The sequence below is a fragment of the Salminus brasiliensis genome, chromosome 11, assembly GCF_030463535.1.
Source record: "Salminus brasiliensis chromosome 11, fSalBra1.hap2, whole genome shotgun sequence".
NCBI classification, from domain to species: domain Eukaryota; kingdom Metazoa; phylum Chordata; class Actinopteri; order Characiformes; family Bryconidae; genus Salminus; species Salminus brasiliensis.
This window is the reverse complement of record NC_132888.1, coordinates 16,328,502-16,380,756: the sequence shown is the minus strand read 5'-3', so window position 1 is coordinate 16,380,756 and position 52,255 is coordinate 16,328,502. Positions and strand designations below refer to the sequence as shown.

The window sequence follows — 52,255 nt, the reverse complement described above, 5'->3', positions numbered from 1 at the left end:
TGGGAAAAGCCTTTTCTTATACAGCCCCCAACTCTGGAACAACCTTCCAGATAATGTTTAGAGACAGTCTTGATTTCAATCTAATGCCTAGGCTGAATACTTAATACTTTGGTTTAGCTTTTGGTAATTAAGGTTTCCCTTTATATAAAGGTTGCTTGGACAAAGGGAACTGTGGTAAACTGAGATGCTGGTTCTGTTGTCCCGCCATTTGAACGCAATCAGGTTTGTGGATGGCGGAGCAGGTGGATGCCATTTAACAGTGGCTCTTCTGTCTGTGCTACCTCCAGGCTCTTTTCTTTTAGTTAGGCCATCAGACTGTCAGATCTGCTGCAGTGGCTCACTACACTCTGATTATTTGTTTATTATCTGACATTTTCTGCCATCCATAAATTAAAAAAGAACTATGTACTTTTTTAGTTAATAAGTAGTCCACCTGTCTGGCCTAACACTGATAGAAGACTGAGAGTCAGGGTTTCCTGCTACCTGCCTTAGACCAGTTGCCTACCCTCCATTGCTGACTACATTGAAGATCACATGGACTCTAACTACTAATTGCTGCAATTTTTTAAATTGATTTATTTATTTATTACTGTTAACCATCATCACTTCTATTGTTCTTGCCATTACTACAGCTACGCATATCTATGGCTTTATTACTACACCCAAGCACAACAATGGACTTTGAGGTGATTCCATTAATTAGTAATGGTATGACAGAGATAGTAAAAGTAATATCAGAGAAGGAAGGGTCCCACTTTGAGTCTTCCTCCCAAGGTTTCTTCCTCCAGCTTTGAGGGTTTGTTTCTCGCCAATGTTGCCTCTGGCTTGCTCACTTGGGGTTACATGTTTTGTCTTGTTACTTTCTGGAATTCTGGAAAGCTGCTTTGCAACAACAAAAAATACAAACAACAAAAAATACAAATGAAGTCGGATTGGATTTGATGTGATTCACACAGAATTTAGTTGGGTTGCAACAGTCACGGGTGTACATCAAGTATATCAAGTATTTTAAGGTGACCCAGCCAACCAGAACAGGAACGATACACTTTATTAGTAGTTTGTTTTTGTCTAAAATTTTAAAAAACTATTTTTTACTTAAATCACATCATCTTTATGGGATTAGGCTATACACACCTCTGGTCCAAAAACACCCTTAGATTGTGAGACCAGTTTTATAATGAATTAGAATGGAAATAGAAGACAGGAAAGGTTTAGTCACCAGAGAATGATATATCCAGACACCGTTGTTTCAAATAGACTCATAAAAGTGGTCAGAGGACACCGTGAACTTGACAAAGTGCAGCGTATTATGCAAGTGCAACATTGTAGAGTAGTACTCTCTGTAGCCAGGAGACTCTTTTTTAGGTTTAACTTCAAAGGGATCCTGTTATAACTGAAATTAAAAGCCAGGCCAGAGTTGGGATTACAACATAGGCACAAAAGTGGCCAGAACACAAAAGGGACCAAGAACAGCCTCGATGTGGACTATACAATGTGACCCATAAATACTGCCTACACACTCCCAGTATTTTATGTGGAACCAGTTGTACGCTTTCATACCTTTTATGTCTCATTTTAACTATGGCACAGTCTGTAATACAGGCACAAGCAAACAGTTCTCAGGGATGCTTTATTGGTGGTGTTACACCACTAATCCAAAGAAATCCGAGAAAGAAGAAGCCTGGCTCAAGTCTATAACAATGAGAAATATGTAAAATTGTGGCAATTTAGTTCAAGTAGGTACAGTAACCACACTGGCTTTCATTCTGACAAGCAGCTTTGCGTAAATGATGCACATTTGCAATGCCGCTTTTAGAGGATGTGTGAGAACATTCTGCTCTTAGACAGTAACATGACGTACGTTCATATTGCAATACATGTGCGTCCAGAGGTGGAAATGAATGAAATACAGTTTTTTTTACAGCACTATGTTACTTAAGGCTTTTGTAATTTACTCACTCTATTTACTAGATTAGCACTTGTAGTAGCACAGCTGTAGTTTCTTTACTCTAAACACTTGATTCCACTTGTTTTGAAAATCTCCCAACAATCACTGAATGTGTAGAAATAGCCCAGGAAATTAATGTCATGGGATAAATGTCTGAAACATGCCACTAAAATCCCTTCTATACTAAGGCCAAAGCTTTTGGAGTTTAGCTGAAAAAGACACCACCCTCTTTAAAAATACCCTGGCCTTGCACAAATTAAAGTCACAGGACATAGAAAAATTGATTTTACATTGGCATAAAGAAACACACTGACCTTGCCTATTCTCCAATAATCAGTTTGTTTTGTTGTCCTGTCGTTAAAATTCAGTACAAACCAAGTAAACAAAAATCAGTTGGTTTCAGTCTTTAAACAGCTGATCATGTATGCAGTCACACATGCCCTTTGCTGATTGGACACCATGATCACTATATTTCAAACAATCATAAGTTAATTTTTGCCTTAGACAGCTGCCAGTAATTGTTCAGGCATCACATTCCTAACAAATCTAAACGGTATAAAAATGATAAGAAGCACAGTAAGGCAAGTACTGATACAGTATGGCAGGACAACAGCACCAGCATCTCATTTTTTTCCACAGTACCTTATGTCCACTATTTTTTTCCTTTGGTTGATCAGTTCTCTGCGCTCTTCAGACATTACATGGATCTGTCAGTGCCACCAACAGCTTACCTGATGTTCTTTAATGAAGGACTTCATGGAGAGCTTTGGAAATGGTTAAGATGTATTTGTTTATTTGTGTTTATTTTAATATAAGGCTATCTATGAATAAATAAACAGTTACTAAATAGATCAATTTGTTTATCGATTATGTTTTCAGATGCCAAAGACTTTTTTACAGCACTGTATTTATCTGCAAAAGTCTTCATTCCTCCTATGACACAAACACAGTGTTTACAAGTGCAATAAAGCAGTAGGGAGGGAATGAAACGCCACAGAGCAAAGTGTACCCTTTAAAAAAAAGGTTCTTCAGGGGTTCTATAGTAAAGCCAAAGGTTTACAACCCTGACTCTGCTAAAGGAATATCTGAATGTGTACATTACACAGTCAGTGGTTTAATAGGTCTTCTACATGGTGAGAGACTGTTATTTAAGGTTTGTTAAAGTTTCTCTTTGGTTTTTTAAACTGTGTTGCACCAAAGAAGTGGTCCACACCTTGTTACGAGTAACTTTATCTGATAATACTAAGAGATAATCACACTGGATTCCACACTAAAGAACTGGAGCATTTATTTAAAGAGTAGAATATGTTCTGAATTTACACTGATAATAATAATTTTAAAAAATGTTTTGAAACAAGTAAAAAGGAAGGAAAAAATTATATATATATATATATATATATATATATATATATATATATATATATATATATATATATATAATATTTTTGAAAACAAATATATAAAATACATAAAATATTTAGAAAACAGATTGAAAACCTACAGTCATTACATTCTACGTTCTACTTACCAAAAATGTCTAGCTGGATTGTCTTTTTTTGTGATTGATTCACTGGTGTTTCATTGCTGAAGGCATCTGTATAGATTTGAACCCAAAACCCAAGCTCTGATGCTGATGAATGCTGGACATACTTTTTAAACCTGCTTCCTTTGAACTTCTCAAGTTGTTTTTGGGGGAGGTACTTTAACTTTTACGCTTTAAGCAAAAAGGGCTCTTCAGTACTAACAAAAGGTTCCTTTTTGGTTCTATAAAGAACCTGCCTACACGTTTAACTTGCATTTGTAAACAGTTTAATTAAGCAAAGAACCGTTTTAACAGTCAAATATCATAGAATCATTACCTTTACTTTACCATTGAAGTACCTCTTAAGGTTGTACTTAAGTCATTCAGAGTCTGGGACCCTTTGTGCCTTTGTGTATACTGGCAATGGGCCTGAAATGCAGCATTATGAACAATAACTCTAACAATGGTAAACCAACCAGTTATGAAAGCCATTGCCTTGCGAAGACCTTGCCCATCATGATTCTTTATTAAAGTAATGTTCTACACAAAACACCACATGAAATAATAGCATTACAAATGCCCTGTTATATTTGAAGGGTTTGGTTCTGAAATGCGGAAAACACCCTGTCTGGGTCTAAGGTCAAAGCCAAATGAGTTTTAAGTAAGGAAAGGTCAGGAAAAGTCTGCTAATGAGCCTAAAAGTGAACTACCAGACTTTTTAGACATTGTTTGTTGTTGTTTTGGTTGAGGTTGTTGTTGTTGTAAAAGGCTTAAGTAAACATGTCCACCCACTATGAGGCAGAGCTGTGCATCATTGCAATTACATGCTATGACCTCATGAACACAGAAAGGTCAGAGGCGTTGCAATAATAACAGCTCACGCACCTCGAGCAGACAAAAGACCAAATTTCGCAACCACATATTTATAATCTCTCGCTGTGTGGCCACACCGCTGCTGCTTGTCCACAACAACCTGCAACACCTCTGGTCTGGACAGGTTGAAACCAGGTGAGAATTTGTCACAGTTTTACAATAATCCAGGAGGCTCCGTCAGCTTTCTTCATCTGGAATTAGTTGTGCTGAGTCAGACCGGACCGGCTGGCGTCCCTTTTTGTGCCGCACGAACATCCACCATTGAAATACACACAGTTGGCTTTGGCAGAAAGTGATTTTGAGAGAGGCCCTGACCTTGACCACACAATCTCATTTTTCTATTGAGGCAATTAAAAGGTCAGATGCTTAACGAGTAAGCAGTTAACAAGCGGTTGGGTGAGCAGTGGCACTCTGATCACTATGATCATGAGTCTCTGGGGACAGAGGCAGATATAATTACAGTGCCTTTCTCTCATTTTCTGCCTCTGGAACACCCATTCATTATCCAGCTGAAACAAGAACATGTATGCTCGTGTACCCATTTGGGCTATTTATACATGAAAGTATGTGTTCAAATTAAAGTGAGTGTGGAATTTGCTTTGCTGAGGTGGCATAAAAAAAGCATAATTTCAGGCACAGTCCTTTTCATGACCTCAGGTATTAACCATTTACTATTGTCAACAGTTCTAAATATTGCAACATGAAATATGTGTATTGATTGGTATAATTACAAAATACATGCATAGATATGTAGATACATAAATAAATAAAAATAATTAATTTTCTTTTGTTTTAATAATTTTCTTTATAGGCATGTAACTGAGTGACATTTATCAGAGTCTACTGTATTGTTTCAATAAAATACAGTGAGTTAACAGGTGACAGGTGTCTGTTTGATCAGTGGAATCTCGCTAAGATAACTGCCATCTTTCTTTTCTGCTCCCAGCATCATTTACTTGCATTTATACAGCAGTTGGTTCTGGTCACGCAAGCTAATTGGTTGGGAAGCATTCTAAGCATCCTAATATTCTATGGTAAAAATACAGCCTGGGTTATTCACAAACGCTGTATCTTAATTACATTAATTTGAAGTAACTGAAATGCTCTGAGCAAAAGAAAACAAGAATGATTAAGGATTAAGACAAGAAGACGTTGTTTAATTAGTTGGTCTGTGTAAGGAGTTGGAGAAGAAACTGCAGGCTGAGGACCGAGTGAATGGAGTTTGTTACTGTGATGGTTACTTGGCGGAAGGAAATGTTAACATAAAACATTAATTTTCATAAGACAATCTGTGGTCAGGGAATGTATTCCAAAGCGCATTTCCCAATTCAGGTATTGACATTACTGTGCTAGTTTCAAATAACTGAAGCTGGAATTAATCTGCCTATTAAAGCATTTTGGCCCCTAGCACAGTGAAAAGTGTTTCAAAGAGAAGAACTTTCAAAGTACAAATGCAGGATCTGGGTTCTGCTGTCACCAAGTCTCCAAAACTACAAAGAGACACCATTCCCATTTTCCCATGCCACTAAAACATCTGGAAAGCTAGCGAGAAGAGAGCGTCTGGGTTTGCCAAACCACAAATAAAACGATGTGAATTCCGCTAAATGTCACTGGAACTTGGATGGTGGTTCTATGGAATGGGATTGTCAAATGGACCCAAAATAGAGATATTTGGCAGAACACACCAGAGGTGGATTTGGTGTAAAGAGTGTCAAGGTCATGCTGAAAAAACAAACAAACGTAAAGCTCACTGTAAAATATGGTAGCAGATCTGTAGTGTAATGACTCTTTTTCCTTCAACTGCTCTGGGCATCATGTTAGGTCACACACCATTGACCAAGACTCACCACAGAATCCAGAGTTTCCAGTGGCCATCCCAGTTCCCTGACCTAAACCTGACCAGAGTGCAGTCTGTGAACAATAAGATGCCTTTGGGAAGTTCTGTTCTGTTTTTTTTTTTTTTTTAAACATGTCACCTATGCTACTATTTTATCAGAGGAAGAAATCTGCACCCCTTTACTTTCATCTCGACTTTGCAAAATTGTTACGTAAAAGAAATGGAACACTAAAAGTTGTGTGTCAACACAAACACGAAACCTCTGCATGATGGAACAGTCTCAGATCCTTTTAAATGTGTTCTCAGTTTAGATGTAAAGACTCAGTGCTCAAGACAGCATACACAAAGCAGTACAATACAACCACACAATGTGGTTGAGCAGGATTCTGTGATTGCCAATGGGTGTGTCCCAATTACATGCTAATTACGACGTATGTAGAATGGATAAAAATCTTAAGGATACTCAAAATATCCACGATACATACTTAGAACTGGTCGGCTTTTGTGTCCAAACACCCCAATGTTCTGTTCTTGTTCTGCCCCTGTCATCGAGGATGCATCAGGCAACATGACTTTTGTAGACATACTGTACAGTGTCCTCCTGTCCTCGAATGGAACTTGCCAAATCAGTACTACCAAGTATACCAGTCTGAACTTGACATACTATTCTCCCACAATGCAATGCGAAACAGAAAGGGAGGAGCCAAAACATACACCAAACCCAAACGTTCCTCTTACAAACCACTTGTCTAATCAATGAGGGGGGATAAGAGAGAGCTGTATGACCCTCAGGGTTCAGCAGCAGCAGCGCTCAAATACAACTCGGGCCTAATTTTCTTTGCGGAAGTAAACATTGCTGTTAAACCGTGGTAATCTGCCGTATAATCACAATAGTACACTTAAGGGTTCATGCTGTACCTTGGATATTGGCACATTGTGCTGATCTACTCGGCTTCGGCCTACGACGCATCAGCCCTGTACTAATATCTCACGGCACTGCACAACTTTTCCTGTATTATTGCTTATGTAAATTGTTCCATTGGTGACAGTAACTATGAGAAATGGTATTGCCCAAAATGTTTGTGATTGGTAACACCTTTGATTTTAGAGGTTTATCAGATCAATTTCAGACCACACTGGATCCAAAAAGAGAAGAGCAGCAGGTAACGAATTTCAGTTGCTGATAGATGCTGCATGTTGCATTTCTCTATGCTGAGCAGTACTAGTATTATTTTCTTTTATGTTATATGTCTGAACTCTAAATGCCTCTGTAATCAGACTATAGGCAGGTAAAGTAGATATTGCATACTACGATAATAATCCTGTCCTCATACAGTAAATCTGATGTTTATGATGGGCAACAGACAGGAGGGGGAGCAGTAAGTCAGAATTTAAAGAATACTTACTGTATAAAAACACTCACAGGGTTTAATACAGTCAGTAGAATGCACAACACAGCCCACTCATCACATTTCATTTATGTAAATTCAAAGCACAAATGTTTTCATAGTGGTAAAAATGTTCATAGGAGTAAAATGTTCATGATGGACTTTCTGATACAGGCGAAAATCGACCTGGATCTCATATAAGGCAACTACTGTAAAGTGATGAATAGTAAGATCCAGTTTTAATTTATAATTAATTTTGATTGGCTTAAATTTACATTGGCATCACTTGTAGTGTAACAGGCTTTAACTCTTGAGGAAATAGCTCCATCGTCTGGTCATCTAATAGAAAAACAGGGGATTATGAGTCAGACATTAGTTATATATGACAGTTTTCAAGACATTGAGAGAAAATAAATTGTATATGGCAGCTAGGCTAAAATAAGAAGACAGTGCTGCTGTATGGCAACTGAGGTTCGTTAAGAGCTTTTCATATCTTTTATGTCTTTTTGGGTTTAAAATAAAATAAGCTTCGGAAATCAGAAGAGTGGTCAATCCTATGTTACCACAGATGGCAACAATTCATGAAAAATTAACTAAAACAAAAAGAAAGTAAAAAGTATGAATGATTTAACCATTCTTATCATCTCAGGATGAACATGACAGAACCACCATAGCATCCTTTCCACCTCTTGATATAACTGTCCTTTATTTTTACTGCCTCTTATTACTTATTATGCTTATTTTAAATTCTCTGTAATGCTGTAATGAGTCAATTTAATATTTAACATTTTTTTTAACTTTGACTCATTGTTATGTTTTTGCATTTTGAGATTTTAATAGATTACAGAGCTTTTAGGACTGGGTGTTTTCACATAGTATCCAGTTCCTTATAATCATGCTTCTGGTAAAATAAGTTTGTTAAAATAAATGTGAACAGTAAATGACTTTAATATTTGAAATTGCATGTAATTAAAAATATAACTGTATTAAGAACGCTATCCAAACTCTCCGCTCATGTACTCCTGTTACCAAAACACCTGTTCCAATTCAAAGGGTTTGATCATGAGTTCATTAGGTGTGGATTTGGTCCACTGAATTAATACAATGTGTTGACACAGTAACACATGAACACAGTAGTTTGGGCACAAATGGTATTCATTAAGCACATTCTACTTGTTTGCAACCACTTACATTTTAACCATCTAACTTCATAGAGCTGATGTTTCAGTAATTGCTCATAATGGAGTATTCATGGCTAATAATAATGCAGTGGTGGGATTAACACTGAGAAGTGATCACTGACGCTCATGTTTGTATTGATTGTAATTAATATCAACAAAAATTACCACCATTTATTTTTTGTGGTAATTTCTAAACTTTAATAAAGAAAAAAAACTTGTTAAGAGCCAAATATTTACTTGGCAGCTTTAAATCACCAAACAAGGTCTTCAGTAACTGGGTGATTCTTTAGTTGGCCATTATTGATGGCCAAAACTGAATTTATATACAATTATAATGTTATATGTATTTGCCAAGTGGCAAAGTGCAGAAATCCAGGTCATCCAGGTTCACTTACTTTCTCTAGACTCTACTGAGAATAGACAATACTGGGAAATAAGCTTTTAATTCAATTTAATTCAATTCAATTCAATTCAGTTCAACCTTAGTGTCATTAGACTAATTACGGTTGTACAGCACAATGCAACACTGTTAGGCTAAGTCTCTGGTGTGATAATAGGTAAGGAAGTGATAATAGTAATAGTGCAAGGACAATAGACAGGGTGCATAGATTTAAAAAGGTACAAAAGCCAATAAATACATAGATACAAATCTGTGCATGTTCATGTGCAAATGTGTGCATGAAGGCTGATTGAGGTGATTAAGGTCCAAACTAAGTTACTATACTAACAGTAAAATGAAATAAACATGTGGACCACTGATGTATTGATGTGCATGTGAATGGAAGACCACAGGATGTTCAGGTGTGTGTGCTAAAGGCTGGTGTTGTAAACAGAATCCTAAATGTAAACCAGGTGAACAGTGTAGTAATGGGTATAGCAGCTTGGTGTTCAGGTAGAGAGAACAGTACCTAGCTTAGGTACAGTAGAGAGAGTTCAGATTAAAGTGCTAAGTGCATACAGTCCCTGAGCTGGTGGAGTTCAGTGTGGGTATGTCGAGTGAACTGGAAGGATCAGTGATCAGCAGCAGTCTGCAGGTGTGTGTGTTCAGGTTGTGGTTGGTGTTGCTGGTGAGAGCAGTTTACCAGCATGCAGGCTGAAACTGTTCTTGAATGTGGAGGTTCTGGCTCTGATGTTAGTGTTAAGTTTTGAAAAGTGTGAGCAATCATTGAAACCTTTGATTTTGATCATAATGAAGGAGTTATTATAAGAGTCATTTGTTTGATCCTTTTGATTTACATATAATTTACATAAAGGGATATTTGTTTTGACGAAGCCTGTGTTGGTTAGGGGAAGGGGACGTCCAAGGCTGATCTCAGCCCTCACTATTCTTGTTTCTCTCTTTTTCTGTAGGTGGTGCATTTGTGGACATGATGATATCATTTTTCTCTATTTTTTACTGTATCTTTTTACTTATTCTTCATTTTAATGTATATTAATGTAATGCTGAAGCAAATTATCAAGTACATTTTAATATCTTTTAAATTTAAAGTTCTCATGGATGGCAGGTGTTGAAACCGGAAGTGGCTGGGGTGACTGGGGTTGCAGACAGTTTGCAGTTTTGGCAGGTTGACTCTCCTCAGCCATCCGAGGAAGTGGAGGCATTACTGGGCCTTCCTAACAATGTGTCATGTGTTGAGTGACTAGGTGAGATCCTCAAGTATGTGGACGAATTTAAAGCTGTTCACTCTCTCCACCGTTGTCTCCTCGATGCTCAGGGGCATGTGCTTTCTGCTCCTTCTCCCTAAAGTCAACAATCAGCTCCTAGTTTTTGTTAACAGTGAGGAAGAGGTTGTTGTCAGTGCACCGCTCTGCAAGGTGCTTCACCTCTTTCGTGTATGGTCCCTCATCACCGGGAGGATGTTGACATTTAAGTTATGCCATTGCCAAAATTTTATAATGGTGTTGGAGCTGACGTCTTACGGCCATATTGACGTATAAATTACTTTTTTTTTTAAATTACTGTTTTTTAAAAAGTAATTAATTTAAATACATTTCTAAACACTTCAAACATACTGACTAGAACAGAAAACATGTCATCACCATCACACCCAGGTTAGTGTTGGTAATGATGTGTGGCAATAGTGACAATTATAACTTTTTTCAGGAAAAAGGACCCTGGGTCATGGACACGATCATGGATCTCAATAGCTAGTAGAATATGCTCTTTAAATGCATATAAAACTTTCACTTTTGTTGTGTAAAGATATAAATGGTGATAAATCTCCATGATCAGGAGGAATACATGATATATATATATATATATATATATATATATATATCCAATATCCAAGTCTCCAATAAGTTGGAGAGAATCTAAATACTCTTTTATTTTTCAAGTTATTTTGTGAATTTTTAATACATATATATATATATATATATATATATATATATATATATATATATATATATATATATAACATTTTATAATTCTATTGGAAGAGAGAAGTTTGTGCAAGTTGTGCAATAAAATATATATTTTAATACCTCGGTTATTTGTTTTGTAACATTTATTAATTAAAATAAAAATATAAAAAAAACTATTATATAATTATCTCTATTATATTTATATAATATTATATATTTCAATAAATAGTATTAATCATTTTTAACATGAATTGTTTAATCTGGGGACGTAAAGGTTTCCCCTAGCTGAAGAATAGCCCAGCTGTGCTGTTGATTTTGGCATGCTGTGAAATTCAGAATACGAGTTTTAACCATTACTGATGTCATGAGGACGTTTAGAGAGTGTAATGACATTTCTACAGATTGAGGCATGAAAATACTGCGACAGGGGGTCTCTGTGGATTAATACAAAACCATGAACATTTCATAATTCATGAGGTAAAGGGTTAAACACTCGCTGCTTTGACTTGAGCTATCACTCCTCAGAGGTAACGGCACTATTAGCTATTAGCTGGGTTTAAGCTGCTCTACACGCAGCTTCATATACAGTGCCCTCCATAATTATTGGCACCCCTGGTTAAGATGTGTTCTTTAGCTTCTAATAAATTGAGTTTTTTTCTAAATAATATAGGACCACGATGGAAAAAAGAGTAAAATCCAACCTTTAACTCAAGTGAATTTATTCAGTAGGAAAAAAATCCCACATTAAGAAATAATAGTTTAACATCAAATCATGTGTGCCACAATTATTGGCACCCCTGATGTTAATACTTTGTACAACCCCCTTTTGCCAACAAAACAGCACCTAATCTTCTCTTATAATGTTTCACAAGATGGGAGAATACAGATAGGGGGATCTTTGCCATTCCTCTTTGCACAATCTCTCTAAATCATCCAGCGACCTGGGTCCTCTCCTCTGCACTCTCCTCTTCAGCTCACCCCACAGGTTTTCAATGGGGTTGAGGTCTGGGGACTGAGATGGCCATGGGAGGAGCTTGATTCTGTGTGTGGTGAATCATTTCTGTGTAGATTTGGCCATATGTTTTGGGTCATTATCTTGCTGAAAGACCCAGTGACGACCCATCTTCAGCTTTTGGGCAGAAGCCACCAGATTTTGTTTTAAAATGTCCTGGTATTTCAAAGCATTCATGATGCCATGCACCCTAACAAGGTTCCCAGGGCCTTTGGAAGAGAAACAGGCCCACAGCATCACTGATCCTGCCCCATATTTCACAGTGGGCATGAGGTGCTTTTCTGCATACTCAGCTCTCGTTACGCCAGACCCACTTAGAGCATTTGTTGCCAAAAAGCTCTATCTTGGTTTCATCTGACCAAAGCACACGGTCCCAGTTGAAATTCCAGTACTGCTTAGCAAACTCCAAACGTTTGCGTTTATGATTGTGAGTGAGAAAAGTTTTTTTTTCCGTGCATGCCTCCCAAACAGCTTGTTGGCATGCAGATAGCGCCTGATGGTTGTTTTGGAGACTTTGTGACCCCAAGAAGCTACCATTTTCAATTCTGTAACAGTGAGCTTTGGAGACCTTTTTATTTCTCTTATCATCCTCCTCACTGTGCGTGGTGGCAAAATAAACTTGCGTCCTCGTCCAGGCTTGTTTACCACTGTTCCAGTTGTTTTAAACTTCTTAATAATTCCTCTGACAGTAGATATGGACAGGTGTAGGTGAGTGGCTATTTTCTTGTAGCCATTGCCTGACTTGTGGAGGTCAACACACATCTGCCTTACTTGAATGGTATGTTCCTTTGTCTTTCCCATGTTGAAGAGAAATGGTCTCTCTGTCACGTCATACTTATACCCCAGGGAAATAGGAGGTTGTGAATTACTAATTAAATGTTCCTACATACTCTGATCAACATTTACATTTACATTTATTTCCTAAGAAATGTTAGGGGTGCCAATAATTATGGAACAGGTGATTTTATGAAGAATAATTATTTCTTAGTCAGGGATTTTTTTCCCCCCTTAAAATTCACTTGAGTTAAAGGTTGGATTTTACTCTTTCTTCCATCGTGGTCCTATATTATTTAGAAAAAACCTCAATTTATTAGAAGCTAAAGAACACATCTTAACCAGGGGTGCCAATAATTATGGAGGGCACTGTAAGTACTTGAGTAGACTGATGCAGACAGACTATAGCTGTCTGGAGGGCGTGGTGTGTGCGCGCGCGTGTGCGTGTGTGTGTCCGTCTAGACTCAGTGCGATAGTCCATTCCCTCCGCTCGTCCACAACAGTCGCTCTAGGAGTGGAAGGCGGCGCTAGTGAAGAGCTGCACTCTGGAGAGGGAAACATGGCTGAACACTCCAACTCTTCCTACAGCTCAAACAACCACCACAAACGATCCTGCTGTTTATTCCCCGACGACGTCAAAGGAGAGGTTAAGAAGCTGTCAGCTCTAGCTTTACCTGTGGTGAGTTCAGCTTGGGTCAGTTAGACGTCTCTCTCTCTCCCTCTCTCTCTCACTCACGTGTGGTTGTGTGTACCAGGTGAAGTTCACTGACACGCTTTCGAGGTTTTCCCCTCGAAAGACATTCTTCAAGACATAAATAATGAAATAATATGGCTAGTGCTACGTTTCTCTGGATAACAGCCCAAACAGCCCTTTCGTGCTGTTGTAGCCCCTCAGGCTGTAACTAAAAAGCCTTGCTACACCTTTGAGTCTCTGTACTTCTGTAAGCAACAAGAGTAACACTGACCAGCACTGACCAGCACTGACCTTATCTCGAACCGTCGCTGCTCAGTCCTGTATACTGTGGTCATATGGCCAATAAAGGCACCTATGGCAGTTTGCAACCAGTGCTTGAGGAGAAACAGTGTATTCTGAAAGCTAGGGATGGGCAATATGATCATACTGTATTGAAATCATGATCAATATGGTTAACGTGATCCAATCGAGCATATTGTGGATATCAGGAACACTGACCAACCCCACATTTCTACATGTAGCTTTTTAAGAATCTAACACTGTTGATCCATTTGTCTGCATAGAATATCACAATAAATATTGTGTATTGTGAAATGGTTATCATATCACCCACTCCTGCAAAAAATTGTATACTAAATTTCCTTAATTCAGTGTGCACATCATTTCCACCAGGATAACATGATTACAACACCCACATTTTCTTTCTGTTAATGATCTTTATGTAGATTTTGGGAAAGATGTACACACTTGAATCGAGTAAATCAAGCAAATTCAATTCAGGTTAAAAACAGGTTAATATTTGTTATCAGAGACCCAAACTCCATCTAGAATCAAGTAACATTAAATCAGCATCACATTGTGGATAGGGATGTCAGTTGGTAAGTAACACCTTGAATCCAGACTTTGCACCCCTAGAGAAAATCTCTTACTGTGAATGGTTAAGCAATAAAAGATGACCAGATTTCCAAAACGAACATTGTTTTAGCATTTTAACGTTTTTAATATTTTACAGTTTTAAAATAATAAAAAGGAAAGAGTCTGAATGTGAAGTCTGGGCACCCTGCATGGTCAGTACTTAGTAACACCACTTTTGGCAAGTATCACAGTTTGTAAATGCTTCCTGCAGCCGGCCCAAAGTCTTTCGATTCTTGATTGAGGGACTTACCTATTATTTTTTTGCCAAAGGCTCAGTTCTGTAAGATTATTGGGCAGTCTATTGATCTTGTTTAGACTGGGGAACCATGAGGGACATGGCACAACCTTTATCCTAGGCCTCTAAGGTCTGGGGCCTTTTGTTAGGCTCACCATCCTCTTTTCACCTTTAGCTTATTGATACTGTAGTGCGTACTTCCAGAATTTGCTTCCAAAATTCATCAGGATTGTTGTAATGTTCCTGAAACCTGAAAACGTCTGACATTGAATTTTGTGTTGAGACTGCAAGAGTCTCATAAATCTTTCTGAAGGTCTTTCTTGCAGTCCTTTAAGCTTTCAAAGTTCAGAGTTTTCCTGATGTCCAACCATTCGTTTACACTGCCATTTAATACACTTAATACACTTACACAACTCTTGCGTAAATGCTGAAAAGGATGTTTCATCTTCAACTTGGTTGCTTTTGGAGATCAGCTCATCTTCTACTTGCTTAACTCTTAACAGTTTGACCATCGGAGCCCAAATATATGCATGGCTCTGTGTATACAGTATATATGAACTACACAACTATTCAGTCTACAGTAGTTTATCCCCACCTATTCATGTTGAAGTTATAAGGCATGTGTCAGTCCAGACTGCTTTGGCAGCTAGGCACAGTACAGGGTTACCAATCAGAAGGTACAAGTAAAATGTAGAACCTGGGTCCCTTAATCTACAATGTGGAGGAGAAATAGCCTTGTGCTTATGGACATGTTGTTTCTGAATGTTACTTTCACTTTTCATTTCATTATTATTTTATTGTCTTAATGATCTTTCTGTTTTATTTCACTAGCTTTTGTCATATATTATGGTCTATTTGATAAGTTTTGTCAGTACTGTGTTCTGTGGACATCTGGGAAGTACAGAGCTTGATGGAGTAGCTCTTGCTATAGCTGTGAGTCACATATTCTCATTTCTTTTTTATTTTTCTTCTCGTTGGCTGTATAAAAACATGTTTTACCTTGAATGAATAATATGATTATATTCCAGTCTTCTAGCATGTATCAGTAATCTTGCACTGTGTCTTACCACTGTTTCTTATCACTTTGACAGGTTATCAATGTTTCGAGTGTTGCAGTCGGCTATGGCTTAGCATCAGCCTGCGACACCTTAATATCTCAAGTAGGAGATGCATTTTTCACACTTACGAACTTAATATAACAGTCCAGCATTTTATTTTACAAATCCCAATTTTATTCATAGACGGCATAAAAATCACCACACATAGGCTTCTTTTAGAAGCAGTCCAACAGCTTTTTAAAATGTACTTATGCATGTATGTATTAATTTATTTATATAAGGTTTCATAAGATCTGAGAAAAGAAACATGCAGTGTTATAATGTGGCTCATCAGACTGAACACTTGCTTCGAGGTTAATAAGCAAACAATGATGTTATGCCAAAAAGTTTAGTTAACACATTACTGATGCTTTCTTTTCAGAAAAGTAGTTAACACTTATACTTTTAATCTGACCAAGTGCCATTCTGCTGTAGTCTCTACTTCATTTCTCAGAGAGAATGTACTTGATGTGGCCTGCCTTCTGAAGTGATCTTAAAGTGTCTGTATAATTTGGTATAGACAACAACTTTATACAGCCTGTAAGAGGGTATTTTTTAATAAATAAACCCATTAACTGAAATCTACTGGGTTTTATATAATATTACCATAAAAAAATGTAAATAGTAAAAATGTATACCAAAAATGCATAATATTTCAAATAATCTTTTTTTCTCAGGTTGTGCTTTTTACAACAAATCCTATTCATTTTGTTTATAAATGATCCATTTATCCTAACAGACCTTTGGGAGTGGGAACCTCCAGCGAGTCGGAGTCATTGTGCAGAGAGGAGTTATCATCTTACTGTTGGCATGTTTCCCATGTTGGGCCATTTTAATCAACACAGAGTCAATATTACTGCTTGTGAAACAAGATCCAGAGGTGGCCAAGTAAGTACAAACACATGCACGTAATCATTTTGAAATGAAGTTGTTGTATTATATATATTTTTGGGTGAAAATGCAAATCGTTGCGGTCAGGCGAAAACCTTTTATTCTCCATTTTTGCTGTTTTTGACTTGAATGTGGAGGTTGTTCTTCACATTGTGCCAATTTCTTGATTATGGACCAATGTAAATGCTCTGAAATTACCTTCTAAATTGTCTTCCATTTAAAGTTAGGAAGCGTTTTCATTCTCCTTTAAAGTCGTGAAAGCGACATAATGAATAACAACAACGTGGCTAAGTGCTCATATTTAGCAGAGAGGGCATATTGTTGTGTTTGTGATTCGGTTACAAAGACCTTCGTCATTACACTGCCTTCTAAGACAGTGTGGACAGCAAGCCCTCAAATCAGCTAGCTACCTTCCTCAAGTTTCAGACACAGCCATAGTTGAATCATTGCCAAATATGACAACTACACTACTGTAAATATATACTTTTAGACCTGATTGGCCCTTTCTTACCATCATAAATGGGTTTCTACTTTCAGTCTTTCATAAATCTTCCACTGCATGTTCTGGACCCACAGGTTATTATTATTAACCCTTATGGTCATGATTATGGTCATTATTTATTTATTTATTTATTTATTTTATTATTTCCTTTTTTTAGCCATCCATGTGGCTTTATTCAAATATATTATTGTTAACTTGCTGATGGTATGTTACCTAGCCAATAATTGGTACACCTGTTAGCAGTTTTGTTTAACATCTTACTATACGTCTAACATATTTAAAGTTATTGTGAGAAGTTTCTACACACATACATAACACTAAGACCTGTCCTTAGTTGTGCCTACAACAGATATTTTGCTATTTATAATTTAGGAATTATGCAATTACATTATTACACAATTATTAATACAATTTACATTTATGGTTTCTCAAATCATAAACTAATAAGTAAATAAGCCAGTTTGGATGTGTAAGAGTAGGGGACGATTTAAGTACCCCAATTGACTTTAAGAACCACTGGAATAGTGAATAACACCATTGCCACAGACCAGGCAGGAATTTTTGGAGGTGTCCTGACTCATGTAGCACTTATTTAACACAGATAGATGGATTAGATTCCAGTAACATAACTGTGTCTGTCTGTCTGTTTCAGGTTATCTCAAATGTATGTGAAGATTTTTATGCCAGCACTTCCGGTATGTATGTGGAGATGTGTATATACATATACATACAAATCAACCATAACATAACACAATTACACATAACCACAACACCCTGCCACAATAGATCAGACCATTCGATACCTGGATTTACAAGCCCTCTAAAGGTGTGGTATCTGGCAGCAGATCCTTTAAGTCCTGTAAATTGTGTGGTTGGTCCATGGATGGCATCAGTGAGTCTCAGCTGCCCATGATCTTGTTTCCAGTTTACCGGTTGACCTTTCTTGGACCACTTGGACCACTTTTGGAACACCCTACACCCTCCTCATTTTGGAAATGCCCTGATCCAGTCATCTAGCCATTTGACTCTCATGCTTATGTTTGACCATTTTCCTTCTTTTTAAACATCTCCTTTAAAAAATGACTGCTCACTTGCTGTCTAATATATCCCACCCATTGACACTTCAGAATAATTTATATATGCAGTTATCTAAGTTGGGTGTTTGTGTAAACAAAAAGGGTCAGATTGTATTTAAAACATCCTTGTTGTCATTTCTTTTAGGCATTATTTATATTCATCATCGAGTCTACATATCTACAAAACCAAGTAAGAGCATCTCAAATGAAATGAAAATATTCAAAATGTAATTATCAAAAATATTTTTGGATTGTGTGAAAATGGCCAAATGTTTGTTAAATATACTTTAAAAACACCTTTAAATGTATCCTATATTGATCAATATATTTATTTAATAAATATTTTAATACAGTTTTTCTTAGTTGAGTTAAAAATATTTATTTATTTAAAAAAAATACATCCATACCTATGACATCTTTTAATGTTAAATGTATATTTGCTAATAATTAACATTAAGATGTGACTGTGGCACGCCCCTGTGGGAGCACAGGTTTATAGTAACTTAGAATGGCTTTATTTGCAAATACATGTCGACCGCCCAACTGGGCTCTAAGTGTCCAACTGAGCAGTCCTGAGTCCTGTTCAGGCTTTCAACCATGGTGTTCACCTCTAGTGGGTAGAATTCCCCAAAGATGCCACCTGCAGCTGCTTAATGAGAGAGAGTTGTAAGGTGAGCTATAAAGGACACTAGAGCTACAGAAGCCAGAAGAGATCCTCACCTTTTTTCTATGGGAAAAAACTGCTTCCTGCTTCACTCATGTATTTTAAAATGAGTGTATTTTTAAATATATTTGGTATACAGGCAATATTTTCTGGGAAGCATTTTGAAATAAATGTTTAATTGACGTTAATAAGGCTTCTCTTTCTAGGGAATAATTTGGCCCTTGGTGATCACCGGAGCGATAGCAAATGTGCTAAATGCCTTAAGCAACTATATTTTCCTGTTCTTTCTGGACCTTGGTGTTACGTGAGTATGGTCAGAGTTTTTAAGTGTTTGCTCATGGAAGATCTCATAAAACTTACATGAGCCAATTACAGAAACATTGTTCCTAGAGCTGCTTTGCTTTCAGCACCTTTGCTAAGAACATAGGAACCATTAACTGGGATCAAAACTATGGACTTATAGTCCATAGTTATCTGGACAGTAAATGCACCAAATGCATACTGTGACAAATTGAAATATGTGTAAAAAGCCTAAAAAGGTTCTGTTAATGTGATGTTTTTAATACACAGTGGATCAGCAGCAGCCAATACTGTCTCACAGTATTTGATGGCTATTGTGCTGTTTATCTACATTCGATGTAGAGGTCTACATAAGGACACTTGGCATGGTGAGTTCATATAAAAGTAGGGACCTTTTCATGATCAGTTATGCTTCGAATCTAATCTCCTCTACTAGATGAAGGTAGGAGATTTCTGCTAAAGCACACTTGATTTCATTGGCCTGGCATCGATGTTGTGGGCATGCTCCAGAAAGATGAGCTCCTACTAATTGAAGCTCCTGGTGCTTACTAGATATGTCCCAGTTATGCTTAGTTCTCCCCACCATAGTAGCGGTCACTTCATATTAAATAGTTGTTTGTGCACAGACATGATGCATAGATACAGTTGTGTGCAGTCTGGGAACCCTTGTCAAATCTTTTCAGTGTACATGAAAGATGGCTTACCTTTGCATACAGTTGAATGTAGTATAACTGTCATCCATACTGTACTTGTAGTTGCAATTATTCAGTCTTGTCATGACAAGCTCCATTTAGGGGAAAGGAATATCCAACACTCTCCTATGCCCTCGTCTCAAAGGAAAATAAGAAACTCCGGAACAGGCATATGAACTGTGGATACAAAGAGAGCAGAGATGAACGACTTCATGGGGTCAGCTTTAGTTTTTAGCAGTGCACCCTTTTACTGTTGTTTACAAACATGATGCACAACCAGACACCAGCTTCTGGCAGCATTCCTGAAGAATCATAGCCCATTTCTTATGGGCAGTGGCCTCCAGTTCACTTATGTTCTTGGGTATGGCCACTCCTGGACCTACCAGCACTTCTGAAACCAAGCCATGGTGGACTAGGTATGCTATTGGAAGATCCAATGACAACCAAGCTTAAGTTTCCTTACAGAAGGCATGACATTTACTCCTAGGATTTCCTGATACTTGATTGAATCCATCTTGCCCTCTACATGCTACAGGTTTCCACTTCCAGAGGAAGCAAAACAGCATCATCCGGAGCATCACCAACGCTATGCTTCACTTGCTGTAGGCAGGGTGTTCTTTTCAGCCTATGCTTCATTCTTCAACTTTCAAACATTCCTCCGCTGATCCAGACATACCCAAACAAAACTGGAATTTTTCGTGTTATGGATCAGTGGTATGTCCGGAGGAGGAAAAACTAAAAATTAAGCATACGCTTCAAAACAACACCTGGTTTACAAATATAGCTAATAAACCTAATTTTGTTTATTGGGTGTTGAATTATTTTGCTTGCAACTGTACATTGCATAGCTAAGAGGCAATCATCTTGATGCCTCAATTTTGTCTGTATACAGTGCCACAGTTTTAGAAACAAGAAAACATAGAGGATTGACTGCTGAAAGCTTGTACATTTAGCAAAATCTTTTAAAATTAATTAAAAAAATGTAATTAAAGATTAAATTTGAAGGCAAAAATGCCCTTTTGTTCTATAATCACATCTACAGACAATTTTGTGTGTCTAGCTTCACTGTGTTACCTCCCATATCTTTCCTCCATGTCTTACCCTCTGTGCAGGCTGGTCCATTGAGTGTCTACAAGAATGGGATACCTTCTTTCATCTGGCCATTCCAGGCATGTTAATGCTGTGTGCAGAGTGGTGGACCTATGAGCTAGGAGCGTTTTTGGCAGGTGGGACTTCATATTCTCATGAAAGTGATTAATGAGGTTTTAAAGGATAATGGCAATTTCTTTGGCATTAGTCTTGAAGACGTTGTTATGTGCCAAGCTCATTTGTATTGCTTTTGTACTTTGAAATTCACACTGCACTATTGACAGTATTGTTGAATGTATTTGGGTTTTTTTCCCCTGGCAGGTTTAATAAGTCCTACAGAGCTGGGAGCTCAGTCGATTATATATGAACTGGCAAATGTTGCTTATATGGTAAGCCATTTGTCATTTGTCATTTCTCCCTCTTTACAACCAAGACATAATGCTGACCACTGTGATTTCTGTGGAATTTGTATGAAGAGCAGATAACAGTTTGTTCAAAGGTTGCCAGAGCGCTAAAAAAAACTAAACAAGTGCCCTTCTGTCAGTTTCCTATAGGTTTCAGTGTGGCAGGCTGTGTCAGAGTGGGAAATGCCATGGGGGCTGGAGACACAGCACAAGCCAAGCTGTCTGCCAAGCTTGCCATGGCCTGCGCAGGTACTCCTGGGAAAACAAATTATGACTGTCAAATGATGTATTGAATATGATATTAATTGGGGCTGAGTTGTGAGAGTTTATTCACATGCTTGTCAGGTTCTTTCAAGCTGTTCAGTGAAACACTGTACACTTGTGATCAACCTCTGTTCACTTGGCTCACTTGTAGCTGGCATATCCCCCACATTGTTTGTTAAATCACACAATGCTAATTCTACTCTGGTGCTGGAAAACGTGAATGAGCTTGGCTCATTAACTCGTTTTACAGTCTCTGTTGCAGTGTGCTTGGCAATCGTTGTTGGCTTTACCAAAGATGTAATTTCCTATATCTTCTCAAACGATGAGTAAGTGCCCCCATCTTTAATTGAAATGTTCTCATTTCAGGACCCCCGTGGAAGACCTCACTAATATAGCATAACCCCAGAAACTTTCTTTGTGACCTTAGCTCATATAATGCTTCACATATTCATTTACACATAGCATCTGACCTCAGCAGCCTAATAATATGACACAACATGAAAATAACATAATATACAACTGACAATAATAGATGGGCTCTAGAGTGTTCATTAAAAAAGATCTTACGATGTTTTCAACCTGTTCCCACAGACAGATTAGAGCGAGGGTAGCCACTGTAATGGTCCTCTATGCTCCTTTCCACCTGCTTGATGCAACGGCGGTGAGTCAATAGCAAACTGGTTCTTGCGCTAAATGTAGACGATCATCTGAGGCATGTTTGGTGCTCAAAGTATGCTGTTGTAGTTTTGCACTCCCCTGCAAGGCATATGTTGGTTAACACTGTTTAAACATTATGCCTAATTTGCCACAATTTTGCCGAAAACTGAATCCTACAAAAAATTAGCTGCATTTCAAATCCTAGGGTGCATCTGATGTAGGAAGGCTTCTCGGAAAGACTGTCCTTTTTCATTTGAACATCAACAAACTTAATCTGCTCTGGAGGCACATAAACTGCATTTCTACGAAGTCCTTCACTTTGAAACAGCCTTCTATGACGTAGCGCAGAGAAATGCAGCCTACCTCTGCTTTATACAAGGTTTTAGAACACAGCTAATGTCTGAAAGTGAAGAGATCTGACACGGTAGAGTAATCTAACAGACATTCTGCACAGATAAGACGCATAAGGTCTCCAGAAAATTCAGCAAAGTCTCCAGCTGTATTATAGTCAGTGGAGCATCACTAAGGTACAGTTGCTACACATTGTTACTTAAATCTTAATATACTTGCTTATATGGTTTCTGACAATCTGTCATACAAGAGGTACAGTGATTGGAAACACAATTTTTTCCAACTAAGCTAATAGCAGGAATGAAAGTCACACGTTTGGAATGATGTCCCCTTAGACCTGTAAGGCACTTTGTGCTCCACCAGCATCTTCGAACTGTTAGAGCTATAGACACATGCTTACACACAAGCCTTGGCCATGAATTTGCCCACTGTATGAACCTGCTCTGAAGGCTTAATTTTCCACCATTTTCATGGTGCTTTTTTCCCATTGTATGTGCACAGAGACTTTTGGGTAACCCAGGGCTGAGAAGGATACGTAGCTGCATTTCTGGGCTCTATACGAAGGATCTGTGATGTAGCGGCCAAGAAACATAGTCTAGACTTTGGAATGCAGCTACAGTCTGAAAGTTAAAGCAGCATTGTGCAAAAGTTGGTATTTTTGTGTAGCATCATGTCCTCTTCAGGGATGTGTGGATAATAGCAGTTATTGGAAACAATAACTAACCAGTCTAACCAGTGCATTTCTAGATCTCCGCCTGTTTAGCCTACAGCATTTTAGCTCCACCCATTCATGCTGGAGTTATAAGGAGCACAATACAGGGTAGCCAATTAGAACAGATGTAAATGACCTATCACAGTCACATAAAAACAATATATCTCCAATATGCCAACAGGAGAAACACATCTTAACTTGCAGTGAAAGATAATGTAAAATGCTTCCATTCTTTTAAAAGCATTTCTATTGGCCCATTCATCAGGAATGCAGTTTGACAGCTGCCAGATTCAAATTATGTCAGAGTTAAAAATGCTTTGGTACAAGGTTTTTGTGGGACAGCACTGATATGTCACTCTAAAAGGCACACTAAACCCGTCTGTTTAATTCTAAGGGATAATGTGAGATTGCTAACCGGTGGATATAACCTTGCTTTATTTGTTAGCTACATTAGCCTCTTGGCTCTGGTTCAAAAATTGAAAGAAGCAAATTTCAGACACCAAACAATGTCTTTGCTGATCAACTACTTTATTTATTTACTGATTTACTTGTTCAGGTTAATTCAGCTGTTAATTGAATGTGAACTCTATCCCCTCACTCATCAGGCAGCTGCTGGCAGTATCGTTAGAGGCTTAGGGAAGCAGAAGCTGGGGGCAGTCGGGAACATGTTTGGATACTATGCTGTAGGCTTTCCCATTGGAGTGTCTCTGATGTTTGTTGCTAAGATGGGCATTTTTGGTAGGAAACCCCTCTCTGCCATCTTACTCTCTACATTCCTCCTTGTCGCTCATGCACATTTTACTCTACTAATCCTGCTTCTTTTCTCTACTACAGGTCTCTGGACTGGCCTTTTAATTTGTGTGTTCTTTCAGTCAGTCTTCTTCATAATTCTGCTTGCAAACCTGAACTGGGCAAAAGCCACTGAGGAGGTGAGAGCTGCACACTAAAGTGTTTTCAGGCCCCTTCATTGTAACATCTGAAATCAGCGATGTTAATAGTGTGATCTGTCCACAGGCCCAGATCAGAGCTGGAGTGCATACGAATGAGAAAGACAATAGTAAGAAACTGCCAGACTTTTTTTGGATTAGTCTGCAAGTGTTGATCCTCCAGAAATGACATAATACTAAAGAGAGTTCTTTATTAGCAGATGCAGTCGAGCAGGATGAAAGTGTGGAGACTGATGAAGAAAGCGCGTACACAGACACACAGGCACTGTTGCAGAAGACCTCCGTCTGTACAGTGGGGAAGCCATTATCGTTAGGGGCCTTGGTGCTCCGTCGGGGCCTGACTTTAGCGGCCATGCTCATTATACTGGCTGGAGGCCTTGTCATAAATGTGATTCTGAACAGGTAGAGAAAGATGCACAGCAGAAGGACACTAATGCTGAAGGCCGGAGCTTTCTAATTAGGCTCAGGAGAATATGGACCCAAGTAGGGGTGAGGTCAGTTGCCCTAAAATCGCCTGAGAATGTCGATCCTCAGAGGGCATCCTACCCTTTAGGGTATTTATGAAGATTTGTATTTATGGATAAGCTTAGATAAGAGAGTGTATGCAATTATGACATCAAAGTCATTAAATTATATTTTCAACCTTGTTACCTACCTAAAGGTAGAATTTGGTGTTCTACCTAAAGGTAAAATAATTCAGACAATTCACATTTTGTAATGTACATATTCTTATAGTAAAGATATTCTTTAATTGTCTCACCAGATTGTCCACGTATGAATACAGAGATGTTTCAATACTACACTAATGAACTCATCCCAAAAACTAACCAAATGTCCTACCAGACTTGTGTTTCTCTCCATTGTTTACTACACATAGGAAGATCTTTCCAGTTCTATATTACTAAACTGCAATATAGTGCCCTGGGTTAAATTTGGTAAATAGAGTAACCATTTGCACTACATTAATTTCACTGAATCACCTTTATCTCATGTACTGTGAGACTGACTTGCTCATCAGTTAAGAGAACTAGCTGTGGTCTATGTCTAAATCCTTATCCCAACAGCATCCGATACATTCTACTCAATATACTTAGTATACTAATATACTAAGATCAGTTACAAAAAACAGATCATGTTGAAAGTGATCCATTTGTTGGTCCACCGGGCTCAAAAGGATAACGTTTGTGTGGAGAGTGGAGCAGGTGAAGTGAAGTTCTCCCAGTCCAAAGTGGTGTTGGTAATAGAGGCCACTTCGGGCAGAGGCAGGATAAGATGGACAACTGTCCCTACAGCAAGAATCACGACAGCAGCCAGAGTGGTCAGGCCTCTCCTGATAATGAGCTGAGATGTGGACAGTGGTGGTGGTTTTGCACTCTTTCCTTCTTCCTGACCTGCTCTCAGTCTTTCTTGATCCACTGGACTTGTCCTTTCCTCATTCTGGTCACGAGAGCTCACAATCTGATAGCCATTCCCATTCTGAAAGCACAATACAAAAACAAACAAACATGGTGCTTTGGATATACAGTTTACAAAAATATGAATAAATGAAGTATGGTTATAGTAAAAAAGTAAATCAACCAGGAACACTGTGACTTACCTCTCCATTACTGACTGCAAGAAAGAAGCTATCAGAGAGACGGTGGCTGGATCTAAATTCTGAGTGGGTCACATTTTTCCCCATTCCAGCTCGCTCGATAGCCTTCAAGAGATACAGATACTCAGCATTACATGTCAACACCCATGTGCTCATGAAAAAGATGTGAACTATTGACTTCCTCCTCTACCTCCTCAGTCATCTTCTTCCAGTTTAGTTTGAAGATGATGATGACGAAAAAGATTGCAAGCAAGAAGACAGCAACAAGGAGGCCCAGCCAAAAGCCTGTTGATGAGACAGGAGGTGAAATGTTTAAAATGCTGGAAATAAACTGCAGAATGCTGTACACACTATGCTAATCAAATTCCAGTAACATGGCTAGGCAGTCATGAAATAAGGACAAACCAGCAACATGTAGCTTAGCTGGGAAGGTCAGAACGATGCTGAGTGGAAGCCCAATGCAGTAGTAACCAAGCAGGTTAGCGATGGCTGCTATCTTCTGCTGCCCAGTGCCCAGAACAATGCCCATGCCAACACACTGGGGAAATGATAATCACAGACATTCAGTACAAAACCAGGGCTGAGGATGTTGATTTTGATCAGAAATTACTAGGAAGCTTCTAGTATTTGCACTGTAAAAAGTTTCATGGGAGCAGCAGTTGGTAATAATGGTAGTATTTCAAGAACTCACCAATATTCCGTTAAAGAACTGAAGGGGGCAGTAGATACCCATTAGTTCAGAGACTAACTCTGCTATGCTCCTGAAAGGGAAGGCAGACAACTTGTGTCCCTGCTCTAGCTGAAGTTAAGAACATCCCACTGGAAGATTAGCATAGACTTACTCATCTGAGGTAAATATATAGCCAATGACTGTTTTTGTTCCGGCCAGCCCAATTCCCTGAAGGATCGCCAGTATCGCTGAAAACAGAGTGGATCTCTTATATTAGATAAATCTCATACTATAAATAACGGTCTAATGATGATATGATTACATAAAACTGTTTATTATCACCTGCCAGGATGAGAGAAACCTTGCTAGTGTGGATGGCTCCGGCAGTGTTCCCGGCTCCTAGCGCGTTCCCCACACGCACACAAGCTGCGCCTTGCAAACCTAAGGGAATCTGTACGTGTAGCACAAACACCAACTTAAGAACAACCAGAAGAGCTCAAATTTAGAGCAAAAGTATCAGAACATCCAGGCTGTGGAAAAAAATGAATAAAAAAAAACCCTTTAAACTTTATACTGGCATTTCTTTTAAAAGCTAACTCATCCAGTGCGCCTAAACTTAAATAATATGGCATGCCCTCGCCTTAGCTGATGTTTACCTGTCATCCTCATTAATGTATTACTGAGTTAGGATCCCAGAGGTAAATGAATATTGAGAAGGTTTTAAAGATTACATCCTTTCATTACCATGTAGTTTATATAAGCCAGCATTATGACCACGTGCTGAGCAGCCAGGTCCACCTCGCCCAACATCCCTGTGAGAAAGAGAGGAACAAAGTCTGTATTGTTTGGTACAACAAAAGACCCAGTTACTGAAAAGGTTCACCCTAATAAGCTGCAAAGTAATAATATGACATGAATTATGTCTTACTCCCAGCAGCAATAGTTAAATGATGCCATTATATTGAACTAACTTTAGATGTCCAAGGTTAAAGTGATCTGTTGGGAGAAACCACCTGCTAGGAATCCCCCGATCTCATAGATCCACCATTCAAAGCATGCCATTAGTGTGCTAGGAATAGCCAGCTTCATGTAAGCCCCCCAGTCCTGCAGGGACTCTAAGGACCAGCCTGTGCAAATAAAGGAAGAGAAACCCTGTGAAAACACAGCTGCAAAACTACCCTGTGGTGTTTGACTGGGATTTTATTGTACACGTACAGGAGTATAGAATGCACTCTAGTGTGGGAAGCCTATATGGTAAAGATAGAAGGTCAGATATGGAGAAAGGCCGCAGTACTTGAAGACATTTATATGATACAAGGAGACATATCTAGGCAATTAGCTGACATCCAATTAGCTGGATCAAGCTGTTTGATTGTAATCAAATGTAAAGCAAAAAGAGACAGACTCACCATCCCATGTCTTCACATGAAGTTTCTTCAACCGAATGTAAGTAAACAAAGCAAAGCAGCAGAAGACCTGAGCAAAACTGTTGGCTGCTGCAGATCCACTGAAATGCAAGCACACAAATAAATGAAGAAAGTCAGTATCTTTTTTTAAGGAGCACACTGGAGCTTTAGAAAAGAACAAGGCAAAGCACACTCACTGTACTCCAAGATCCCACCAAAAGAGCAAAACGTAGTTAGCTAGAACGTTCACGATATTGGCCACCAAAGATGTATACATTTGAGGTATGATCACACCCTGGACAGAGATGCACTAAAGTCATTAAAACAGGATTTACACACAGAGAGATCTCATTACTGTGCACCTTGGTTCTGCACTGTTGTTATTTATCTTAATCAACGAACCTGGTTTTGCAGGTAAGACAGCTGCAGCTGGTACAGGAACATGGCCTGTACATTGGAAGAGAACCAAGCAAACATGAGAAAGCACTGACATGTCCATTGATACGATGGCACATGTTTTGGGAAATAGAATGCAATGAAGTTTTGGGCCTTACTGGAACAGCCGGAAGGTAAGCAACAACATAAAGCTGTGCTATCCTGAAAGAAACAAGACCTAAATCATTGCTGTGCTTGTTTTAAGCAGTAGTATTACTATCATTAGCAGTAAGCACTTCGCATAGGAGCTCTACCTACAATAAAGCGCAGCAATTATAAAGTTTCAGCAGATCATAGATAATATTTTCAAAACATGTAGTAATATAAGATTGTATACTATTATGAAAATGTATGGAAAATTCATCTATTCATTTCCAGTCTTGTAGGAAATACAAGACTGTCATTCAAATTGTGCTCTCAAATAACCATCTCACTATTTAATGCAATTTTCATCAATATGTTTTAAAGTAAGCTTATTAGTCACCTGGCCACCTCAGGGTCCTGTCCCAGCAGGAGGAGAAGGGGCTGGGTGTTGATGAGCAGAGCCCAACATGGCAGGCAGAAGAGCAGCAGGATCAGAACTCCCCTCTGCAGGATCACTCCTACATGTACCAGATTCTTACTCCCAAATGTCTGCGGACACAAGCAGAACAAGCTTCGTTAGTAGAGGTGTGATTTCTTTTTTTTTGCTAGCATTTGAAAGAAAACAGACTTTTATATGTGTAAAATAAGTGTAAACTATTGAATATTATTATGATGATGGTGCATTATAATTGCTAGAATTGCTGTCTTCCTTCATTGAGTCGTCCAGAAACCAGTCCAGTTCAAATCAATCCAATGGAGCTTCATACAGTCTATGTCCAAATACTTGTGGACACCCCTTCTAATGAATGCATTCAGTTGCAAACGATTTATGGTTCCACTCATTGCTGATACAGATGTGCAAATGCACACACACTGCTGGTCTAGTGCCTGTAGAGAAATCATGCCCATAGAATGGGACTCTCTGGAGTACACAAGAATGAACCTATAGACAATATGTCTAATGCCATGTAAGGGCTTGAGTGGTATAAAGTTTCCCTTCGAGCATTGAGCTGTGGAGCAGTGGAACTGTGTTCTCTGGAATGATGGTGCTCCATCCAATACTTTTTGGATGAGTTGGAGAGTTGTAAATGGGGTAGGGTTACTGAAAAGCAATCAAATAGTTCGGAAAAAACAATGAATGAGCAGGTGTCCCAATACTTCTGTCCATATGGTAATCTCCCCATGCCTAGTACAGAGAAACCCCAATGACTCTAAAGATGTAACCAGTCATTCTGTGTTTTACAAACTCATTCATTAATCTTCTTATCTGCTTCTTCTTGGTCAGGATTGTGGTAGGTCTGGAATCTACCTGAGATCATTGGGCACAGAGCAGGAATAACCCCTGGACAGGGTGCCAGTCCATCACAGGGTATCAAACACACCCATTGACTCATACCTAGAGGCCCAGCCAATTCACCTACCATGCCGTTTTGGGAGATGGGAGGAAACCCATACAAAAACTTCCCAAAATGGCTTGGTAGGAGAACACCAAATTTCTTATAGTTACCACCCATGCCACCCTTTACAAACTAATATAGCTGTTTGTTAATGAGATAAAATTCACACACCTGTGATACCAGTGTATCACATGCCAAAGCAAGTCCAAATCCAGTTGCTGCAGTTGTTACATTTATGGTCTGAAAAACAAGCAAATTTGAACAGTGACCTTCATGAACGTGACACACTATAGCAGCACCATCTAACCTTTTATTTATCTGAAATTAGTCCCTGGAAGTGCATTACTTGACTCATTTATTTATAAAATCTGTTTAAATGATTAACAAAGAGCCATAAGAGGCTCACAAGAGGCACACTCACCGCTGAAGCCATGCCATAGCCTGCCAGCACAGTGTTCCCCAGACGGCCACAGAACATTGTGACCACGAAGAAAAGGAGGAAGTTCAGGAACCGACACACAAGCTGGAGATACAAATACAGCAATATTTTGCCAACAAAGATGAAAGAATCAGTGTGGTCTTGAGGAAGTAACTGACCTGCACAGAGCTTAACAGAGAATTTACCTTATTTATGTCTGTTTAAGTATAGAGTACACTGGAAAGAAGGAATATGCTAGTGTAATTTTACAGATTAGATTCATATTCCATGTTTATTTTTGACCTATATAGTCATATATTCTTTACATATATTGGTTCACTGAAGTAAGAATATTGGAAAAGATACATTTGAAAAATCTGTTTATCTGGACAGTAAGCTCAGAATCTCTCCTTGAGGAAACCCAGTATTATGTGTAGTTATTATCCAGTACTGTGGAATTTAAACTAATCTATCTGATGGCTGGGGGCACAGAGCAGTAGTGTGGCACCAAACCTGTTTACCTCTAACAAGTTCAAAAGGCCTTAAAAGTTGTTTATTTTTATTTTATTTATTATACTTTATTATATTTATTTTATATTTATTATACAATATTGTAATAGTGCATGGTGTCTTTATAAAAAAATACACTTTTTGTTCCAGTAGTCTTAAACTACTTGCTTAGGAGCTTCAGATGTTTGTACAAGACTGGACTGTATGTATTAGGATGTATTTTCTATATATATAATATAGCTTCCGCATAGATAGAATATAGAAATATAGACTTCTTTAATACACTGCTCCACACTCCCAACACAGACTGTTAATCTGCCTATATATATAATCCTCCATAAAGAACACACCTCTGCATATTCTATAGCATAATTACTGTTAATTTGCTTAATTTAAATATAAATATTTATTATAAATAACAATTATAAAAAATAATGGCACATTAAATGTTGTTTTTGCAGTGTGTTAAATTCAGAAAATATAATTGTGCTTTAGAATATGAAAAAAAAATCACTGAAGTGTTCTGGATGTATAATGTATATATAAATGGGTCCTGACTGTTGACCAATACTGTATCACCTACACTCTTAAACATAAAGGTGCTATTAAGGGTTCAAAACACATTGCATTCCATAAAGAACCAATGTATGTGTAAAGAACCTTTTAATGGTTTAAAGAAGTTGATGGAAATGTTCTTTACCAATTGAAAGGTTCTCCACACTCACATCTTTTATAAAAAGAGTTCTTTATATAACCAAAAATGGTTCTTCTATGGCATCACCATCCTTCTGCAGTCCTTCAGCTCTACTGTATTTTCTCTAAACATGTGTTATCATGTGTGATCTAAATAACTTCAAACACACACACACGTGTGTGTGTGTGTGTGTGTGTGTGTGTGTGTGTGTGTGTCATTGGAGCTGATTTCTCACCAGGGGTACAGTCATGCGCAGGATGTGGTAGATCTCCTCTCTGTAAACCAGAGGAAGGTAGCGTCTCACACAGCTGCAGCAGAACAGCTTGGCACTGGGCTCCGTGGAAGGAGCTTCATCCCGGGCTCTGGAACCATCCATCATCTCCTCCGTGCTCCGTCTCACTGAAGCCTCTGTCACTGCAGGAGCCTGGTGCTCCGCTGCAGCTGTGGGTTCCTCTGGCCTCTAGGAGAATGTTTCGTAACCCTTAAAAGTTCACTGATTAAATGAGGTGCAGACAATAGCGAGCTTTGATTCAGTTCACAAAGGGAAGAGGATGTTTGCAGTAGTGACTAGGAGCTGGTTGGAGAGTATTTCTGAACATCAGTGGGATTTCTAGACAATTGATCAGCACTCGTTTAACAAACACCCTATCTTCACTTCAAAGATGACAGAGCCAGACGGCCTATGGAAGTTCACTGTTGAAGACCTGCAGTTTTGCTGGTTGTACTGAAGGCAGGTTTGAAAGCTACAATTCTTGCCTCTTCATAACGGATAGAATAAACATTAACACAAGTCGTTAGACTTTGCTTGCTGTCGTTGTGAATGAACCTTTGCACTGGAAGAATGCCCCCAAAGAAAGAGGGAAAGAGAAAAAAAACAAGACCAGTTGAAACAGCTGCTCTCTTCTGTTTACTTGCACTGCTTTAGCTTTGGGTCAGCACTGGAAAGATTCCACATGGCTCTGAAAAGCATGCTGCACCTCTTAACATTTATGAGTAATATAGTGTTTTATGAGAAGGTTACATTTTGTAACTGCAGTGGCATCAGGCATCAGGTTTTTTCAGTTGTTCACCAGGTTACAGATTACATGATCAAAGACTGGTAAATTCTAATGGAAGAGATGATATTCAAACCATGATTCCTGCATGATCGATGCAACACCAACATGCCTGAAGGATTCACTGTACAACTAGTAACCACAAATATCAAGTCTTTTGCTGTGCCCAAAAACAGCCAATGCCACCAAAGTGGACCAGAAACTTGGTGAGCTCAGGATAGCAGCATTTGTTGCATGCCACACATCAGCCAGCAGCCGAGGATGTATACAATATACTGCAAGATGAAGCTGGGGCCTTTCAAATGCACAGAATCAAGTGCTCAGATGTGATCTAGTCAGTTCTGGCATCAGGGAAGAGCTCAGAGAAGACATCTGTGAATCCTCCGTCTCGTTTTACAGTTATCACCACCAGTGATCACCACCCACCATCATCCCAAAAGTATTGGATGGAGCACCATCATTATTCCAGACCACCGTTCCACAGCTCAATGCTGGAGGGCTGGAGAGCCCATGTCTGGCATTAGGCATGGTGCCTATAGGTTTATGTGTCAGCATCAGCTTCAGAGAGTTCCATTCTATTGTAAAAATAATGGGGTTTTTTTTGGTTTGTTGGAGAAGCAAGTGATTTGGTATTAAGGTAGCCACCCAGTTACAACAGGGAAACATTTTGTGAAGCAATTTCGATTACATTGTGCCAGAGTCCCTTAACAACAGAGGTAGTCGGTTAAAATTACATTCACAGCGGATTGCATTGATAGAATTCTTGATAAAGAAGGTGCATTACAAATTACATTTCAGCCTTGCAGCGAGTGCTAAGCACTGCTACACTGTGTGACTTTTGAGTGAGATCTTTAATGACAGCACTAACAGTATTTACATGCACATTTTCCATCTCATTCTAAAGAAAATTAAGACTGTCAGCAAGTCAGCTGGAGACAGAAGACAGCTTAGCTGCTTTTAGGGACCTTGTTACCAAATCACCAAACCAAGCATCATTTGCATCAACAGCGATCAGCAATTTTAAGAACGTAACTTCCAAAACTTCCAATGTATTTCTCTTACCTCTGGATGTGGATCTGTGGACCTCTCTCAATTAGCGATTGGACGCAAATGTATTGACACCTGGAAAAAAAGCAAACCATTCCTAAGCACAGCTTGGAGTTTAAAGCTTTAATGCTTTAAAGCAGTCGTGGTGCAGAACAGATGAGCTTACCTACATCTTTAGAGATGCTGAGGAAATTTAAAAAAGGCTCCAGGACCTGCAAGTAAAGTTTTTCACATGCTTGCATGTTCGCCATGCTTGAAACCAGTGTAGAAGCGTGGAGGCAGCCATCTTTTCTCATTGTAGGCTCATTGATGCTTTTTGGATGGAGGTCAAGGCCTTTAAAGATGCTGGGGGAAAGTCATAATAAGCTTAATAAGCTTGCTTACTCCACCCGCATCTAACACACATGTTAAGAGAGCATTTTACCAAGTGGTCCTACTCAGTGAAGAAGAACATGCATACAATATCTTCAAAAATGACACTGTCTGGTTGATCGTAGACTAGGATGACCATTAAAAAAAGACACTGGGGAGTCTCAGGTGTCCATCATAGTCATGATGTGCTGGCTGGGAGGCTTCAAGTAGGCCTCAGCTGTGGAGTATGTATGTGTAAGTAAGGATAGGAAGGAGTTAAATATCTCTGAAATCTATGGAACTATATTAATGATCAATAATACATAGATATTTATGTATTTACCAAGACCAATAAATAGTCTTAATCTCCTTTCATTTTTAACCAATATGTCTTAAAATAAAATATTTAAAATTATTAAAAAATAAGTCAAATAAAATTAAAATAAGTAAAATAAATAAAAAGCAGACAAGGTGGAAAGCAGTTTGGCCAACAGTTGATGTCAAGGTTGTGGATTCAACTGCACCGCAGCAATAGCTGCCCACAGCTCCGGGCATGTGTGCTGACGGTCACTGTGTGTTTTTGATTTGGTTGTCTTGTCCTATAAAGCTGGAGGTACGTAAAGAACAATAATGGTGGCAAGAAAGTGGGATTTAAGCAATTTGACCAATGGTTAATGTGGAGGCGGAGCTTAAACAGGTGCATTTAAAGCTGTATTAATCTGTACAGAGAATGTGTGGTTACTGTAGAATGAATGCTGATGTAAATGTGACATTTTGGGCATTTTATATCCCAGCTGGATGAATTTTTACATCCTAAAAACAGGACGTCTGGTCACCCTATCATAGACTGTAATAGTGTATGTCTCATAGTATTTAATGCTTTACTCAATCATAAAGGTAAGCACGACGGGGATGTCTTAATTAAACTTAGTCCATTAAACCCACAATTACTCCATTCCCTGTGGAGGAGAATTGCTTGTTCCTGAGAAATTAGTGAGTAAATGCATGAAATGGTATCATTTCTCTATTAAATTCCCCCAGTAAGTGACTGTAATTTTTCTCTCTTACCCACTATCATTTATTTATAAAGAATCATTTATTCACTATCATTATTTCTCTATTAATATGGAGTCATTCCTCCAATGTCCTCCGATTCTATGTCTGGCTGTTAAATCCATAAATGAATATAATTAAGGTAATGTCATTTTCACATTCTTTTCACTTTGCTAATCATTTTGTTACATTTCAACCCTGGGAGAAAAAAAGAATTTGCTGAAAGAAAAAGTGAACCCTACAGTGAGGACTTTTTATCTTATTCCAGGATAAAATCTTTTAACTCAGTAATATTGTAATTCAGTAAAGAGGCACAGCTATTAGAGCCTTTGTGCTTCACAATTATTCCAGTATACTGTGACATCAATGAAAGTGGCACAGTATACTGGTTTCATCGCACCCACAGGCATACACAATGCCCCTGCACATGTGATGTGATGCATACACAAGGAAACTATAGAAAGGAGTGAGATCTTCAGAGATCTGATTGGAACATGGCTGTCATAAGTTCCTGTCCTTGGAAACTCTCAAACACAAATAGGATTTCCCAGACAACTGTTTAACATTTGGTGCAAGGGTGTAGGTGAGTGTGTGTGTGTGTGTGACCTCTACCATTGTGTATCAGTTAAAAGTAAGAATTTAATAATACACTTAATATTTTCTCCCAAATGCCGAATGTTTGACAGAGGTTACTAAAACATCATGTCTAATGAATTTGGTTCATATGTCTTCTGTCATACAGTTATTCAACCCCTGCAAATCAGGTTTATTAGCAAAACTGACCAACCCTCAGCTGTGTATAATAAATCAATCAAACAAGAACAATTTAAACATCTCAGTACAACTAATATAACAAGTGCTTTCTCCAAATTCTGCTTTTAATAATGACTGCAGTCTCACAATTATTCAACCCCTTAATGACCCTTCAACCCCATCTTTTGTACATATTAGAGCCCCGTTTTGGGGCAGCAATATCCAATACTCTCCTACGCCCTCGCCACAAAGAAAAGGAGGAAACTCAGGAACAGGCACATGAGCTGTGGATACAAAGAGAGCAGAGATGAAAGACTTCATGGGGTCGGCTGGGAGAAACAAACAACTGCTGCAAGCTTTATGTTGAGTTTCCTAAAGTACGACACCGACCATTATGTCCACTGATGTTTTTTTTTCTCCTCAATTCCTTTCTATTTCTGTAACATAAATGAGTAATGTGAGTTTGGTAATGAATACAACCCCTATAACCTTTTGTTTACCCAGACACGCAGAAAAAGAACATTCCACAAATGTCTACAACGACTGAACACAGCAGCAGCAATTCAGACGGTCAGAACCAGTGAAGTAAGGCAATAGAATGTATAACCTGTACGCTTTATGCTTTGAAGACAGATACAACTGTGAGGCATAAAGAACCAGTGAATTCATTGTAAATCTGATTGTGCAGATAATTCGTATACAGCAGGCCACAAGCAGGTTATTTAGAAATTAAGATTACATAGCATTATTGGGAATGAAACTATAGTTTCAGATTAGCCCCACTATATGAACGATGGCCATGTTACAGAATTATAGTATAGAATAATAAATGACAGATTAAAAAGGCAAGCTCAGTTTCAAAAGACAAGAGTTATCAGTTTCAGAACCCTTACAAAAAGTCACAGAGAGTTTTGCAAGTGATCACAAAACATGTTTATTTCATGTGAAAACATTTCACATTTGATAATATGCTGCTTTTTTATGTGGTCACATATTTTCACATGCAAAATGGTCCAAATCCAAATGTATCTTATTGTCATTTGTGGGTTTTTGTCATGAGGGAAAAAGTGACTGGGTGCTGGTTTCAGAAGGACATCACTGTACTGGTCTGAGGAGAAGGTGTGACATATTTCAGCGTATTGTTCAGATGTAAAGTGTCATTCGTTCTAGACACATGAGAAACCTCAGGCAGAGGCAGGGTGAGGTGGAGAGACGTCCCTGTAGCGAGGATGAGGACAGCAGCCAAAGCGGTCAAGCCTCTCCTGAAGATGAGCTGAGAGGTGGACAGCGGTGCTGTACTTTCTTCTCGGGTCTGAGTCTCTCTCAGTCTTTCCTGATCCACTGAACTGTCCCTGTTCTCATCTGGGTCCCGAGAGCTCACGGCCTGGTGGCCATTTAAGTTCTGATTTGAATGGAGAGAACAGGATCAAGACAATTTGTCACAATTCCAAGAGCTAAAGCAACAAGTCCGGGAAATAGATTTACGCAATTATACACCAAAATGTTTAAAAATTAGACAAAATTCAGGCTATAGTCGGTACTTTTTTTGGCTATGCAGTTTTATTTAGGATTATAGATCCCAGTATGTCATATAGTGACAGAAACCAAAGAAGCAAGTTAGCTGAATTTGCCTCATAACTCAAAACAAAAAACAAAAAAAGTCAAACGTCTTGGCTGATTGAGGACATTTAGGATAAAGGGAAAATTTAGTAAGTTTGATTATTTGATAATCTAGCAGTTAAAGACAAAGAATACTGAACACAAGAGCCCTTTCATATGTATCACTAGAAAAGTGATTTTATCGGCAGATCATGAACACTTACCTCTGCATTGCTTGATGTGTGGCTCACTGGGACTAAGCTCTGATTTGGATTGCCCTCAAAATCTGGTTGTGTCCTACTCAAATGCATTTTTCCAGTACGTTCAATGGCCTGAAATATGCAAAAAAAAAATAAAATCAGATCATATGATTGAATGAAGATCGAATGAAGTTCTCAAACATCAGTTCGGAAAATTGTGTAATAAAATGCAATGAATATAAATCATTGTTAAGGCATGCAGGTTCTGCAGCATTCAGAAACACCAGACTTTCTTTTACCTCTTTTGTTACCCTCTCCCAGTTAAGTTTGAAAATGACTATGATGAAAAAAGTGGACTGTATGCAAACACAGATGAGAAGACCTAGCCAAAAACCTGCAAAATATGCACAGAGACAAACGAGAAAACATGACATGAATTAGCAAACTTAGAGTACATTCACTATCTGGACAAAAGTATTGGGACACCTGCTCATTCATTATTCATTTTATTTTCGTAAAGGGTATTAAAAATGTTGAAGTAACTATCTGTACTGTTAAGGGAAGGCTTTCTACTAGCTCTACTAGAGCATAGCTGTGAGGATTTAATTGCATTTAGTGACAAGAGCATTAGTGAGGTCCCCACCCCAACTTCCCAACTCAGCCCAGAGGTACTGGGTGGAGCACCAACCATCATTCCAGAGAACATAGTTCCACTGCTCCACAGCTCAATGCTGGTGAGCTGCATACCCCTCTAGCCCAGAGAGTCCTATTTTATTGGCAGTACTTCCTTACAGAGACTAGACAAGCTGTATGTCTGCATTTCTGCATATCTGTGTCAGCAGTGGGTGAAACCTGAAGTAGCTGAATACATTCATTAGAAGGAGTGTCCACAAACATTTGGTCATACAGTGTATACATATTAGTGTTCACTTGTGAAGCAAATCTGAGGCAGCTGCAAATGAGCCTAAGCTCCCCATGCCCAATGCTAAGCATCAACTACAGGAGTATAAAGCCTCCCAGTACTGTACTGGGCTGTGGAGCGGGGGATCTGTGTTCTCTGGAATGATTGGGATTAGTTGGAGTGGCGTTCTGATTCAACAGAAAACATCATCCAGCATTTGTACCAATGCTCACTAATGCTCTTGTGGCTGAATGCAGTCAAATCCTTACAGCATTTTCCCCAAAAAATCGAGTGTAAAGCCTATTCATAAGACTAAAAGCTGTTACTGCAATAAAGGGTGGACACACTCAACAGTGATAGCCTTGTATTCAGAAGAAACACTGGATGAGCATGTGTCTACATACTTTTGTACATAAATGCTCAGACATATCAAAATATTATGACCACGTATCTAAAGATGGGAATACGCAACCTCTGCTTGGATAACACTAGTAAGACGCTGTGGCATGGACCGGATTAGGTGTGCATTTCTCACAATGGCATTAGAGAGATGCTCAATGGACCATTAATGCCAGAGGGAAATGAGGACTGTTGAGTGGCACAGACCAATCAACGCACCACAGTGAACCAATTCACCTCTTTAATGAACACCTTTCATCACCTAATCCAGTCCATGCCACAACATCTTGCTAATGTCTTCCGATGCAAGGGTGGTTAGGTAGGTGGTCATAATATTCTGATATTACTGTGTATATATAATAGGTTCACTATTCTGTATGTATACATAAATATACAGAATTAGAACAAAAGAAAAATACAAACCAAGAACTTCTAGTTTTGCAGCAAACATGAGAGAAATGCCCAGTGGCAGTCCAATGCAATAATAACCAAAGAGATTAGCTACAGCTGCTATCTTCTGCTGCCCTGAACCCAGAAGAATGCCCATGCAAACACACTAAGACAAATAAGACAAAAGAAAAAGACTGTGGTTAAAAATGATAACGTAAATGTAATTGTAGTTGTATATTTTGAAAATGAAAGAAGAAAAACAATACAAAAAACAACTCACCACAAGACCATCAAAGAACTCCAGAAAACAGTAGACCGTTAGAACTTTGGACACCAGCTGTACAATTTGCCTATAAGACATTTTATGCTTCATTTGTTTATTGACAGAAAAACAAACAAAGGTGTCAAAAGTATTCACAGTCATTACTCATTACTCAGCTTAAATGTTTTACTCAAGTAAAAGTGTAAAAGTACTGGTTTTAAAACTACTTAAAGTATAAAAATAAAACAAAGACCAAAAGCTTAGGCCGCTCCACAGGGGCCTATAGTGCATTACCCCACCTCCCCAAAATAACATTTTTCTAAAAGCCATAATGACTATAATGTTATATAAAATCTTAATGTTAAAAAATTCTGGGATGCGTTGTTGGATTACTTGTTTCAGCTGCATATCTGCCTATTGAAAATAAATGCATTTTTAGTAATATCAGATCTATTAAAGGAGCATGCTATGTGCCCTACTGAGCATTAACGTGTTTCATGGAGCGGAAAATATAAAGAGTAGTTGCCTATAAGTATTGTAATGGTGCAAAAACGTCAGAAGCATGTTATCAATAACCTTTATTGGAATGTAAATGTGGGGCTTAGTTGGGACATTTCACTCAAGTTCTCTTGAGTGTCTGTCACAGACATCTTCATACTAGGCTACATACTTCTGCTATGTCCTTGCTGGAGTGTAACGTGACGCACAGATGCGATAGGTCGCTTACAAACCAATAGCGTATTAGAATGGTATATGTTTATACTTCTCATCCAACCACAATCACAAAACCAAACCAAAATAAAATAGAAGTAACAAGGCTATTTTTAAAATGTAAGGAGTAGAAGTAAAAAGTTGGATGAAAAATAATTACTCCAGTAAAGTATAGATAACCAAAATTTCTAGTTGACACCTCTGACAAAACATATATACAATTTAGTCATATCCTTACATTGAATGAGTTACAGTTTAAAATAAATAATAAAATAAAATGATAACATAAAAGGCATATTTTAACCCATCCCTCCCCCCTTCCCTCGGCCACCACCAAAGTGTTTTAATACAAATACGTCAATTATCATTTAAGAAGGAAATGAAAGGATTCCAAATCTTGTCAAACAAAGGTAGTTGACCATTTAACATGAAGCGAAGTCTCTCAAAGGCTAACATATCGGTCAGATCTGACCACCATCTATTAACCGACAGAGCCTCTTTCCTCTTCCAAAAAATTAGAATCACTTTTTTTGCTACTATCAGAGCATGGTCCAAAAAACAGATCTGGATTGAATGCACCACATCCGAACCGCCTGTAACAATCAGTATGGGCTTAGGATCTTTCAAATAAATCTAATTTTAAATATCTCGGCCCAGTATTAAATGTATTAAGGAGGCCTCGGTCGTACCATATTTTCCACATAAAGGAGATATATCTGGAAAGATCTGATGTAATTTCAGTTTTGAATAATGCAACCAATGCATAACCTTAAACTAGATCAAGCAGTGACAAACAATTATCGAACAGAATTAAATCTATGCCATAGCTTCTGCCCAAATATTGTCTGGAACTGGGATACCCAATTCTTCCTCCCAGGCAGATTTCATAACAGTAGAACTGTGACAAGTGCCTTCCATAACTATAAGACATGATACAGTGGGAGACTGTTAAGCTGAAAGGTGGGGCATTGTGGCCTAAAACAAGTGTAGGTGAGTTCTATAATATTCAGGAGCCCCACATTGTATTCCACATCCTTACTGACATTAGCTATCTGACATCCTTCTGCATTACAAAAAGATCACATTTCAAAAGGCCCGCCATGAAGTGTCCACCCTACAGTGTGTGTAAATTTTTAAATGTTCCTTCTACCTTCAAGATACATCAATAGTGGGGTTTTTCTAGTCTTTAAACTGGAAAATCTCACTCTAGAGATTACTGTGGCACCACTGTTGGAGGCCAGCAGGCATTTTTACAACGGATGTAATGATGGCTACATTTTTCATTTTGGTCAGAGGTCCCCTCAAAGAAATAGGAAAAAAAAACCCAGGCCGTAACATTTATAACGCTTACCGGTCATCTGTAAATAAGAATCCAATAACTGGCTTTAAACAAGCCAGCACAGCACCCTGTAGGACTGCGAGGACAGCTGTGGCATCAAATGATCAGAAAAGAAGAACACTGAAGCAAGTTGGTTGTGAACAGTAAATGGCTGAATAGAAGCTGATTTAAAGTCAAGTGTGGGTGTAAACCTGTGAGGGTGAGAGAAACCTTGCAAGTGAGGATGGCTCCAGCTGTGTCTCCAGCTCCTAGGGCATTACCCACGCGCACACAAGTTGCACCTTGAATGCCTAAAGGGAACTACATATGCATGTGAAAAAGTTAGCACGAATGCATGAACAAACCTAAGTAACGTCTTAAACCTCCAGCATTCTCCAGCACCTAACCTCAGCACTGCATGACTGATTACCATGGACAATAACATCATCATGGAACAAAGCACACTTTATGACCATTGCACAGAAGTACAACAGAATTCAGACTCCACTTTGAACTCATCCTAGGAAGCAAACACACAGTCACAATAGTGAACCGGGCAGTCAGAATGCCTCAGCGCCCAGGGAGCAGTTGGAGTTGGAGCTTAGGTGCCTTGCTCAAGGGCACCTCAGCTGTTGAAGAGAAGAAAACGCTGCTCCTAGACACAAGCAATCATGTCAACATGGACCAGAATCTCAAAGGAATAAAAAGAGGCCCTAGTCAGAATTAATATAGTGTTCCTAATAAAGTGCTTGGTGATTGTATCTATTCAGCCCACAGTGGTTTAGTCCCTCCCAATTACAGTGAAGTTCCATGGAAAGCCCCAATTCATTTTTTTAATTGCTTTTTGAATGAGACACAATACAGGACTAACAAACACATAACAATCAAACCATGTAGTTTGTGGTAGCCAGCATCAGGACTGCATGTTGAGCTGCCAGATCCACTTCACTCAGCATCCCTGAAACACAACAGAATTAATTTTTCAGGTCAGGTAGTGCAAATATTTAATGACATAGCTGGAATAGTACTTCCATTAGGCAGCAGTGGAAATTAATCTGTTCCTACAAGCTGAAAGGACCTTTGCTGTGGATTTTGTTATAAATAATAAATACAAGTACAGATTAATGTTTGTAATAATTAAGATGGCACACCTGGCCACATGACAAAGCTAGACAGTCTGGGGACTCGGAGTTTGTCTCCACTCTCCAATGAATGCCATCACCTCCTGAGAGATGTTTTCAGGACCACAGCAGGCATACTAATTGGTTTTGCACATTTTGCTTATTTGTTTTGGGTGATACCTCTGTGTCCCTGTATGAAAAGCTAATACACTGAACAAGAGAGAATTAACCCATTAGCAACATGGAGGTGCAAAAAGACAATATACTCAAATTAAAAAGGCATGTATTTTATCCAACAGAAAGTGCAGGTCATAAATGATCCATGTGTCGAGTCTCCAGACTGTTTGAAAAATTCAGTTGACTGGAGTAGCAGTGTAGTACAGCATCAGTCACTCTCTAGATGTACTTTTGCATATTGAATGTTGACACACTTGATAAGCAGCCGACGCTGCACTGTGCATCTGTAAGATCACTCATTCACTTCCCACAGTTATTGTTAATCTAACCAGAAAAGCCATGCATTAGATATTCCACATCGGCTCACTTCATAAGCAGCCTTGAAAATGCTTTTTTGGAGATAACGGAGCGTGCACTGCATACCTGCTAAGAAACCTCCTATCTCGTATATCCACCATTCAAAGCACAGCATCATTGTGCTGGGGATTGCTAACTTCATGTAAGCCCCCCAGTCCTGCAGTGAATCTAAAGACCACCCTGTACAGAAAAAAAGAGAACGAGAGAAAGGCAGTGTTGGCTGCTGCACTTTATACACTGATGTAGCAGGCTGCTGGAGAACAAGATGAAAATGATTACTAGTGATGGCTTGTCTAGCCTCACCTCCCCATGTTTCAGCATGCAGACTCTTCCAGCGAATGTAAGCATAGAGAAACACACAAATGTAGACCTCTGCAACAGCACTGGCCACTGCAGACCCACTGACAGTGAAACACAGAAAATATGAAATTAATTTTGTATGAATGATACTGTGGCCTGAACGTGCTCTATCCACAAATGCATTATTTTGTATTTTACATTGTGTGGTAGGAAAAGCTTTCCAGAACGATGACAAAAATCCCAATTAAAATAATGAGAAAGTGTAAAGTCACAATATAATGATGAGATTATGATGCTGTAGCTAATCGAAAATTTGGCAAATTTGAAACAGCCAAGAATTTGCCACCATGCTAATGCTAGCTCCATTGCACCAAAAACACATCTGATTTGTTCTACCAGTGGGGACCGTATAAAACCAGTGATTAATCATCAGTTAATGAATTAATTATCAGTTAGTTTAAAACAAGTTTTTTTTTTTGTTGCAAAAACTGAATTGTTTGCAAACAAGCTTATCGAGTTAAAAAAACAGTATGCTGATATTTGTATCATACAACAAAATGGGATAGAAAAGGGTGACAAAAAAAACTGAAGGGGTGTGCTAGCCCAACATATATTTTTACATGTATTTATTTATTTACTTATTTATTTATTTGTTTGTAATATTAAATGTGTATTCCTCGTCGTAAACCCATCATTTTGTATCAGTTTTATATACGTGTCCTCTTACAGAAAAAAGGCAATTTGCTGATCTGCGTTGGAAGGGAAAAAAGGCAAGAGTGGGCAACAGTTTGCTGATGTGGCTGCTCTCCCACTCCTGCTCAATCTGGCTCAGTTGAATCAGGTGCGTTTGAGCAGGACTTCAGCCCTCCAGAACCGGAGTTGCTTACCCCGGTTATACAGTACGCCAATTAAACAAATTCACAGACAAACTCGACCCAAATACAATAAAAACCGCGGAATCCAAAAAGTCACTGCCTGGTATTGCGACTCCCAGAGTCGTTGGGATGAGTCGATATCGATTCCCAGACGATCCGGTCGGTTCGGATCGTCGAGGGTCGAGGGGTCGGTTGTCTAGCTAGCTAATTATTTATGGTGTGCTTGAAAGCAGTCTGGACGCTGAGAGGAGAAAGGAGGATCTCTTTAAATCACCGTAGCACTAAGCATTTTCTTCTACTCGGTAAAGCAGTTGCCTTCAGGTTGCAAACATGTTTACGTTTGGAGTCGACATTGACCGGAAATGCGTGTTGTGGTAGTGCTAGCTCTAAGAGCTAGCACTAGCTTCCTAGCACTGCATTTGTATACATATTAACTATAGCGTGGAGAATTCACTCTTTTGTCAAGATAATGTTAGCTAGCTAAACGGTGAAATGTGATTTAACGTTATGATGAAAATAGTGTTTAACGTTAGGTTGCAATACCTCAGAGAAGATTACCAGTGCTAGCGCATATAGCTAGCTAGCTAGCTATAGCTAATACCGGTAGCGTTAGTTAGCTGGCTAGCAGCTTGATTGGCTATGAACAGCGCGGCTGCGAGCTGCTCGTTTAATAGTAGCTAATTAGCGAAGTTAAGAGCGGAATTTGACCAGTTTGTCACTCAGTGGCTAAAACGAATATTATTAGTCTAATTATTAGTGACCGCAAACCACCCCCAGACCCCCCCAAAATCCCTGTTTTTCACGTGTTTGTAAGGTAGCGAGGGGACCGCGGTTCAGAGTGCTTTAATATTTTTAACGCTAGTGCATGTAGCTAGCTAATCCCTCCCTGTGTGACTAGTCTTTGTGTGATAATGAAGTTTAATATTTGACTTTCAAACTTTAATTGTACAGCCCTAATGTGAGCCGCTGTGAGTGGTTCTTAAATGTCAGCCTGAATAAATACCGCTTGCTTGTTTATGGCCTGTAATGCAGTAAACCTTTATTCTGCCACGGTATTATGAGATTAGATCCAGTTATGCATCCAGTGATGAATCTTTAATCACGTTGACTGTGCTGTATTTTGGCAGGTTTTCTAGTCACAGACTGCTCTTCTGATGCATTTGCACCATACTAGAAACTCCTCTCTACTTTGGATCTACAGCTGCTCTTTCATGCAGTTGTCTAATCCGCCAACCGAGTTGCAGCAATGTGAGAGCAGATGTCCAGATGTTCTTGATATAGCAGTGTTGTGATTAGACCTGTCCTGGAATTGATTCTGCAATTCATTGAAGGTTTTGTGCGTCTTTGTTAACAAGTCATTCATTTCAATATTACTTCAGATTGAAATGTAAAATTAAGAAGATTAAACTGACTATTTAATCCAGAGTTGGAGCTGAGCATTGGAGCCTGTATTTATTTTTAGGTTAATGGAACAAATAATCTGGAATGCAGTTATCTTCAATTCTCCTAGAAGATACAACCTTTTTATATATAAAGTGTTGTCTGTAATTTGGTATCTCACCCTTGCTGCTACCGGAGAAGCACTATTTCTGTTGCAAATGTAACCAATGCTTTTTTGTTTGTTTGTTTTAAAATAAATTGTATCCGATTTTACCCGTTCTCTCCCCACCCAGGAGAGAGCAAGGGCAATTGAGCTTTAGGCCAGCAGCATGACCGGGATACGAACGAGCAATCCTCTAATCATAGTGCTTTAGTTTGCCGTTTGTTTTTTTTTTTTTTTTAACTGTAGTAGACCCCAATCAGCCACAACATTAAACATTAGTAGGGTGAAGTGAAGAACATGTTAAAAGGTGGGCTATACCTATTAGGCAGTTAGAGATACAGTCAGATAAAATGTAAAGATCTGAACCACGTTGGCCAAATTGATTTTGGTCAGAGCGTCTCCAAAATATCAGGTAGCTCTTGTGTGGTGTTCCTAGGCTGCACTGGTCAGTACCTACTGAAAATGTTTTCCTTCATTGATCTATGCTGACCCCATGTTGCATTTAGCGCCCTCCATACAGCGTCCATGGTGCCAGATGCCTTCAGAGGGTTTGTGGAGTCAGGGATGTTTTGGGGCACAATTAGGCAGGTGGTTCTAGTATTCTGGCTGACTGGTATATGTCCTTTGATAGATGCTCCGCTCCAAATTGTTGGGAAGGAATGGTTTAAATGCATTGCAACCATAAAATGCAAAATTTAGAAGAAATGTTTGGTTTCTGCAAATGTGATTAGTATCTGGTAAAGGAAAATATTGATGCTGAGTTTTATCAGTGTGGTCCAGCACTGGATTAAATAAGATTTTGTAAACCTTTCCATCTTCACAACAGTTACTACAAAAGAACACATTTTTGGGCAAAGCACAGGTTGGTTCTTACGTCTATTGCTTTTTGTTTTTCTTGCTAGAGGCTGCGCAGAATTACACACAGTGGTCATTGATGGGACTTACTGCACCCCAAGGTCCAACCAGATGATCAGGATATAATTTGTCAATACATTGGCAATGTTGGCCGCAACTGCAGTGTACACTTGTGGTAAGATCACACCCTGTAAACCCAAAGCAGTAAATGTTAACATAATCAGGAAAAAATGCACTTAAAAATGGATTTAATTGAGCAGCAGTCAAAATCTAGAGGACAAATAGCACACCTGGTTCTGAAGATAAGCTACTTGCAGCTGATGCAGAAAGGAAGCCTGTGTGTAAGAGACACACAGCTCAGAATGAGAGAGAGCATGTCCAGTAGTGCATGAAATACTACTTGCTGAGTCAAGCATATAGTATGTGATCTTTTATTACTTCTCACCAGCAGGAAAAATTGTGTAGTCAGTTGGAAAACTGGGAAAATGCAGCAAGAAGTGACTTACTGGTACTGCAGGCAGATACACAACCACGTACAGCTGGGCTATCCTGAAAGAAAGCATGCTCATCACTATGCGGAGGTGTAAGTGATTTCAGCGAGATGGAATTGCATTCCAACCGACCAGAGATATCTGCTAGAATCTCTCATTACCACCCCACAGCAAAACCAGCCATGGCAAAAACACTTGTCAGTGAGCATTCTGCATTCGGTTGGAACGTAATAACTGTTTCCACATTTCATTAGGTTGGTAAATTGAGAATAGATGCTTTCTGCAGATTTTCTCCAATTCATGTAGGGGAGCTTATCACCTCGAGAATCAATCTGCGAGTTCATAAAACCTAAGAACGGAGAAAGGCCAACACGAGCACAAAATGGGAGGAAGATGGCTGAGATACAAGCATCTGTTTGGCCTCCTACTTGTCTCAATATATAGATATCATCAGCTGATGGAGAGATGCAGTTATTAAGACTAGTGTCTAGCTAGATTTATCATTTGAATTCTGTAAAGCTGAATGAGTTCTGTCTTCTGTCACCTGGCCACCTCAGGGTCCTGTCCCAGCAGAAGGAGAAGGGGCTGGGTGTTTATGAGCAGAGCCCAACATGGCAGGCAGAAGAGCAGCAGGATCACAACTCCCCTCTGCAGGATCACTCCCACATGCATCAGATTTTTACTCCCAAACGTCTGAGGACAAGACCAAAACACGCATCACTATTCAGGACCACTCCTGTAAGTGCCTAAAGCTCTTGTGCATGACTTCCTTCACCACTGAATTGGACAGACTTTGGTTATGTCAAAAATCTAAGCCGTCAATTACATTCTTATAAATAAAGTCCTAGACTTTCCTAAAGGTTTCTTGGCTTGGATGTACAGTCCTTTGGGGGGGGGGGGATTAATGGGAATGGAAAAGGTTCTTCTTATTCATGCTATGCCAGTAAAAAGTATTCACCACATTGGATGTTTTCCTCTCTTATTGCTTTTAGAAATCACATCATGGTCAATATAATTTGTTCTACAAATATCAAAGTAAAGCCAATGAAATAAAAAATATATAATGTGAAATGTGATTTCTTAAATATTCACCCCCTTCAAGTAAGTGTTAAGTCTGTGTTGATAAGTCTCAATCAGGCTTGCGCATCTGGACACTGCAATTGTTCTCAATTCCTCTTTTCAAAACTACTGAAGCTCTTTCAGGTTGCACAGGGATCAGGCATGAACAGCCCTTTTCAAGTCCAACCCCAAATTGTCTATTGAATTGAGGTCTCTGCAACTCCAGAACATTCACCTTGTTGTTTCTAAACCATTTCTGTGTAGCTTTCACTGTGTGCTTTAGGACATTGTTCTGCCAGAAAATAATTAGTAGTTTTCTTGCAGACCGAATCAGAATTTCCTTTAAGATTTTCAGAAGATATTCATTGCTGCCTCCATTTTACCCTTTACCTAAACAAGCCTTCCAGGGCCGCCTGCTGAGAAGCATCTCCACAGCATGATGCTGCCACCACCGTGCAGGGATGGTGTGTTTGTGGTGAGGTGCAGTGTCTGGTGTCCGCCAAACATAGCATCTAGTCCGATGGTCAAAGAGCTTCATTATTGTCTCATCAGACCAAAGAACCTTTTTTCCATTTGACCTTGGAGTCTCCCATATGCCGTTGGGTGAACTGCAGTTGGGATTTCATTCTCTGTGCTACTCTACTATAAAACTTTGACCAGTAAAGAACCTGGGCAACAGTCAACATAAGCAGAGTCTCTCCCATCTCAGCTGCTGAAGCTTTTAAATCCTTCAGAGTAGTCAAAGATGTCTTGGTTTCCCTCAATTAGTAGTCTCCTTCTTGCATGGTCACTCAGTTTGTGAAAACCGCCTGCTGTAGACGGATTTACACATGTGCCATATTCCTTCCATTTCTTAATGATGGATGTAACTTGGGGTATATTTGTAGCCAGGAATACTGATTAACCATTGACTGAAGCTTCCAGACATACATTTATACTACATCACTTGAGACACATTTACTACACTCAGCTATTCTCCATTTCACTAATTGGGAAACTAGTTGGACCAATTTAGGTCCTATTAGGTCAGTCACTTTAAAAGGAGTGAATATTTATGAACTTATTTTCTATTATATATTTTTATTTAATTGACATTACTGTATAGAAATCAAAGTTTAAATTTGTTATTAAGAGTAGTAAGTAATGTAACAAAAAAAAGAGTAATTATATTGACCATGATTTAATTTAAAAAGGAAAAAAGGGAAAAACATCTAAGGGGGTGAATACAGGCACTGTGCAATTCAAGGTTCTCAAAATCACATTTCAGTGGTTCTCAAATCAGTACTCAGAGTCTCTCAGATTGGTTTACTTGTTTTACTCCAAACCAACTTGCATATGTTGGAGTCTGTAGACTGGTTTTGAGGACCTCTGTTTTAAAGAATCTACCGTTCATAAGTGGTTGCTTAACATCCTGACCTGAAAGCAGCAAGACAATCATTGCTACTCAGATGCTCCATCTTATAAACAAACAGAGAAGTAGTTCCACACAAAACTGTTAATAGATTCTTTCAAGATTGAAGGGAAGTCTTTTTTTCCACAAAGATAGTGTGGTGTGAAAATAGATACCTATATTTGTCAGCACACATATCTACAGGTGCTCTAACAAAAAACTATGGAAGGTCTGATATGCTACCAATGACTAAAAACATATATATATATATATATATATATATATATATATATATATATATATATATATATATATATTGCATTATACTGCATTAGACCACTCAGCCACTCAGAGCCACTGTGATTTCTGACTTTTCCACAATACTCTAGTTTCTTAGATTCTCAGATAACTGTAAGAGATCATCTCAGAGAGAAAAGCTGTATACTAGTGACTGTATCACTGATTTTACATAAGAATGATAAGACAAAAACTAGTTGGTGCAAGAAAGTTTGAACAGGGATTGAATAACAGTGACCTCTGATGGTGTCAGTTTCACGATAGAGTGAGAATATTTTTTATAACATATTTAATAAAAATACTGTATTTTTGGAGTAATTTTCACACCTGAGAGACCAGAGTGTCACAGGCCAGTGCCAGTCCTCCACCTGTTGCAGCGGTTGTAATGCTTATGGTCTAGAAAAAAAGGAAGGTTTTCTTTTCTTTTGCAACGTGCACAGACTTTGTTGACTACATACTCTCATACACACACATGCAGTTATTCATATACTTAGGAAGCGTATTTCTTTATACGTGAGCACAAAAAAAAAACAGGTCGGGAGAAATGAACACATGAAGGCGTAAACTCACAGCAGAGGCCATTCCATAACCAGCCAGCACACTGTTTCCCAGGCGACCACAAAACATTGTTATGACAAATGGAAGCAGATAATTCAGGATGCGAAAAGCGACCTAGAATGGCAGAGCAGAAAAATAACCCAGGATGAATAGAACCTGAGGCCCCAGAACCAATCAAACAGTGATTTAAACAGAGTTAGAATAGCACAAAGATTATTTATACCCCTGGTGTTTTCTCTCATATGAGACAAATATATCTCACACTCGTAAAAGTGAATAACCAGTCACACTGGAGGAATAGAGGATGCTAAGACTGGTGTGTGTGTGTGTGTGGCGGAGGCAGAGTGGGAAAGAAAAAAAGAAAGCAATATAGATACAGAATTAGAGAATGATCAAGAGAAATAAAGAGGGGGAACACAATACAATGCAAGAGACTAAGAGTAGGAGAAAAACGAGAGAGAAAGAGAGGGAGATAGATAAACCTAAGATAAGAGAGAGAGGCTGAGACTGTTTGAGAAAGAGTGAGAAAGGGAGGGAGAGCAACGGAGCGAGTAAATAAAGCCTGCTTCACCAGGGGTCCGGTCATGCGCAGGATGTGGTAGATCTCCTCTCTGTAAACCAGAGGAAGGTAGCGTCTCACACAGCCGCAGCAGAACAGCTTAGCACTGGGCTCCATGGAAGGAGCTTCAGCCCGGGCTCTGGAACCGTCCATCATCTCCTCCGTGCTCCGTCTCACTGAGGCCTCGGTCACCGCAGGAGACGGCAGCTCCACTGCAGCTGTGCAGTCACAGGTCACTGTGGCAAAGTTTGACCACTCTTAACGGATTACCAATTAGATCCGTAGCTTTGGCCAAAGAAAGGGTTCTGGGACTTTCTGGGCCTTTCTTTAGTTGTTTTGTGAACTAACTGATCTTTTCCTCCAGTACTTTTCAGTTTTCAGGATGGAATAATACTTTTCATTCTCAACATCAGTATTTAGACACAGATCAGCCATAACATTAATACTACCTCCTTGTTTCTATCCTCATTGTCCATTCTACCGTATAGGAGCCCTCTGTAAGTACTGTAAGCAACTCACCTCCACCATGTCAGTGTCAATGCTGTGCTGAGAATGACCCACCATCTTGGGTCATGTAGGGTCCTCAACATTGAAGACAGGGAGAGAGGAGGCTAACAAAGTATGCAGAGAAACAGATGGACAATAGTCTGTTACTAAAGACTACACTACAAAATGCTCCTATATGGTCAGTAGAGCTGATGAGTGTAGAAACAAAGGTGGTGTTAATGTTATGGCTGTTCAGTGTATACCACATTTACTAAAGTTATTTTGTTGACATTTCCGATTCCCAGTCAGCAGCATCTCCCCAAGCTAGGGCCAATGCTTAGACAGCTGTACAATGTAATACAACATAAAAAAACAATGTTGGTGAACATTTACGGTTGAGCTGCATTATTACACAGTTTAAATTATATCAAGCAATTCTGTGCTAATACGCTCATTTCAGCACCTGGATGTTGTTCATTTAGAGGGGAACAAATACAGAAGTATTTTTTATGATGTTAAAAGAGGGCTGCAAAAAGAAGTTTTTTTTACAC

At 38.9% G+C, this 52,255-nt stretch overlaps 3 protein-coding genes across 7 annotated transcripts; 1 reads left to right on the top strand and 2 right to left on the bottom strand.

Moving 5' to 3' along the window:
- The first annotated feature begins 13,449 nt into the window (after positions 1 to 13,449).
- On the top strand, positions 13,450 to 25,154 carry slc47a3 (solute carrier family 47 member 3). Of its 4 annotated transcripts, none has more exons than XM_072691967.1 (17): positions 13,450 to 13,578; positions 15,575 to 15,676; positions 15,835 to 15,903; positions 16,580 to 16,728; positions 17,886 to 17,928; positions 18,455 to 18,499; positions 19,180 to 19,277; positions 19,544 to 19,641; positions 21,078 to 21,191; positions 21,376 to 21,443; positions 21,599 to 21,707; positions 21,973 to 22,048; positions 22,314 to 22,383; positions 24,048 to 24,180; positions 24,277 to 24,371; positions 24,457 to 24,499; positions 24,590 to 25,154. In XM_072691967.1, the coding sequence occupies exons 1-17, from the start codon at positions 13,459 to 13,461 to the stop codon at positions 24,793 to 24,795; spliced, it is 1,638 nt and encodes a 545-aa protein (XP_072548068.1). In that variant the 5' UTR covers positions 13,450 to 13,458; the 3' UTR covers positions 24,796 to 25,154. The 4 variants fall into 4 exon arrangements, with proteins under 4 accessions (XP_072548068.1, XP_072548067.1, XP_072548069.1 ...); XM_072691966.1 differs by having other exon boundaries at positions 24,587 to 25,154; XM_072691968.1 differs by lacking the exon at positions 15,575 to 15,676 and having other exon boundaries at positions 24,587 to 25,154.
- LOC140565820 (multidrug and toxin extrusion protein 1-like) lies at positions 25,100 to 32,066 on the bottom strand. The gene is made up of 17 exons (XM_072691964.1): positions 31,833 to 32,066; positions 30,397 to 30,498; positions 30,147 to 30,215; positions 28,979 to 29,127; positions 28,614 to 28,656; positions 28,462 to 28,506; positions 28,257 to 28,354; positions 28,063 to 28,160; positions 27,667 to 27,780; positions 27,398 to 27,465; positions 26,996 to 27,104; positions 26,826 to 26,901; positions 26,675 to 26,744; positions 26,389 to 26,521; positions 26,174 to 26,268; positions 25,987 to 26,088; positions 25,100 to 25,865 (listed from the first exon to the last, which is right to left on the bottom strand). The coding sequence occupies exons 1-17, from the start codon at positions 31,974 to 31,976 to the stop codon at positions 25,557 to 25,559; spliced, it is 1,824 nt and encodes a 607-aa protein (XP_072548065.1). The 5' UTR covers positions 31,977 to 32,066; the 3' UTR covers positions 25,100 to 25,556.
- A 4,699-nt stretch (positions 32,067 to 36,765) lies between these two features.
- LOC140565819 (multidrug and toxin extrusion protein 1-like) lies at positions 36,766 to 51,386 on the bottom strand. 2 transcript variants are annotated; one of them, XM_072691962.1, is made up of 17 exons: positions 51,231 to 51,386; positions 50,672 to 50,773; positions 50,429 to 50,497; positions 47,900 to 48,048; positions 47,371 to 47,413; positions 47,155 to 47,199; positions 46,955 to 47,052; positions 43,595 to 43,692; positions 43,358 to 43,471; positions 42,527 to 42,594; positions 41,849 to 41,957; positions 41,670 to 41,745; positions 39,626 to 39,695; positions 39,379 to 39,511; positions 37,955 to 38,049; positions 37,680 to 37,787; positions 36,766 to 37,258 (listed from the first exon to the last, which is right to left on the bottom strand). In XM_072691962.1, exons 1-17 carry the CDS (start codon positions 51,372 to 51,374, stop codon positions 36,941 to 36,943), a joined length of 1,839 nt encoding a protein of 612 aa, XP_072548063.1. In that variant the 5' UTR covers positions 51,375 to 51,386; the 3' UTR covers positions 36,766 to 36,940. The 2 variants fall into 2 exon arrangements, with proteins under 2 accessions (XP_072548063.1, XP_072548064.1); XM_072691963.1 differs by lacking the exons at positions 46,955 to 47,052; positions 47,155 to 47,199; positions 47,371 to 47,413.
- Positions 51,387 to 52,255: the final 869 nt, after the last annotated feature.

What these genes read in the sequence shown, in the direction of transcription:
- slc47a3 (XM_072691965.1), top strand. Translation starts at nt 13,459, where the DNA reads ATGGCTGAACACTCCAACTCTTCCTACAGCTCAAACAACCACCACAAA. An exon ending in GAGTAGCTCTTGCTATAGCT is followed by an intron (nt 15,677 to 15,834) that starts GTGAGTCACATA and finishes TCACTTTGACAG; the next exon opens with GTTATCAATGTTTCGAGTGT. An exon ending in ACATAAGGACACTTGGCATG is followed by an intron (nt 19,642 to 21,077) that starts GTGAGTTCATAT and finishes CCCTCTGTGCAG; the next exon opens with GCTGGTCCATTGAGTGTCTA.
- LOC140565820 (XM_072691964.1), bottom strand. Translation starts at nt 31,976, where the DNA reads ATGATGGATGGTTCCAGAGCCCGGGATGAAGCTCCTTCCACGGAGCCC. An exon ending in TGGTGGGATCTTGGAGTACA is followed by an intron (nt 28,161 to 28,256) that starts GTGAGTGTGCTT and finishes CTTGCATTTCAG; the next exon opens with TGGATCTGCAGCAGCCAACA. An exon ending in GGTTTCTCTCATCCTGGCAG is followed by an intron (nt 26,902 to 26,995) that starts GTGATAATAAAC and finishes CTCTGTTTTCAG; the next exon opens with CGATACTGGCGATCCTTCAG.
- LOC140565819 (XM_072691962.1), bottom strand. Translation starts at nt 51,374, where the DNA reads ATGATGGACGGTTCCAGAGCCCGGGCTGAAGCTCCTTCCATGGAGCCC. An exon ending in GCATGCTGAAACATGGGGAG is followed by an intron (nt 43,472 to 43,594) that starts GTGAGGCTAGAC and finishes TTTTCTGTACAG; the next exon opens with GGTGGTCTTTAGATTCACTG. An exon ending in TTCTTATTTACAGATGACCG is followed by an intron (nt 39,696 to 41,669) that starts GTAAGCGTTATA and finishes AATGTCTTATAG; the next exon opens with GCAAATTGTACAGCTGGTGT.